This window comes from Lynx rufus, unplaced genomic scaffold (genome assembly GCF_022079265.1).
Source record: "Lynx rufus isolate CCGP_SWC_20201006 ecotype Redwood Valley unplaced genomic scaffold, mLynRuf1.p SCAF_9, whole genome shotgun sequence".
In the NCBI taxonomy this organism is placed as follows: Eukaryota; Metazoa; Chordata; class Mammalia; order Carnivora; family Felidae; genus Lynx; species Lynx rufus.
In genome coordinates, this window is record NW_025814897.1 from 109,940,445 (window position 1) to 110,009,875 (window position 69,431).

General features: G+C 46.5%; 4 protein-coding genes across 7 annotated transcripts; 3 read left to right on the forward strand and 1 right to left on the reverse strand.

Moving 5' to 3' along the window:
• Positions 1–5,815: 5,815 nt before the first annotated feature.
• Positions 5,816–8,401, reverse strand: CCDC87 (coiled-coil domain containing 87). Its single transcript, XM_047071009.1, has one exon. The coding sequence runs from the start codon at positions 8,399–8,401 to the stop codon at positions 5,816–5,818; it is 2,586 nt and encodes an 861-aa protein (XP_046926965.1).
• A 206-nt stretch (positions 8,402–8,607) lies between these two features.
• CCS (copper chaperone for superoxide dismutase) lies at positions 8,608–21,208 on the forward strand. The gene is made up of 8 exons (XM_047070821.1): positions 8,608–8,717; positions 9,050–9,122; positions 15,373–15,510; positions 15,718–15,895; positions 16,412–16,472; positions 20,523–20,600; positions 20,671–20,774; positions 20,889–21,208. The coding sequence occupies exons 1-8, from the start codon at positions 8,679–8,681 to the stop codon at positions 21,040–21,042; spliced, it is 825 nt and encodes a 274-aa protein (XP_046926777.1). The 5' UTR covers positions 8,608–8,678; the 3' UTR covers positions 21,043–21,208.
• Positions 21,209–38,278: 17,070 nt separating this feature from the next.
• Positions 38,279–54,362, forward strand: RBM14 (RNA binding motif protein 14). 3 transcript variants are annotated; one of them, XM_047072450.1, is made up of 3 exons: positions 38,281–38,724; positions 44,236–45,700; positions 46,476–47,354. In XM_047072450.1, exons 1-3 carry the CDS (start codon positions 38,388–38,390, stop codon positions 46,681–46,683), a joined length of 2,010 nt encoding a protein of 669 aa, XP_046928406.1. In that variant the 5' UTR covers positions 38,281–38,387; the 3' UTR covers positions 46,684–47,354. The 3 variants fall into 3 exon arrangements, with proteins under 3 accessions (XP_046928409.1, XP_046928406.1, XP_046928407.1); XM_047072451.1 differs by lacking the exon at positions 38,281–38,724 and adding an exon at positions 38,860–39,221; XM_047072453.1 differs by lacking the exons at positions 44,236–45,700; positions 46,476–47,354 and adding an exon at positions 54,279–54,362 and having other exon boundaries at positions 38,279–38,724.
• A 24-nt stretch (positions 54,363–54,386) lies between these two features.
• On the forward strand, positions 54,387–62,043 carry RBM4 (RNA binding motif protein 4). 2 transcript variants are annotated; one of them, XM_047072454.1, is made up of 4 exons: positions 54,387–54,473; positions 55,449–55,871; positions 59,075–59,768; positions 61,606–62,043. In XM_047072454.1, the coding sequence occupies exons 2-3, from the start codon at positions 55,460–55,462 to the stop codon at positions 59,758–59,760; spliced, it is 1,098 nt and encodes a 365-aa protein (XP_046928410.1). In that variant the 5' UTR covers positions 54,387–54,473; positions 55,449–55,459; the 3' UTR covers positions 59,761–59,768; positions 61,606–62,043. The 2 variants fall into 2 exon arrangements, with proteins under 2 accessions (XP_046928410.1, XP_046928411.1); XM_047072455.1 differs by lacking the exon at positions 59,075–59,768.
• Positions 62,044–69,431: the final 7,388 nt, after the last annotated feature.

A 69,431-nucleotide genomic window follows, 5' to 3' on the forward strand; every position in this document is an offset into this window, starting at 1 on the left:
GGTGAATGACAGGAATGACAAGGAAAAGGTGGACCAAACACAGAAACCTCAAGGCCAGGAGGAGTGGGGCTGTGGGCTTAGTGGAGTTAGAAGTACCTGGGCTCAAATCTGGTCCCCACCAGCACCCGTGTGCCTCAGCACTCGGTTTCGGCTCTCTGGTTCTCAGCTTCCCAGAGTGGCCAGATCACCAAAAACCAGTCTGTTCGACCAGCAGATGATCAATTTTTTTCTTTTAAGTGGTAGTTTTCCCTCTGGCCTTGCCCTTGACATTCTATAAAGAAACAGAGGGGCGCCTGGGTGGCGCAGTCGGTTAAGCGTCCGACTTCAGCCAGGTCACGATCTCACGGTCTGTGAGTTCGAGCCCCGCGTCGGGCTCTGGGCTGATGGCTCAGAGCCTGGAGCCTGTTTCCGATTCTGTGTCTTCCCTCTCTCTCTGCCCCTCCCCCGTTCATGCTCTGTCTCTGTCTGTCCCAAAAATAAATAAAAACGTTGAAAAAAAAATTTAAAAAAGAAACAGATATTCCTGATCAACCCGCCCCCCCCCCCGCCCCCGCCGCCCCGTCTCCCTGCTTCTACTGCCGTTGCCCCAGTAACTGGCCAGTAGTTCCCTGATCCAGTAATGTCCCTCTGCCCCTACCACTACCCTCACCACTGCCCTTGCCCCATGTCTGCCCCTTCTTCTACTTAAAACAACAACAAAATATTACAAATAGGGCCTCCAGACCCTTTCTAGGGTTTCATGGTGTCAAAACTATTTTCATAATACTGCTAAGACATTATTTGCCTTTTCTACCTCACTCTTTCAAGAGTAGGGTTTTTCCAGAGGCTATGTGACCCATGATATTACAACAGATGTATGCAGAAACAGATAGGAGAATCCAGCGATCTCCCATTAAGCCAGACATTAAAAAGATTTGCAAAAGACTAAAACAGCCAGTCTTCCCTACAGTTTTTGTTTTGGAAAAGTTAGTTTTTACAAAAATGTGTTATTTCTGTTAATATATGATGAGATGAATGTTAATTTAGATAACTGGTAAATATATATATTAAAAAAAAAATTTAATGTTTATTTAGTTTTGAGAAAGAGAGAGACCGAGCGCAAGCAGGGGAGGAGCAGAGAGAGAGGGAGACCCAGAATCCGAAGCAGCCTCCAGGCTCCAAGCTGTCAGCCCAGAGCCCAACGCAGAGCTGAAACCCATGAATAGTGAGATCAGACCTGAGCTGAAGTTGGATGCTCAACCGACTGAGCCACCCAGGCGCCCCTAAACATATATACTTAAACAGACAAATGAACAAATCATCCTTTTAATGTCGTAGCAAATAGAGAAGATGTTGGGCTTTTATGGGCTTGGGCCCTGCCCCTTGCCTGGGCAGCAAAAAGGCTGCAGCAAATCACCCCAGCCAGATTTAATGTATTTTTCTGATGGCCTCTGGCAGGGGCAAAACTGAAATGTCTACAAAAATCCTCAGGAATTTAGAGGATTGATTTTCATCCAGTTTTCCTGGAGTCCAGTCTCCCCAGAGGGAGGTAATAATGCCTTCTCTTTCTTTGCAAGATTGTTTCTCAGGATTAAATGAAATAATATCCCTAAAGCACCTGAGCATGACACTTCACAAACAGTTCTCGGCACAGCTGAGTTTGCTGGGATGGGCTCAGGGGCCTCGTGGCTGCTTGGAGGCTTGGCACAGAGCAAGGGTCCTCACTGCAGCCAGACAACCAAGGCAAAGGATTTGAAGTCTCCAAACCTGGGTTTAAGTCAAGACTCTACCACTTTAGGAGCAAGTCACACTCAACTGATTCTCAGCTGAATGAATGTGAAAAGCACTTCATAAACCACAAATAGGATCAGCACAGGGAGGATCACACAGCCACGGGTTTAGGTCTGGAACTTTGGGAGAGGTGGTCCTAGGTCTATATATTTCCACATCTGAATGCCGGGTAGAAGGGCAGAATCTACTGAGGGAGTGCTTTGAAGCAGGTCTAAGAGTCTCCATCTCCTGTGGCTTCTCATCTCAAGCCTGTCTTGGGTTTTAAGATACCCTTTTATGCCACTTGAGGCCCAGATATCCCAAGTAGACCTGTGTGTCTAGGAATGTACCCTCTTTGTCCTATCTCTGGGCACTAACACTATCTAGAACTGTCAATGAGGGGCGCCTGGGTGGCGCAGTCGGTTAAGCGTCCGACTTCAGCCAGGTCACGATCTCGCGGTCCGGGAGTTCGAGCCCCGCGTCGGGCTCTGGGCTGATGGCTCAGAGCCTGGAGCCTGTTTCCGACTCTGTGTCTCCCTCTCTCTCTGCCCCTCCCCCGTTCATGCTCTGTCTCTCTCTGTCTCAAAAATAAATAAACGTTGAAAAAAAAAATTTAGAACTGTCAATGAGAATTCCAAAGGACTAATTCACAGTGAGATACTGTTTCCCCCAAGACTTTTCCAGTAATCATAATGGCTATCGAGCAATAAGAGGGTTCTTTGGTCAAAGTTAAAGAAGTGTATTTTTTGCAAGATTTATCAGAGCTTTCAATATGCCAATACGTACTGTCAATCTCTGAGGGAATGCGGAAATGTATATGTGATGTTTCCCAAAAATGTTTGACCATGGAAACCTTATTCCAGGACTATCACCCAGGATTAGTTTACTATGCAACACACTTTGGGAAATGCCACACTAAGCTTCCTGTCTCACTCCTCCTGAGTGTTTTGCTTTTTACAGGGGCTGATGTGCTGGCGTTTTGGTTAGCAAACTACAGCATGAGGGCAAAATCTGGCCCTGTGTTGGTAAATACGATTTTATTGGAACACAGCCCTGCCCATGTACCTATACATTGTCTATAATTGCTTTCACACCACAAAAGCAAAATTGAGGCTCATGAGAGAGAACACATAGCTCACAAAGCCTAAAATATTTACTATCTGGCCCTCTACGGAAAAAGTTTGCTGACCTCTGCTGAAGCATTGCTCAACTGGGTTAGGTATAACTTCTGGAGAAGCAGCACAAGAAGAGACGTGAAGCCACACTATGAATGCTACATATAGCACATCTGCTCGGAGGGCCAGGTTAATTCAAAGATAAGCGATTTCAAGCATCATTTTATATTTTAAAACTGGACATACTATGGAGTAGAATGCAAATTTTGCATAAATTTCAAAAATAAAATACTTCAAAGAAATTTCTCAGGCCTCAGGCTAGCTAGCACTGTTTCCCCGCATCAGTACACCCTCCTCGACCACCCCAATCCCTCGTACCTAACCAAAATGTTTATGTTCCTCCATTCCAAGGGGAATTTGGGTGGAGATGTTTGAGAAATGCTGTTTTGTTGGGAAACCAAAACAAAGTTGACGTTTGTGTGTCAGCCAACGATGAGTGAAGGCGTTCACACTACCTATGCTATGCCGGCAGGTGAGCCAGGCTGTATCTAAGGGCTCTTTTACCGTATCTCACAGAATCAGTACACCAAAAAGGCACATGCAGGCTTCTGAGTTTTTGGGTCAGTCCTGGGCTTGAGTCCTGGCTCCCCCACTTAGTACCTTTATGACCCTGGGGAAGCAACTTTACTTACTTGAGCCTTCATTTCCTTAGCATAAAATAGTGATTAACATGCAGGAAAGTGTTCTGAACAAGGTAAGAACTTAATGTTAACTACTAACATGTCAGCTAAATTTCCTGAATACGTAAAGAGCTCTGAAAAATCAAGAAAAAAAGTCAAAACCAGTTGAAAAGTGGGCAAAGCGCATGGACGTTTTACAGAGAAGGGAATACAGTTTTTAAACAGAAAAGATGCAAATTCACTCATAAGAGAAATGAGAACACAACTCAAATGAGTTACTGTTTTTCACCTGCTGGATGGTAAAGGTTGAAAAATTTGATAACATTCTGTTGGTGAGAGTGGGGAAAGAAATATACTCATGCAATGTTGATGATACTGCAAATTGTTACCACCAAATGCTTATGCTTAGACATAATTCCACTTCCAGGAATTTAAACTATAGAAATAGTTGCACATTCTAAATAGGTGAACAAGGATGTTTTCTAGAACATTTTGCATTTTAAATGTCCATGAATGAGGAACTAGTTAAATAAAATAAAATTACACACCGTGGAATACTATATAGCTATCAAAGAGAATAAGGCAGCTCTGTGTGTATGGATATGGAACGAGCTCAAGGCATGTTACGTGAAATAAGAAATGGGGCAAGAGAGCAGTGTAGGGCGTTACTACTATTGGTGTAGTTATAAACATATGCATAGATAACATAAGCATATATGCTCATATATGTACAGGGTCTCTCTGAACTAGTTCATACATTAGCCTATGAGGCCTTACATAATCTAACCTACCCCTTGGCATCGTGTTGACTCCTCTGACTCATCTCCCCTGTGCTCCACTGCACCTGCACTGGCCACCTTGCTTTTCTGGAACACTCCAGGCACCCACCTGCCTTAGGGCTGTGCAGTGGGTGTCAACGAAGTTATCCTCCTTGCTTTTCTGGAACACTCTAGGTACCTGCCTGCCTTAGGGCTTTGTAGTGGGTGTCAAGGAGGTTATCCTCAATGTCTACAGGGCTCACTTCTTCCCTCCTTCAAGACGTTGTTCAATCCTTACCTTCCCAGTGAGGCTTGCACTGACCGCCCTAATTAAAATGACATCCCTCACCCTGTTTCCTCTTACCCTACTCTCCTTTTTCTTTAGTCCACAGTGCTTATCGCCTTCTAACATTCTATTATTCTGTGTGCTTGGGTACTATGTTTACGGTTTATGGTCTGTTTCTCCCAAGTAACGTAGGTATATACTCTACGAAGGGTAGGGATCTTTGTTGTTTAGTGATACAGACCAAGCATGTGTCACCTAGTAGGTGCTCGGTGACTATTTGCTGAATAAGAGAATGGAAAGATGCACAAGATCTGGTGATGGTCCCACAGTGGGGGAACTGGGGTATGGGAGGTAGGGATGGGAAGGAGACTCACTTTTCAGTATATACCCTTTTGTTCTTTGTACCACGTGCTTGTGTTAACTGGTAAAAATGTAATACAGATTTTTACCTCTACCAACAGGATCCTAGAAGTGTAAATAACAAGCTGGACCTAGCCCCTTTATCTGACATATGATGGTCCAGGTACAGAGGAGTTAGGTAATTTGGCTGAGGTTACAAAGCCAGGATTTAAATCCATATTTCCTACTCCAGGGCCCCAGCTCTTTTATTATCATTTTCTTAACGTTTATTCATTTATTTTTGAGGCAGAGCATGCACACGAGCAGGGGAGAGGCTGAGAGAGAAGAAGAAAGAATCCCAAGCAGGCTCCATGCAGTCAGCCCAGAGCCTTACGTGGGGCTCGAGCCCATGAACTGTGAGATCATTACCTGAAATCAAGAGTGAGATGCTTGACTGAGCCACCCTGACACCCCAAGAGCAATAGCTCATAAGCCTCATGCCACAGAACCTCTTGATTTGGGACTCTAATCAGCCAATTTAATGTAGTATGATAAATGCTAAGCTGAGGTGTTCCAAAGGTGAAGGTTTTCCTCTGTCTGACATTTCCCATTACAATGAACTCCAAGGGAGAGTCTCGGTTCTTTTGATATATGAGATTTTGGCTCTATTGTGCATGGCTTGAAATAAAGGGGTATACTGGGTTTCTGGGCTTGGGGATGCATTATGCGAACCTCACGTCAAAATAAAGTATTAATCTCAGTCCCTTGGTAGTTGGAAAACAATGTTCCTGAATCCTGCACTCCTATATCTTCTAAAGCACCCAAGGGGTCTGGAGGATCTGCTGGATTCTTGGGGGTGAGGGGGGGATTTGAGGACACTTGGCCTTGTCAAAGAATAATGGGAGTATTCCCAGGAGCTATTAGAGGCTGGCTGCTGAGCTTCTGGAACAGCCCTGGCTGGTGGGAGGCTTTCTGAGCCCGGGCCAGGTGGCGGACCCGTCGCCGCTGCTGTAGCCAGTAGAGCATCTCCACCTTGTCATGCTTCATCTTGTCCAAGTATCGCCGCCCCTTAAAGGTCACTGGCTCACCAAAAACTAACTCAATCTCCTCCAGGAGGGAAGCCAGAGGGGTCTGCACTAGACTGATCTTTCTGTGTAGGTGGTTGCGGAACTGATTCTCCTCCAGGAGGCGACTCAGGTCCATGTCAGTCTTTTGGAAGAAGCGGTTGGGGTCAGAGGCTTGTCGCTCAAACCATTCCAGTTTCCCCATCAACATTTCCCGCAGCTGAATGGGTTTCAGGGCTTGCTCCCAGGCACTCACCAACGAAGGCAGCTGCCTCAGACGAGCGTTGGAGCTGTACTTGATGGCCATGTCCAGCCGATCCTTGTCAGGGACCTCAAGCATGGACCACAGCCGCTCCAGACGCTTCTGCAGATTCAGGATTTTGTAGGGTTCTCCCAGGGGGCCGCTCCTCTTGGTTCCTAGCCTGTGCCCCAGCACGGTGTTCCAGTCCCACTCTCCTGGCACAAAGTCTGGTTCTTCATCTTCCTGCAAGGGAGGTGGGCGCCGAATCTTTACGGACTCTCTGACAGGGGCCTTGGCCTCCACAGGAACATCCTCTTCATACATTTGGAAGATGACGTGGAGGAAATCTGTCTCCTGGCTGGTGAGGTACTTGAAGTAGTCACTCACAGACAAGGTGGCTTTCCACCAGTTCACCCATGAGGCTTTGTTTGACCACTTCTCCCAGCCTTTGCTTGCTTGCAGTGATGTGAGGGAGGATATCTTATCAGAGGTGGACTGTAAAATGTTTGCTCTCTGGGAATAAAGTCCAGCTAACTTGGGATTGATGACGCGATGCTGTTTTTCTTGATGTAGAAAGGCTGAGGACAGATATGTTGACCAGTCTTTATTGGCTGCAGGCTCAATGAGGGGTCCCTGGTCAAAAGAGAAGTGGTCAAGAGAGACACGGCTCATCAACTCCTTGTAGACCTCCCTGATGTTATTGCCAACAAAGCAACCAACATCCATTTCCTCAATAAGTTTGGGTTCTAGTTCACCAGCCAGGTGGTTGTATAGAACTCCGGCCCTGTCAACGTGGAAGGAGTCCAAAAAGTTTCTCTCAGAGACCTGCACAGCAGCTGCTTGGACCACAACCTGATTTCCTAGCTTCAAAGTAACAGTCACCGGCTGTGGTTGAAATGGAAGGGATTTGGGGCACTGGAGGCCCCACTGTCCAGTGGCTTCTTCCTCTTCGAGGCCCTTCAACATTCTCTGCAGCTCCTCCAGGCGATGTGCTGCAGCTGGGCGGCGGGTCAGGGCCCCTAGGAGTGGGGGCAGGCCTGTGTCCAGTGATGAGTAGTGAGTCCTCTCCAATTTCATGTTATTTATCATCTGCTTCAGGTCCTCAGCCACCGTGTCCCCTGCCAGCTCTGGTTTGCTCTCTGGAGCCAGGACCAACGGGGTTAAGGGGCGAGGGGAGAGTGGAGGGACGCCCAATTCATCTGCTAGCTTCCAGCCCTCCCGCAGAGAGGGCATGGACTGGCCCCTCTGGAACTGGGAGCAGAGGGGCAAGTGGGAGGTAGGGGGAGCCCCGCTGGTGGGAGCCACAGAGTACCCGGGCGGTGACACAATCGGTGTGGAACTGAAGTCGCTTTCTCTCTTCTTCTGCACGGAGGACAGCCATTGGAGAGGCTTCTTCTTCTTCAGTTGCGGGATGGACTTCAGTTCCTTCAGTGGATCCAGTTCAGGCTCACTGAGAAACTCCCGTGGGCGGCTGAGTTGGATGAGATAGTTCAGGTTGAGGGTGCAGCACGGTACTTGGGCGAAGCCGGAGCTGTGAAGCAATGGGCTAGGGAAAAGCTTGAAAGCCCCAGTGGAGCCTACAGGGCGCAGCTTGTGCATGCCGCGGTGGGCCTGCTCTATCTTCAGCAGGGTGAGGAAGTCGGCGAACAAGCAATGATAGACCTCAGGGCTGGTAAGAAAGATTGTGCAGTCCTTGGCGAGCCTGGCGGTTAAACGGGTGAGCGTGGCTGATTCAGTGAAGACACTTGCGGGGGTCGACATGGTGTTCAGCAGGTGCAGGTAGTGTAGGAAGAGCTGCTCACTGCTGAGCAGCACGTAGACCTGGAGTCGCTTTCGCAGTCTCTGGTTGTTCAAGTGGTTCAGACGAGGTTCGGGGGGAGGCTCCTGCCAGCTGCACTTGAGCTCGTCCAGGATGACCTGAGTGAAACGGAGACGACCTTCGGTAGGCACGCGCACCGCCAGCCCACTACTGGCCAGCCGCTCGGCCACCTGGCGGCACAGAGACTCCGCCGTCAGCCGTGAGACCGGCAAGGGCAGCAGCATCGGCACCTCCGGCGGAAGGCGCTTCTGAGATTCTGAGCATGTCGCCTTGCGGGGGAAGAGCGACAGCGGACACAGCAACCGGTGGTAAAACCGCTGGAGCTCGGGGTCCGGCTTATAGGGCTCCATTTTAGCGCTGGCGGCACAGGAGGTCTGGCCAGAAGAGCGCCGGAGGCTACTAAGGCAACCAGGGGTCACTAAGGCAACCAGGGGTCGGATGGCCCGAGTGCGCCTGCGCAGCCGGTGAGTGCCAAAGCTAGACGTGCGGGAGGGGTGTTACGTGCGCGCGCACCAGGAGGCGGGGCAAAATGTGACTTCCGAGGCCCCGCCTCTCCGCGACGCAGTTGGAGGGTTGCCTCTGAGACCTCGAGCAGTTCAGGTCTTCTGGCAGGTGACTGGGTCCGGGATGGCTTCGGACTCCGGGGACCGCGGGACCGCCTGCACGGTGAGGGTCGAGGCCTCGTGTGGGAGCCTCTCTGGGCAGAGAGCCTCGGACCCCGGGGTTAACGCAGGAAGAAGGGAAAGAGTAGGCACCTGGGGCGGGGCCTGGGACCTCCCCGGAAAACCGCTTCGAGACTTGCGGGGCTCTTGGCGTTGACGTGGGAGGGTTGGGGTGCTGGTCCCGGAGCGATCATGACTGATAATGAGGGCGCTTGAGGAGGGGTCACGTGAAGACGTTTTCCTAGGCCTTCGGGGTGGCCATAGGGGAGGTAATGAAGCAGGGTCACGCAGAAGGGGTCCCCAGCTCTCATCTGCGCGTCCCTGACGCCCTTGCAGCTGGAGTTCGCGGTGCAGATGACTTGCGAGAGCTGCGTGGACGCGGTGCGCACGTCCCTACAAGGGGTGGCAGGTAAGAGCCAGAAAAACCGCGGACAGTCTTGAGGCCTCTGGAAGGAGCCGGCAAGTCTCTTGGACCAACCCTACTCCCATTTACAGGTGTAGAAATTGAGACCCAGAGACAGGAAGGAATGTTCTCAGAGTCATACGGAGATGCAGAGGCAGAGCCTAGAGTACAGATCTCAAGCCTGCCCTGCCAGAGCCCTCTACCGGCCCTGACACACTGGTATTGTGCATCTCAGGTGCCCAGGGAATGAGGCAGAGGATAGATAGCCCCACCTACAGAGGGCGTTCCCTGGATACGGCGGCGGCTCTTGCTTGCCCAACAGCATAATCTTAACAACGCAAACAGCAGCCTTGGCCCTGTTCCATCCCAGGCAGCTCCTGATTCTCATAAGCCAGTTAACTGGTCTGGAGGTGACCTTGCACAACAGAAATATCTGAGAGGGCAAAGGCACTGGGAACCGCCTTCCTTTGATTCTGGTAAATGTTCATCCAGTCATTCAGCAGGTATGGACCAGACACTGGGGGCTTTTTAGGGAGAAGTGTTCACAAATGTTTCAGACATAGTCTGCCCTCAGGTGATGATAAGCATGGAAGCCTTGCTCATGGAAGAGCAGTTCTGAGAGGAGATGAATGAGATGGGTCCTGAAGCTAGGGCAGTGATGGCACTTAGCCTGTATAGGGCAGCAGTAGTGGGTAAGGGTATGTGCTCTCGAGTCAGAATGTTTGTGGTCAGATCTCCTCTTTGCCACTGAACGGCACTTAGACTTCATGCATGTTACTACTTGGGCCTGTTTCTTCAGCATTTAAATGGCCATAAACTACTCTTCAGGACTGTCATGAAGAATAAGTTAGTTAATACATGTAAAGCACTTTAGAAAAATCTTTGGCATGTAGCGAGAGCTCACTAAATCTTAGAAATTATGAGAGGAAGGGCTTACAGGTGGCAATCTGATTGGGCAGAGGCATTCGGGGACAGATATTGAAGCAGAGAGAGAGAGAGAGAGAGAGAGAGAGAGAGATTTGCCCTCTCTGGGAGGCCTGGGGCTTTGGAGAAGAGGGTTCTGCTCTTCTCGTAAATAAGTGGGAGAAGCTCCAAGCCCAAGGCTCACTTCCTTGAACCCTTGTCACACGTCCTAGAGTTCCCTGTGGTCTTATGTTTTCTTTCTTACTAGGCTTTGAGCTAAACAAGGGCTGGCCTGGCCTCACTCTGCACCAGCTGTACTGAATCTTGCTCAGCTGGGGAGCCAGCCTTCTTGGTTCAGACCAAGGTCAAGAGTTGAGGAAGTGCATAGTTACAGGGAGCTTCCCACTGGGGCCCTCCCACTTGAGAAGCAGAGAATCAGCTCTTAGGAGACCCCAGAAGAGGAACCCACTTGCATGGAAGCCAGTCCATCAGAAAGTCTTGTCTGCTGTATATCTAAAATATATTCAGAAGTTAGCCTCTCTTTTTCCATACATTGGCCTTCACACCAATCCAGGTCACCTTAGCTCTCCCTGAACCACACAAGAACCTCATCTTTGTGCTCCCTGTTGCCTCTGTAGCCCCCTCCAATAGCTTTTCCATACAAAAGCCAAGGTGATTTTTAAAATTGTGACTTAGATGATATCACTGCCCTACTTAAAATCCTCCAGAAGTAATAATGTTTGAGAGCGTCCCATGGGCCAAGCACTGCTCATTTAGGCCTTTAATATTTCTCTGAAGAAGGTAGTAGTATCTCCATTTGCAGATGAACAAACTGAATAGAAAACTCGACAGAAAGGTTGAGTAACTTGGCTAAGGCCACACATCTAGTATGTGGCAGACTCAGAATTTCAACTCCAGAGTCCACATTCTTTTTTTTTTTTTAACGTTTATTTATTTTTGAGACAGAGACAGAGCATGAACAGGGGAGGGGCAGAGAGAGAGGGAGACACAGAATCTGAAACAGGCTCCAGGCTCTGAGCTGTCAGCACAGAGCCCGACGTGGGGCTCGAACTCACGGACCGCGAGATCATGACCTGAGCCGAAGTCAGACGCTTAACCGACCGAGCCATCCAGGCGCCCCCAGAGTCCACATTCTTAACCACTATACCCTGTGGCTTCTCCCAGTGGCCTCCCGTTGCATTAAAATTAAAATCCAGATTCTTTCCTTTTGGGCCTTGCTTGACTGGTCTCCACTTACAGCTTCATATCTAACTATTCACTTACTTACCTAATTTATTTATTAGAGAGAGAGAATATGCATGAGCAGGGAAGGACCAGAGGGAGAGAGAGAATCTTAAGCAGGTTCCATGCCCAGTGCGGAGCCCAAAGCAGGACTAAATCTCATGACCCTGGGATCATGACCTGAGCCAAAATCAAGAATTGGATGCTTAACCAACTGAGCCACCCTGGCACCCTGTATCTGTTTACTCTCAGCTCTAGCCACATTGGCCTTCCTCTCTTCTTAGAACATGTCAGTGTTGTTCCTGCCTCAAGGTCTTTGCCAGCGTTGTTCCCTCTGTTGGAATACTCTTACCTGACTACATTCAGGGCTTCACTTAGAGGTTCAAGGAGACCTTCCTTGACCAGTCTAAGTGGCTTGGCCCGCATTTGTTCCCTATCACCTGTTTCATTGATCACGCTTTTCACTATCTGAAACTCTGTTGTGTGTGTATTGGGCATTTGTGTCCCTGCACTGGAACACATGCCATTTCATGGGTCAGAGATGTGACCTGACTTGTTCCCTGTTTATTTGCACTGCCTGGAACATGGCACGTGGCAGGTGCTTAGTGTATGCTAGTCAATTAAGGCAAATAAAAAAGTTTCTCACACTGTGTGCTTATCTGAGCCCCAGAAGCCCCAGAACATCAGCCTTAGGGGCTCAACCTTCCTTTCTGTGTGGCAAGGGGACCAAACATCAGCTTTGGGGCTGGACAGGCTGCCTTCCAAGCCAGTTGTGCCCCCCTCCCGGCCTCGTCTCCTCACCTGCCAGATGAGGACAGTATCATCATCCTGATGTGTGTCAGACAGAGCACAGCTCTTGGCGTACCCTGGAGTCAGACCACAAGAGTTCCCCCATTACCCTCCCTGTACCCCGTTTGCAGCCATTGGCATCCAAAGGCATCTCTAAGTGGACCCAGAGCGCCCAACGCTTCACAGGCTACCTGGTGGCTCAGGATAAAATTTTGTTTGAAGTGAGGGCCAGTTTGGTAATTGGAGGGTTTTCTTCTCACAGAGTCACCCTGTACTTGCAGGAGAGGGGATGCATGTGTTCGTCTGATGTCTTACAAATTCTGCCCCTCCCCCGCTCCCCCAACAGTGTCGCTGCTGCTGCAGGGGATCCGAAGACACAAGCCTGTGAGAGAGATTCCTGTCCCTTAGGTGCTACCTCTCCCTGATAGCATTTCCCAGTTTTGCCCCCTGGGCTGTTATTCCCATCTCTGCCTGATGGTTAATCCACAGGGAGTCTGGCTTCGGAGTCTGGCTTCTCCCACAGCCTGTGAGCTCCCTGAGGACAAGGACCAGCGCTTTTCCTGACCCTGGCCTCCTCCATCCCTAGCACACATTTGTGGAAAGAATATGGAGGAGGGAAACCAAAGATGAAGGGAAAACCAGTAGTCCGTGTAGCTTTCAGTTCTCAGGGCACCAGCTCAAAAGGGTGAAATGGCTTATTTAACCTTTGTTCTCTGGATGGCCCACGGCTCCCCTGGGCTTAACCTGCAGAGCAATGGACACATTTACTAAGTTGAAAGCAGAATGGTGGAAGTCCTGCAGGTGAAAGCTGCATTATAGTTCCCAACCCATCACCCGTGTGCTGGCTAAGGGTTTGAGAGCTCTCTTGAAAGGCTTGGGAGGGCCAAATATCTGAATGAAAGAGAAGCCCCTTCTCTTCCTTCTTTGAGTCGGCTCAATGGCCCTCAAAGCTAGGCGTGGGTCAATCATCCCGCAGTCTGTGTGTACATAGGGTCACTTCAGGCATTTGGAGGGCACCTGAGACACACTGACTTTGGAGGCTGACCCCTGTGGACCACACAGAGCTCCTGCACTCACAGGGGACTGTAAGCAGTGCAGCGTGAGTTACTTGGGGGAAAAGGGAGCTCCTACAGGAGGACAGAGGAGGGGCTGCTTCTCAGGGTGAGCGGAGTGTCTGGGCAGGTTTCCAGAGCTAGGCTGCCTGAGATGAATTCCAGTTCCCTGATTTACTACACCGTGCATTTGAGCAAGGTTCTTAAGTCTCTGCAGTTTTCTCATCTGTAAAACAGGGATGTTAGTACCCACCTCACAGGGTTACTTGAGTATCAAATGAGCTCATATGGGTAGAGTATAAAAAGCCCACAGTACATGTGTGCAAATGTTAGCTCTCATGATGATGGTGATAGCACCCCCCTTTTATTTATTTTATTTTATTTTATTTTATTTTATTTTATTTTATTTTATTTTATTTTATTTTATTTTAGGGAGGGAGCACATGTGCATGCAGTAGGGAGGGGCAGAGGGAGAGAAAGAGAGAGAATCTCAAGCAGGCTCCACTCTCAGCACAGAGCCCAATGCAGGGCTCAATCTCTTGACTCTGGGATCATGACCTGATCCAAAATCAAGAGTTGGACACTCAACCGACTGAGCCACCCAGGTGCCCCAGCCCCCCGCCCTTTTAAATTAATTTACTTTGAGAGAGAGGGAGAGAACAGGAGCAGGGGCAGAGTGAGAAGGAGAGAGAGAGAACCCCAAGCAGGCTCCGTGCTGTCAGTGTAAAGCCTGACATGGGGCTCGATGTCACGAAATGTGAGATTTTGAGCTGAGCCCACACCAAGAGTCTGACATTTAACTACCCAGCCCCCCCCCCTTTTAGATGTGTGTGACAGTTTTGTTGATAGGTAATTCAGATATCCTAAAATACACCCATTTTAAGTATACAATTCAGTGGTTTTTTTTTTTTTTTTTTTTTTTTTTTTTTTTAAATTTTTTTTTTCAACGTTTATTTATTTTTGGGACAGAGAGAGACAGAGCATGAACGGGGGAGGGGCAGAGAGAGAGGGAGACACAGAATCGGAAACAGGCTCCAGGCTCTGAGCCATCAGCCCAGAGCCTGACGCGGGGCTCGAACTCCCGGACCGCGAGATCGTGACCTGGCTGAAGTCGGACGCTTAACCGACTGCGCCACCCAGGCGCCCCCAATTCAGTGGTTTTTAATATGATCAGGGTTGTGCAGCCATCACCACTATCAATTGTACATTTCATCCCCTCATGAAGGAATTGTACACTTTGGCGATCACCCTCCTATTCCCCCACCCCCCAATCTGTTGTCTCTATAGGTTTTCCTATTTTGGACGTTTTGTCCATAATGGCATCATCTAATGTGTGGTCTTCTGTGACTGATTCTCACTTAACATGATATTTTCTAGGTGCATCCCTGTGGTAGCATTATCAGCCCTTTGATTCCTTTTTATCTCTTTATGGTTGAGAAATATTCCATTGTATTGATGCACATTTCCTTTTTTTTTTTTTTTTAAATGTTTGTTTAGTTTTGAGATAGTACCAGCGGAGGAGGGACGGGGTTGGGGGTGGGGGGTGGGACAGAGGATCCGAAGCAGGCTCCACGCTGACAGAAGTGAGCCTGATGTGGGGCTCGAACCCATGAACCATGAGATCATGACCTGAGCCTAAGTTGGACGCTCAATCGGCTGAGCCACAGGGGCGCCCCTGGATGCACATTCATCAGTTGATGGGCATGTGGGTTGTTTTCTCCTCTGGGCTATCATAAATAATGAAATACTGATGGCCCACTTTTATGAAAACATCTTAAGTAATTACCTGTGTTTCTTAAGTTACAAATAACTCCTGGCTTGGGGCGCCTGGGTGGCACAGTCGGTTGAGCGTCCGACTTCAGCCAGGTCACGATCTCGCGCTCCGTGAGTTCGAGCCCCGCGTCAGGCTCTGGGCTGATGGCTCGGAGCCTGGAGCCTGTTTCCGATGCTGTGTCTCCCTCTCTCTCTGCCCCTCCCCCGTTCATGCTCTGTCTCTCTGTCCCAAAAATAAATAAAAAACGTTGAAAAAAAAATTAAAAAAAAAACAAAAAAAACAAATAACTCCTGGCTTATAACAGGGACACACAATAACCCTGGAGGTGAAGTGGCATTCTCCCCACTTTATTTATAAAGATTTATTTATCAGAGAGGTTGAGGGCCTTAAACAGCCAGCAGGCAGCTTCCCAGCTTGCCTCCAGCCGTGGGGAGGTTGGTGAAGATGAGGATGGGGTGTCAGCCCTCTGCTGCCCATGCCCCCCCTCTCCCCACAGGTGTTCAGAGTGTGGAGGTGCAGTTGCAGAACCAGATGGTCCTGGTGCAGACCACCCTGCCCAGCCAGGAGGTGCAGGCCCTTTTAGAAGGCACAGGGCGGCAGGCGGTGCTCAAGGGCATGGGCAGTGGCCTATTGCGTGAGTAGCCGCTACAGCCCTGGCCTTGGCTTCTCTGGGAGGGAGGGGGCTGGTACACATCTAAACTGTAGGATTCGGAGGTTGGGGGTTCAGGTGGCCTTGGGGAAGGCATGAGAGTTATGCGGGGCTCTCTCCTTGCCCTTTTTGAGCTGATGAAGGTGTGGGGCTGAGGTGGCGAGCCAGCCCAGGTGTCTTGATACCTTGCAGAGAATCTGGGGGCAGCAGTTGCCATTCTGGAGGGGCCTGGCCCTGTGCAAGGGGTGGTGCGCTTCCTACAGCTGACCCCCGAGCGCTGCCTCATTGAGGGGACCATTGATGGCCTGGAGCCTGGGCTGCACGGACTCCACGTCCATCAGTTTGGGGACCTCACAGGGAACTGCAGCAGGTAAGTCATCTGTAACTTCCCCGGTGGCATCTTCATTCCCCCAGTTGTGCACCCACTCCGTGCAGAGGCTGTGTTCGGCCGTCTACACAGGCTTTCACACTTGTTCCTCACAAGTACTGTAAGGCATATACACACACACCCAGTCTACAGATGAGGAAACTGAGGCTCAGTCAAAGGCCCCAGGGCATGTACATGGTAGGGTGGGATTTGAACCTTGATATTCCTGCTCGTAGCCACCTTACTGCCTCTGACAAGGAAGTAACTCCTACTAGACACAGAAGGGCGGGTCTCCATGTCGTGGTGTTTGTCATGCTGTGATGCAATTAGTTGCTTACTCATCTGTGTCTCCCCCAAAAGTTTATTGAGGGCAGAACCCACATCTGATTCTTCTCCGTGCCCTCAGCCCAGAGCCTGGTACAGAGTAAGTCTGTTTGCTGAGTGAGTGGGTGAAATAAATAGAGAGGATGGCCTGCGAGCCACTGTTTTGCTGCCCTCCTGCTTACCTTTTGTTCTTAGCTGTGGAGACCACTTTAACCCTGATGGAACATCTCATGGGGGCCCCGAGGACTCTGACCGGGTAAGTGTCCATCTGGGTGAAGTTTAGGCTGCAAGGGGGCCCGAGGCCTCAGGCAGGGCAGGCTGCTCCTGGGGCGTTAGCGGACAATTCCATTTTGGTGGGGTCCCCTCATTTTATCTTATTCCATTTAGAAACATTGACCCTCCCTGTGGTTGAGGCCTGACCCCAAGAGCTCACAGTCTGGTGAGGGAGACCCTTGAGGACCCCGTGGTTGCAGAGCAGTGAGGTGACCCTTGCAGGAGCCTGTGTGAGGCCCCGGGAGCCCAGGGCAAGCACCCGATCCGGCCTGAACCCAAGGACATGGGCAGTGGGAGAGGCTTTCTGGAGAACCGAAGGTGTGGAAGTTGAAGATTTTGCCTGAACTAAAAAGGCCATTTCTGATGGTGCAACTCCCAGCTTGAAGTTTTGTTTTTCACCAGAGAATTGTTTCCCGTCGGCAGTGAGTTCTATGCTGCCTTGGTTTTTGCTTATCTGAGTATTGCTTGTTCTGTTAGTTATTCCACAGTTTCCTGTAAGTTAACTCAGGTTTTTCCTTAGGTAAATTGGGTTATTTCTTTTTTTAATTTTTGTTAATGTTTATTCAGTTTTGAGAGACAGAGGCAGAGCATGAGCGGGGAAGGGGCAGAGAGAGAGGGAGACACAGAATCTGAAGCAGGCTCCAGGCTCTGAACTGTCGGCACAGAGCCTGACGTGGGGCTCAAACTCACGGACCGTGAGATCATGACCTGAGCCGAAGCCGGACGCTCAACCGACTGAGCCACCCAGGCGCCCCAAATTGGGTTATTTTTAATGCTATAATCTATCATGGAAGGTTTCAAACATTCCAAAGGAGAGAAACTTGTCCTAAACTCCCGTGTCCCTATCACCCAGTTTCAACAGTGACCAATTCATGGCCAGTGTTTTTTGTTTTTTTTTTTAATGTTTATTTTTGAGAGACAGAGACAGAGCATGAGTCGGGGAGGGGCAGAGAGCAAGGGAAACACAGAATCTGAAGCAGGCTCCAGGCTCCAGGTTGTCAGCACAGAGCCCGACATGGGGCTTGAAATCACAAACCGTGTGATCATGACCTGAGCCGAAGCCGGACGCTTAACCGACTGAGCCACCCAGGTGCCCCATGGCCAGTCATTTTTCATCTACATCTCCAGCCTTTCTCCACCATTATTTTGAAGCAAATCAAGACATCGTTTCATGTAATTAAGGTCGGTTTATTTTTAACAAGAAACCTAATACTGCCACAGAGAATGGAAAACCGGTACTTGTAGCCATAAGAGCAGGGTCATTGCAAAAATGACCTTTGGAGGCCAACTAAACGTTAGTACAGTCCTGCTGGGTTCTGGCCTGCAAGGTCTGAGAACTGAGGAAGGCCTGCTTTTTCTCCTTTATGTGGAGATTAGTGAATGTTAGAGAAGGTGTTGAAGACTGAATTAAACCTTTGTCCTGGGTGTCCTCCAGGATGATTGCCCTCACTCAGGGATTTAATGTTTCCTAACACCCGGTCACATCTCCTTCACTTCTGGGGTACGTGTTCCCTCTGCACTCGGAGATTCAGTACCAGGGCAGGCTCTGGGGCCTGGTCCCTCTCCCGGGACTTGGCAGCCCCTCTTTACACCCTCCCAGGACTCACAGGCTTCCTGGATTTGTAATTTCTATCTGATGAAGGTTTGTAGCCTTCTGCCACAGAACAAATGAAGCTATGGTACATGTTTCTTAACTCATGTACCTGATTTCTTGGACTTTTGACAGCTCCCTCACATTTCCGATGGTCAAAAGTTTGACTCCTTTCCCCTCCCACCCTGGGAAGCCAGAGAAGGGTTTCTGTCGGGTCCACTGTGTGGTGCTGTGTTTGTGCCCCATGTAGCAGTGACCTATCGCCGTGAATCAAATCATTCCCAACTTGGGGGTTTAAAACAACAAGCATTCATCTCCATTTCTCCGGAGCAGGAACATGGGTGCAGCTTAGCTGGGGGCCTCTGGCTTGGGGTGACTATAATCAAGGTGTTGGCCGGGGCTGCAATCATCGCAAGGCTCATGTCACTGTTGGCAGGCCTTGGGTCCTCCCTGGCTGTTGGCCAGAGACATCAGTCCTTTGCCACGTGGGCCTCTTCCTAGGGCAGCTCACAACACGGCAGCTGGGCTTCCCCCAGAGCGAGTACGCAAGAGAGGGCATCCGAGACGGAACCATTCTATCTTTGTAACCTAGCCTAGTAAGTGATGCTAGGTCTAGCACGTGCACAGTGGAAGAACACAGAGGGACGTCAGTACAGGGAAGGTGCATCTTAGAGCACCTCGAGCCTTGCAAGGTGCTGCGCAAGAATTAAGCAGGTGAAGAACAGAGAGTGGGAATGTCAGGCACAGATGGGTGGGGGTGGGGGTGGGGGCGACTCCATAGGCAGAGGCCCTGCGGCATGAACCAACAGGGAGCAGTTGGGAACTGGCAGCACTATGTCTGTTAGGGAGTGGAGACCGGAAGGGTGAGAGACCATCTCGCAGCCTTGCTGTAGCCCAGGGCCCCTCAGGGCGGGGGATGAGAAGGGGCTGGGGCCAGCTGCTCTACTGTCCACAGGTCCTTGATAGAGATAAAGACTTGAGCAAGAGCTGGGCTGCCAAGGCTGCCATGGTGACTGACAAGTTCCTTTTGGATTTCTGCATCTGCTTTTGCCCAGCTGGAAGTGAATTCAATGTGGGGGTTTACACCAGAGCCTGGCTGTCCCTTTGCACCTCTCGTAACTGGTCCCCAAGCTGCCTTCCCTTCTCTTGCCTCCCCCCAATCCTTCCTCTTCGTGCGCTGTGCTAGAGGTTGCCCAAAGCACAGAGTAACCATGCCATGCCCCTGCCCAAAGCCCTTCTTGGCTCCCCAGCTCCTAAGGGCACAGACCCTGGCCAGCTGCTTGGTGTGACATTCAAGGCCCTGCGGCCCAGTTCTACTTGCCCAAGTGCAGGGGCAGGAGTGGTCCGTGCTGCTGGGTCATGGCTCTTGAGCCGTATTGCTAGGCTGCTTGCTGTCTCAGCCCAATCCTGAAGATGCTCCTCAAGGCTCAGTATCACCTCCCCTTCCTTGATCTTTCTGCCATAAAGGCCCCCACCGCAGGATAACAAAAAGCGCCAGGTGTAAGCAGCAGATGTCTCTCTGGAAAACAAGATAAAGCAGAAGTGGCACTTCTTGCTGCTTGTCACCCCCGTCCCCCAGTGACATGCTTTGTGACCATTCTTCACAGCAAAGCCATGTGCACCAGCCCGCACAGGCACAGGCACTTGCTTCTGCCTAAAGCGTCCGATTGGGCACAATTTATCTGTACAGACGTGGGCTTCCGTGACTTCCCAGTAAGGTCCAGTCACCTGCAAACCTACTCGCTGCCGTACTAACTCTGTGTTTCATAATCGCTAGTCTGTTCGACGTCTGTCTCCCCACCATGCTTCGAGCTCCTTGAGGGTGAGGACTGCATGTGCACGCTACAGCATGCCAGCAAAGTGTGTCTGATGGAGGAAGTGCTTGGTATATGTGTTAGGACATTTGTTATTACCTTCAAAGGGAAAAGGTAGGCAGAGCCAACTTCTGGGGGAGGGCAGGATAGGCTCCTTGCTCCCTGTGTTTCTTCTCTGTGTTCCTGGAGGCTGGGAGTCAGGGACCAGTGCTGGCTGCTTCCTGTGGTCAGGAAGCCAAACCTGGCCAACTTAAGCCCAGGGGAATTGCATGCAGACCGCCAAGGGCTTAGAGTCAACGAGAGGCTGGAGAACGGGGCTTGTAAAGAAGAAGGAACCAGGCTGGCTTTTGAGGCTGGGTTGCAGGGAGGGTGACAACCTTGTAGGAGAAACAGTCTGGTCCGGTGGGCATGACTTCCTAGGAAGGGGGTCACTGGCCAGGATTTCAGTCCCAGGGAGGGAGCATCTAGTTGCCATCCTGTGGCATCCTAAGGCCATTCCTTGTCTTACCAGACTGCACCCAGAGGAGGGCACTGATACTTTTGGGGAAGGGGAATCAGATACTGGGAAGCCAGAAGCTGGTGGCTGTGCCCCATGTGCCCCTCTCCTCACCCCTGTATGTCACCGCAGCACCGAGGAGACCTGGGGAATGTCTGCGCTGACACTGATGGCCGAGCTGTCTTCAGGATAGAGGATGAGCAGCTGAAGGTGAGTGGAAAAGAGGGTGGGGACCTTTCCTAACAGGTCCACTGTCTGAGGCTGTTATCTGCCCTCAAAGGTGTGGGATGTGATTGGCCGAAGCCTGGTCATCGATGAGGGAGAAGACGACCTGGGCCGGGGTGGCCATCCCTTATCCAAGGTCACAGGGAACTCAGGAGAGAGGTGAGTGATGCCACCCCCGGCAGGAGGCTGTGCTGTGCCAGCGGTGCACGGGCAGCCCTGGAGGAGCCCAGACCAGTTTACAGCGCCCGCTCCTGACCACACATTCTTCCTCAGGTTGGCCTGTGGCATCATCGCACGCTCCGCTGGCCTTTTCCAGAACCCCAAGCAGATCTGCTCCTGCGACGGCCTCACTATCTGGGAGGAGCGACACCGGCCCATCGCTGGTGAGGGACGAAAGGAGCCGGCCAAGTCCCCTTCCCACCTCTGAGCACGGCCTCAGCCTCGGATGTGTGACTGTTCTCCCAGCTGAGCACCTCCACTTGCAGAGAGCGGGCAGGGAGGCCCTGCTTGCCCAGTCCCAGGAGAACTCGGGTACAGGGTGTGTGGGGTTACTGTGATGGCGCCTTGGCAAATTAAAGTTTTATTTTCATACAGAACGTTGGCTTTTGTCCGTGTCCCAACAACGTCCCTTTATGGCCTTGGTGAACACGGTTCCCCTACCTGTCTCCTCCCTTTGAGGACCACCTCTTCGCTTTGGAGCCAAGCAAAACTGGATTCAAATCCACACACTTCCCGAGGGCTGCGTCCTCCTCCTCAGGGTCAGTGCTGGGCCCCAGCACTCATATTTCTGTCAGGGCAGATCCTGCTTTAGTTCCTCCCTGTGGATGGACCTGTAACATAGGAATACGGGGGCTGCAGGCGGCCCTCTTCCCCCCGCCTTGTCAACTGAGTATCAGAAAAAGACTGTCTGCTGAGGAGAGGGATGAGGCAGACGCACAGGGAGAACCTGAGAGTTGTTGGATAATGCCAGACGCTCCAGGGTCCCCACTCTGGGCCTTTCCTGTGGCCAGCTACTTCCTGACCAGGGAGGGGGGGCGGTCAAGAGACACTCCTGGATTTTCCCCATGCAGCGCCCCCTCCCCCCTTTTGAAATTAATCTGGCTTGAGTTGATTTCTTTACTCACAAGTAAAAGACTCTTAATTAATCTAATAAAGTGCTTGGCGCAGAACGTGGCACATGGGAGGTCAAGGGAGCAGTGGCTGTGCATCTGAGGCCAAACGGGGCCCCTGGAAGCTGCCCAGCCAAGCCCCTCCTCTCACAGGGATGGCCAATATCCAAGGACTAATGTGTGGGGCCAGGGTTTCTGGGCCTCCCCACTTACCGTTTTGCCCCGTACCCTTCCCCCCACTGGACCTTGTCATGCTTGCTCATCCATGACAAAACTGGGGTTTTTTTTGACACAGCGGACTGTCAGAATACAAACTTTGCCCCTTACCCTGCCTTCTTGGAACCGGGCAGGCGGTTTTACAGTTAGCTGGCCTTGGCTGAGATGTGCCTGGCTCTGCTCCCACTCCCCCCGGCCTTGCCTGTTGCTCGGTCACGGCTGCTGGCTTTGCCTCCAGCCCCAGCCCTTGAACCCTGCTCTTTCTTGCCCTATGCTGCCAAACCTATGCTTGTTGCTTTCCAGCTCCCTTGATTCCTGGGAACCACCCTTTTAAGCATGGGGCCCAGGCTGTGTCCCCTATGCTTCCTCCAGAGCATTGCAAGAGCTGCTCCTGGATGCTGCCCACAGCCAGCCCCTGGCCTCCTCCCACCTCCCTTCTGGAGTGACAGCTGGAATTAACCCTTTTATGACTAAACCTCTTAGCAAACTGAAGGGAGCAACACCCCCATTAGCTTTTCTCTCTTCTAAACCTTCCCCCCCCCCCCATCTTCTAAACTCTTAAACGTGTAGTGTTCAAACTTTGGTTTAAAACCACAGAACAGGGGCGCCTGGGTGGCTCAGTCGGTTGAGCGTCCGACTTCAGCTCAGGTCACGATCTCGCGGTCTGTGAGTTCGAGCCCCGCATCGGGCTCTGTGCTGACAGCTCAGAGCCTGGAGCCCGTTTCAGATTCTGTGTCTCCCTCTCTCTGCCCCTCCCCCGTTCATGCTCTGTCTCTCTCTGTCTCGAAAATAAATGAACATTTAAAAATAAATAAATAAATATAAAATAAAAGTTTTATTCACTTTTAAACTTCATTAAAAACGTAATCATATTAGGTAATACCCATGTAGTCATTTATTAAGTCCCAGGCTCTTTTCTAAACATTTTACATGCAATACTTCACTTAATCCTCAAGATAATAACTGCACGGCAGCTTCTGTTATTATCCCACAATGCAGATGAGGAAACTGAAGCACAGAGTGGCTATGTAACTTGTGTAAGGTCACACAGTAATGTGGCAGAGTCTAGGTTCAGACTTGTGGTCTGGCTCCAAGTCTATACTCTTAACCACTCTATTCGTGCTCTTGTAAAGTATGGAAAGTAAGATACATTTGTCATAAATAGAAGTTTGCTAGAAAAAGAGCATACGTAGCAATTAAAATAAAAATTGTTCATCCACGAACTGCACCAACATTGTGTATAACTCCAGTGGCTTTGCACTGCATTTCAGGGAACCCAGACACTTTTTTTTTTAAAATATCTATTTATTTTGAGAGAGAGAGAACACAAGGAGGTGGAGGGGCAGAGAGAGAGGCAAAGAGAGAATCCCAAACAGGCAGTGCAGAGCCCTATGTGGGACTCAAACCCACCAACTGTGAGATCATGTCCTGAGCTGAAATCAAGTGTTGGATGCCACCCAGGTGCTCCGAACCCAGACACTTCCTTTTGCCTCCTGTTTTGTCAGCCACCATTTATTATTTTTTCTTCTGCCACAACTTTTTTTCAGTGGCACCCAGCACCCAACCTCATTAGCCATGTCTTAGGGACCTCTTGTCTCTCCCTCCCTCTTCTCTCTGGGTTTTCCCCTCTGGCAATCCCATTCATTCTGGGATTCCACACTGTGGGTCTGGAGAGCTGTGAACATTTAAGGAAACTTCTGTTTTCCCAAGTATGAGAACTTCTCCCCAGCTGAATCCCAGCCCAGGGGCCCCGTTGGAGTCCCTCCTCGGAGCAGTGGCAGACCTCTTCTTGAGGACTCCTGGCTGCAAGTGGTGGTCCTTGGAAGAGATGGGGCTGTTTCCCAAGGCAAGTGCAACTCTGGCTTCTGAAAATCCTTTTCCCTGTTCCTCTTGTCTGTCTTCTCTGACTTTTCCACAACCAGTGGCTCTCAGGTGAGGGCTCTTGTGGTCCTTGGACCAGCAGCATGAGCATCCCCTGGAAAGGTTTGAAATGTAAATTTCAGGGCTTCACTCCAGACTTACTGAATCAGAAACTGTGGGTGAAGCCTGGAGATCTGTTTTATTTTATTGTATTTTATGTGTAATTCTTTTTTTTTAAATTTTTTTTAATGTTTATTTTTGAGAGAAAGAGCGCGAGCGGAGGAGGGGCGGAGAGAGAGAGAGAGAGGGAGACGCAGAATCCAAAGCAGGCTCCAGGCTCTGAGCTGTCAGCACAGAGCCTGATGTGGGGCTGGAACTCCTGAGCCAGATCATGACCTGAGCTGAAGTTGGATGCTTAACCAGGCGCCCCCTGGAGATCTGTTTTTTTTTTTTTTTAATTTTTTTTTAATGTTTATTTATTTTTTGAGACCGAGAGAGACAGAGCATGAGCAGGGAAGGGGCAGAGAGAGAGGGAGACACAGAATCGGAAGCAGGCTCCAGGCTCTGAGCTGTCAGCACAGAGCCCGACGCGGGGCTCGAACTCACGGACCGTGAGATCATGACCTGAGCCGAAGTCAGACGCTTAACCGACTGAGCCACCCAGGCACCCCTGGAAATCTGTTTTAAAAGCCTGTGAGCTGATTTTGAAGCACACTGAAGTTTGAGAGCTTCTAGTCTCATCTTTTAAAAAATGGTTGGCTTAGGGCGCTCAGAGCAGTATGTCAGCCTGCTGTTCTCTATCGTGATGTAGGAGCAGAGTCTAGGATCATCCTCCAGCCCCCACATACTTCTCAAATTTAAATACATATATGATACCTACTTCCAAGAAGGACTCGGTGTAGCTTAGCCAGAGATAAAGAGGAGATTATAGCTAAACACCTAGGTGAGGGAAGCACCATAACAGACAGTGCTCAGCTTTAAGGTGAAGAGGAAAGAACTCAGGGTTCCCATGGCCTCATTGCCTGCTAATAGCACTAACAATTCTGGTACGAAAGAACTGTCGCTGGGTTTTTGATGCACATTAGTGGTATTGGTGCACTGACAAGACTATTAGTGGTTACTTTCTAGAAATAAATTACTGTGGGGACACTTGGGTGGCTGAGTCAGTTGAGCGTCCGACTCTTGACTTCGGTGCAGGTCATGATCTCATGGTTCTTGAGTTCAAGCCCTGCATCTACGCTGACAATGTGGAACCTGCTGGGGATTCTCTCACTCTGCCCCTCTCCCACTTGTGCTCCTTCTCTTTTTTTCTCTCTCTCTAGAGAAATAAAAGCTTAAAAAAAATCATTGTGATTGGCTAACAATGCTCCCTAATGTTACCATCCCTATCCTAATCCCCGGAAGCCGTAAATGTGAACTTATGTGGGAAAAGAGTCTTTGCAGATGTGATTAAGTTAAAGATTCTGAGGGGCACCTGGGTAGCTCAGTCGGTTGAGTGTCTGACTTTGGCTCAGGTCATGATCTCATGGTCCATGAGTTCGAGCCCCGCATCAGGCTCTGTGCTGACAGCTCAGAGCCTGGAGACTGCTTCCCACTCCGTGTCCCCCCTCTCTCTTTGCTCCTCCCCCACTCGTGCTCTGTCTCTCCCAAAAATGAATAAACATTAAGAAAAATTTTTTTAATAAAAAAAAAAGATTCTGAGATGTTATAACAGCCACAAGAAACTGATGCAGTTAGGATTCAATTTTATTAAAGTAACACATTTAAAACTTAGTTTTCCTTAAGGCTTTAAGTTCAAATTATAAAACTTACTATTCTATTTATAAATCGAGTAAAATAAAAACTACTCTCTTTACCTTTTTTTTTTTTTTTGACAAAACTCAGGTTGGATACATTGGGCTCCCTTACATAATCATATCCATTTGCAACATAAGTTCCCTCAAAGTTTTAAAATTGTATTTGTGGGGAGCAGCGTCTGGGTGTCTCAGTCGGTTAAACATCCGATTTCAGTTCGGGTCATCATCTCATTGTTTCTGCGCTGACAGCACAGAGCCTGCTTGGGATTCTTTCTCACCCTCTCTCTCTCTACCGTTCCCTCTCTCTTTCTCAGTAAATAAACTTTAAAAATAAAAACTAAAATTGCATTTGTTGGTGCCTGAGTGGCTCAGTCAGTTAAGCAACTGACTCTTGATTTGTCTGGGGTCATGACCTCACAGTCCTGGGACGTCGCCACGTGGGCTCTGAGCTGAGCATGGAGACTGCTTGGGATTCTCTCCCTCCCTTTCCCTGTGACCATTTTCCCACTTTATCTCTCCCCACCCCCCCCATTTCCCACACTCTATCTAAAAAAAATTAAAAATAAATAAAATTGTATTTGCACACCTAATTCTCTTAAATATCCAAGGATGCCTGGACTGAAGGTAAACTACCCAACGTGCTTCTCTCTTAAATTGATAAATACAGTGAAACCAGGCTGCTACAATTTACAAACTTAAAAAAAATATTATGTATTTTAGCTAAAAATCCCAACCCCCAAATCAGTTTTTAAAAACATTTTCTTCTGAAATTGTTTTAGATTAACAAAAAAAGTTGCAGTGGGATGAATCTGGAAAATATTTTATGCTAAGTATAAGAAGCTGGTGGGGCGCCTGGGTGGCTCAGTCGGTTAAGCGTCCGACTTCGGCTCAGGTCACGATCTCACGGTCCGTGAGTTCGAGCCCCGCGTAGGGCTCCGGGCTGATGGCTCAGAGCCTGGAGCCTGCTTCCGATTCTTTGTCTCCCTCTCTCTCTGCCCTTCCCCCGTTCATGGTCTGTCTCTCTCTGTCTCAAAAATAAATAAAACGTTAAAAAAAATTAAAAAAAAAAAGAAGCTGGCACAAGAGCCATATGTTTGTATGGTTCTATTTGAAATGTCTGAAAGAGGCAAATCCAAAGTCAGAGGGATCTGTGGTCACCAGGGTCTAGGGAGGAGGGGACAGACAGAGAGCTAACGAGCACAGAGTTGCTTTTTGGGGGTGATTAAAATGTCCTGGAATTAGATGATGGTGATGGTTACCCAACCTTATGAATATACTAAGAACCACTGAATGGTACACTAAAAGGGTGAATTTTATGGCATATGAATTATATCTCAATGTTTAACAATCATTTACTTAAGAAAGAACAGTAGAGAGTCCATGTTGCCTTCTCCCAGCTCCCTCTCATGTTAATTTGTGCACATATAGTACAGTTTCAAACCCAGTTAATTAACGCTGAGACAAGACTAGCAACTGAACCGTAGGTAGGTCTTGATTCGGGTTTTGCCAGTTTTACTGCTAATGATCACTTTCTGTTTTGGGATCAAATCCTGGATGGCACATTGCTGGTAGCTGTCCTGTCTCCCTGGTCTCCGATCTGTAACAGTTTCTCAGACTCTCCTGGTGTTCGCTTTCTTGGCTTGATACTCCTGATGGGTACTGGTCAGGTATTTTGTAGCTTATCCTTTGGTTGGGTTTGTGTGCATTTTCTTGTGATTAGGTTGAGGGTACGTCTTTTTGGTTCCAATACCACAGAAGTGAAGTTGTGCCTTTCTCAGTATATCATGTTGACATATCTTATTACTGCTGTGGTTTAATGGGATCACTTGGTTAGGGTGGGGTCTCTTGCATTTCTCCAACAGAACCTTAAAATTTTCTCCTTTGCAATTAGTAAATCTTTTGTGGGGAGCTACTTGGAGACTATATAAATATCCCATTTCTCATCAGACTTTTGCCTACTCGTTTTAGCATCTAAAATCCTTTTTTTTAATTGTGGCAAAACATACATAACCTAAAATTGACTGTTTTAACCATTTTTAAGTGTACATTTTTGTGACTTACAAACATTCGCATTGCCGTGTAACCAACGTCGCTATTCATCTCCAGAGCTTTTTTGTCTCCCTAAACCAAATCTCTCACTATTAAACACCAACTTCCCCCTCCCCCAACACCTGGCAGCCACCTACTGTCTCTATGGATTTGACTACTCCAGGGACCTCATGTAAGTGGAATCATACAATATTTGTGCTTCTGTGATTGGATCATGAAGTCAATTCCTTTTTTTTAATTAAAAAATTTTTTAATGTTTATTTTTGAGAGTGAGAAAGAGCGCATGCGTGAGCGGGGGAGGGGCGAGAGAAAGGGAGACAGAATCCAAAGCTCCAGGGTCTGAGCTGTCAGCACAGAGCCTGATGCGGGGCTCGAACCCATGTACATTGAGATCATGACCTGAGCCGAAGTTGGACATATCCTAAAACATGGCACTGAGCCACCCAGGTGCCCCTAATTTTTTTTTAATGTTTATTTATTTTTAAGAGAGAGAGAGAGACAGAGTGGGAACAGGGGGGAGGGGCAAAGAGAGAGGGGGACACAATCTGAAGCAGGCTCCAGGCTCTGAGCTGTCAGGACAAAGCCTGATGTGGGGCTGGAACTCACGGACTGTGAGATCATGACCTGAGCTGAAGCCAGACGCTTAACCGACTGAGCCACCCAGGCGCCCCTCAATTTCTTAATTACACCTTTTAAATTAGAAAACCAAGACTGACCTGTCAGATTCTCTAGTATGTCAACATTTCTTTACCATGACACACACTGTAAATACCAAATATATTCAGATTTCTCCAAATACGACAAAAATCTGCTTGCGAGCTTAAAAGTATTACTATGTGTTTCATTTACTTCATCATGTTTATTTTTAAATCTAGATCTTCTCAGTATTAAGATAGATTATCCACTAAAGGGACACTTTGTCAGCTGAAAAGAATTTGGGGTTAGAATTCCCAGGACTAGGACTGCTTGCTTCCGGGGCCACACATGTCAAGGGCGATTTTTCCTTTAAATTGGGTCTTTCTTAAATTGTTACTGTGGTAGTGTGCTTGGACGGCTCAGTGGGTTAAACAGCTGACTTTGGCTAGGTCATGATTTCGAGGCTCACAAGTTCAAGCCCTGTGTTGGTTTCTGTGCTGACAGTTCAGAGCCTGGAGCCTGCTTCAGATTCTGTGTCTCCCTCGCTCTTTCTGCCTCTACCCTGCCCATGTGCTCTCTCTCTCTCTCTCTCTCTCTCAATCAAAAAAATAGATATTTTGGGGCGCCTGGGTGGCTCAGTCGTTTAAGCGGCCGACTTCGGCTCAGGTCATGATTTCACGGTCCGTGAGTTCGAGCCTCCCATCGGGCTCTGTGCTGACAGCTCAGAGCCTGGAGCCTGTTTCATATTCTATGTCTCCCTCTCTCTTACCCTCCCCCGTTCATGCTCTGTCTCTCTCTGTCTCAAAAATAAATAAACGTTAAAAATAAATAAATAAATATTTTTTTAAAAAAGTTTTTTTTTTTTCATTGTTGCTGTGTTAACAGGGAACTTCAGGCCAAACCCTACAAATGGCTTTACAAACTGTGGTTCCTAAATTCACATTAGGCCTGTAAGGTATGTTTTCACGATCTCTTGAATTTATTACCTGAGTTAGGCAATGAAAATTGTGTAAACTGCCCCCCTGCCCCCGCACACTTGTAGTGTTCTTCTCCTCTTCTCTATTTAATTAAATTAAACCTGAGTAATCTATCAGACGTTGGCCTTTCTTTCTTTCTTTCTTTCTTTCTTTCTTTCTTTCTTATTTTGGCCATAATCAAAGACATTCTAAGGACAGATTTTTTTTCTGGCTCTGAGAATGTACATAGAAGCATCTTTACATAATGAATGAATTCCTTGCTGGGTGTCATCAACACTATGTATGGCCATGTTTACTAATCATTCTTATTCATGTGTATATCCAGGAAAACATAATAGTGATGAGCTGGGCTTTGGGTCCACATCCCAGGTCTACTACTTTCTAGCTCTGTGACTTTGGGGAATGCCTCTCAGTCTTCCCTGTGAAATGGGGATTACAACAAGCCAATCTCACAGGCCTATTGTGATAATCAAATAAGATTGTGCAAAGAATATCATCTGGTAAATTTAGTAAATGTCCAGTGTGAACTGTTATTATCATTCACTCACTCTGTTCATTCTTTCATCAGGGAATTAAGGAAGAAACTGTGACCATCTTAGGAAGCTTTCTGCTGCTGCTTAGCCACATGAGGAGGTAGAATCTGTATAAATATAATGTTAAGTAAGAACTTTCCCCCATATTTCTGACCACTTTGTTTCTGTGCTTTGTAGGTCAGCACAATATAAATGTTCTCCAGTCTTACCTCATTTGATAACAAACTTAGTAGAGTACTTTAAAAATTAATTCAAAGTTTTTTCAAATACCCATTGTGTCCTGTAGATTTTCTTTTATTTTCACTAAAGATACTTTAAATTCTATATTTACTTTTACTTAAGTCATATGTGCACATAAAAGTCAAGCCTAGTTCTATTAGGTTTTAGCTTTCAACTCCCTTGGCCATTTCTTCCGGGATTTACCTTCATATTTTTAGGCAACGTGACTGTGTTACTATTTCTTTTTATATTTTAAGTTTATTTATTTATTTTTAAGGCAGAGAGAGTGTGAGTGGGGCAGGGGCAGAGAGAGAGGGGGACAGAGGATCTAAAGCAGGCTCTGAGCTGACAGCAGAGAGCCCAATGTGGGGCTTGAACTCAAGAACCCTGAGATCACGACCTGAGCAGAAGGCAGACGCTTAACTGACTGAGCCACCCAGGTGCCCCTGGATTGCTATTTCTCGTTTGCAATCTTGATATTGTCTCTTGAATTCTATACTAAAGTGAATTCTGCAAGTAAACAACAGCTCTGACCAGTAGCGGCCAGAGCAATAAAGATGTGATATGATCTCTTAAAATAAGCAGACTAGAGGTTTCTTGTTCCGTGTGAGCCCAGTGGCTCATGGTGTCGGGACACTACATCACCCTGAACTGTGGTTTCTCTTAGCACCCCTCTCCTCTTTTGGTTGCATAGTTAAGCCTCTTTTCCTCACATGCTAACACATAACAAGGTCAGGGCAGACAGCAGGAAGGAAGAAGGTTGAAAAGGGAAAAGTTCTCGCCCTTTATCAGGGAGGAACAAATACAGAACAAAATCATGTAGGTCCATGCTGCAAAAATACCTTCATCCATGTTGTTAAGAAAACATACTTTATGACTGCTGGCTTCCTGTGGCTGTTGTAACAAATGACAACAGAACTTCATTGTCTTACAGTTCTAGAGGTCAGAAGTTCAAAATTAGTACCACTGACTGAAATCAGAGTGACATTTGGGCCATACTCTCTCCAGGGCTTCTAGGGGAATATTCATTCCTTGCCTCTTCCAATTTAGAGTGATGGCTGGCATTCCTTGGCTTGTGGCCACACCACTCCGATCTTCAGATCTCTCCCTGCTGTGTCTTCCCCACACTGTCTCCTCTGTTTATCTGGGCCAAATCTCCCTCGGCCTCCCTCTTATAAGGATACATGTGCTTGTATTTAGGGTTTACTCAAATAATCCAGTATAATTTCTTCATCTCAAGATCCTTAACTTGACCTGCAAAGACCCCTTTTCCAAATAAGGTAACATTTCCAGATGCCAGGGATTAGGACCTGATACCTTTGGCCTATTACAATGACCTATTAAACCAAAGAACTTGGGCTGTTCTAATTAAGGCAAAGGTCATAAGTAAATTTGACTAGGCTCTCTTCTCTAGTTTACAGGACAGAATTTCTAACATTTCCTTCCATTCATGGTAAAGAGATGAGGACTTTTCCTATCATATTGCTTTATTACAGAAATGAATCTTTACCCAAACTTAGCTCTTTTGAGACTTTTGAGAGTTTGTGAGGGAGGGTTTTCAGGTTGTGACAATGCTGAATGAGGGCAGGAGGACTCCTGGCATTTTTGGGGGGAAGGCTAGGGATCCTTGCCAACCTACAGTGTGCAGGATAGTCTGGCAAAATGAAGAGCTAACTGTCCTATAACCTGCACAACTTTCAAAAGTCCTACCAGATATCCTTGTAGATGAAAACATGTTTATAATTAGAACATAATTTATTTAACTTATTTATTAATTATTGCACTTATAAACAAAGTATTTTTGGTGCAGTTTTAATCCACACTGAGTGCAGAGCCCGATGCAGGGCTCGATCCCACGACCATGAGATCACAATCTGAGCCCATATCAGGAGTTGGATTCTTAACTGACTGAGCCACCAGGTGCTGTGGTGCAGTTTTTTAAAAAATTTTTTTCTCATTTATTCATTTTTGAGAGACAGAGAAAGACAGAGTGTGAGTGGGGGCAGGGTAGAGAGAGAGAGAGGGAAACACAGAATCCAAAGCAGGCTCCAGGATCTGAGCGGTCAGCACAGAGCCTGATGCGGGGCTTGAATTCACAAACCGCGAGATCATGACTTGAGCCGAAGTCAGACGCTTAACTGACTGAGCCACCCAGGTGCCCCAAATATTAATAATTTTTATATATTGATTACATGAGATTTTAGATCTATTAGGTTAAAATATATTGGGGTTTTTTGGTGTTTTTTTATGATTTTCTTTGTTTTAAGTTTATTTATTTATTTTGATAGAGTACAATGGGGAAGGGGCAGAGAGCGGGAGAGACAGAATCCCAAGCAGGCTCCATGCTGTCAGCTCAGAGCCCGATGAGGGGCTTGAGCCCACAAACCATGAGATCAAGACCTGAGACGAGATCAAGAGTCGGAGGCTTAACCAACTGAGTCACCCAGGTGCCCCTAAAATATATTGTTAAAATTAATTTTGTTTCTTATTACTTTTTAAGGTGGATAGCAGAAAAATGAAAAGCTTGTATGGGTTTTACATTATATTTTTGTTTCACACTGTTTTGACTGTAAACCCTACCAGCATTATAGGAGAAAACATGGGACTGCCCCCCCCACGATGCCGTTAAAAAGGCTGTGCTTGTTGGGTGGCCATGGGTCTGCTGATACCCAGGCTGGGAATATTGCCAGCAGTTAGGATTTGCAAGGATACAGCAAATCCTATAGCGTAGGATTCTATAGCAAATTCTATACGCAAATTCTATAGCGTAGAAAGATGTAACATTGTACACTTGTATTTGTCCCTCTTATGGTCCTCCTTCCATATCAATAAATTCTGAACTACTTATAGTAGCAATATAATATTGCATCTTATGGCAATAACCAATTCCCTTATTTACAAACATTCAGGTTGCTTCCATTGCTTGCTACAAACAATGGTACAATAAATAAATTTATACCAATATTCTTCTTGATAAGTTTGTTGTAGGGTAGATTTCCAAAGTGGGATACTCTGTTAAAGAATCACCACATTGGGGCGCCTGGGTGGCGCAGTCGGTTAAGCGTCCGACTTCAGCCAGGTCACGATCTCGCGGTCCGTGAGTTCGAGCCCCGCGTCAGGCTCTGGGCTGATGGCTCAGAGCCTGGAGCCTGTTTCCGATTCTGTGTCTCCCTCTCTCTCTGCCCCTCCCCCGTTCATGCTCTGTCTCTCTCTGTCCCAAAAATAAATAAACGTTGAAAAAAAATTAAAAAAAGAATCACCACATTGACAGTTTTGACATTGCCAGAATAGTTCCCAAGAAGAACGTAGAGGTTACACTGTCATCAGCAATATGTGTGTGCTTTCCTCACACCCTTACCAGCAACAGATCTAAACCTTCTTTTTTCTTTAAGTTTTTCAAATCTGAGGATGAAAAATGTTCTCATTTTCTTTTTTTTAAGGTTTATTTTTATTTATTTTGAGACAGACATAGAGAGCAAGCCTGGAAGGATAGAGAGAAAGGGAGACAGAATCCCAAGCAGGCTCTGCACTATCAGTGCAGAGCCCAAAGTGGGGCTTGAACTCACGAACCGTGAGATCATGACTTGAGCTGAAATCAAGAGTCAAATGTGGGATGCCTGGGTGGCTCAGCTGGTTAAGCGTCTGACTTTGGATCAGGTCATGATTTCACAGTTTGTGAGTTCAAGCCCTGTGATGGGGTCTGTGCTGACAGCCCAGAGCCTGCTTTGGATTCTGCATGCCCCTCTCCTGCTTGCACTCTGTCCCTTTCTCCCTTTAAAAAGGGGTGGGGGGAAGAGTCAGATGCTCAGTTGACTTGAGCCATCCAGGTGCCCCAAAACATTCTCATTTCCTTGGCTACCAATGAAGGTTTTTTTTTTTAAGTTTATTTATCTTGGGGGGTGCGGAGGGGCAGAGAGAGAGAGAGAGAAAGAGAGAGAATCCTAAGCAGGCTCCATGTTGTGTGGAGCCTGACATGGGGCTTGAACTCATGAACTGTGAGATCATGACCTGAGCAGAAATCAAGAGTCAGATGCTGGGGCGCCTGGGTGGCTCAGTCGGTTGGGTGGCTGACTACAGCTCAGGTCATGATCTCCTGGTCTGTGAGTTCAAGCCCTTCATCGGGCTCTGTGCTGACAGCTCAGAGCCTGGAGCCTGCTTCCGATTCTGTGTCTCCCTCTCTCTCTGCTCCTTCCCTGCTTGCTTGCTTGCTCTCTCTCTCTCTCAAAAATAACAAACATTTAAAAAAAAAAAAAGAGTCGGATGCTTAACCAGCTAGCTGAATGAGCCACCCAGGTGCCCTTAAAGTTTCTTGTTTATTAGCTATTTGCACTTCCTTTTCTACAAAATTGCCAGTTCACCTCTTTGGCCCATTTATCACTCTCTCTCTTTTTTTTTAAACTAATTTATAGTTCTTTGTACAGTATAGATATTAACTGTTTAAACTTCCAAATCTATATCTTGGGCTCAGACCTCTACCTTGAACTTCACAAACCTATCTAACTGCCCATTGGCGTCTCTACTTGGGTGACTTAGAGGCATCTCAAAGTTATCATGTCCCAAACTGAATTTCTGGTCTTTCCAGAAAATCTGTTTCTTCCACAATGTCCCCATCTCAGTAAATGGCAATTCCATGCTTCCAAGCTGCTCAGTGTCATCTGTGAGTCCTCTTTTTCTCACAACTCATATCCATTTGTGTATCGTGTTAGTTCTACTGTCCATGTACATCCAAATCTGTCCACTTCCTCTGAATTCTGCTGGGGCCACCCTGATCCATGTCACCACCATCTTTCTCCTGGATTCTAGCAATAGTGTTCGGAACAAACAGCTGTTTTCCATTGGTTTTTGCTCATTTCAATAGCAGCCTGAATGATACTTTAAAAACTATGGAAGATAAGCCATATCGGATGAACCCCTCTGCCCTCTGCCCTCCATAGACTTCCTTCCCTGCCCCCCAGCACAAAAAGGTGGTTTTGTTAAAGCACAGAAACAGAACCCATGGGCAGAAAGAGCTGCACCAGGGTTGCGACTGGTGATATCTACTTTCACGTTGGGAAGGGGTTAGGGGGTAGCATAAATCTCTAAGGAATTTTGGAAGCAAGGTTTCCAGGACCTTGAGGGGGCTAGCTACTGTTAGGAAAATGTCATTTATTACTGTTTAGAAAAAACTCCGTAATGAACCCCTTCAGATGTTTATCAGTGGGCCATAAGCTTGGACTATGATGACTAACATATATCTCGGTCGGGGGGGTGGGGCGGGGAGAGATCAGGAAGATTCCAAAGGAATTTCTGTATGTTAAAGTTAGACTTACAGGATCGTGTGTCCTCCACAGACTTTCAGCCTCAGGAGTAAAATCTAGGTTTGTTTTTATTTATTTATTTTTAATCATGAATGGATGTTATACTTTGTCAAATGCTTTTTCTGCATCTATTGAAATGATCATACAGTTCTTATCCTTTCTTTTATTGCTGTAATATATCACATTGATTGATTTGCAAATATTGAACCACTCTTGCAACCCAGGAGTAGAAAACCCAGAAATAAATCCATAATTAATCTTTGACAAAGCAGGAAAGAATACCCAGTGGGAAAAACTCTCTTCAGCAAACGGTACTGAGAAAATTGGACAGCAACATGCACAAGAATGAAACTGGACCATTTTCTTACACCACACACAAAAAATACATTCAAAATGGATTAAAGACCTTAATGTGAGACCTGAAACCATAAAAATCTCAGAAGAGAGCACAGGCAATAACTTCTCTGACATCAGCCAGAGCAACTTTTTATATATAGGAACCCTGAAGCAAGGGATACAAAAGAAAAAATAAACTATCAGGACTACATTGAAATAAAAAGCTTCTGCACAGCAAAGGAAACTATCAAAACTAAAAGGCAATCTGTGGAATGGGAGAAGATATTTGCAAATGACATATCCAATAAAGAGTTAGTATCCAAAATATATAAAGAACGTATACAACTCAACACCCAAAGAACAACCCAATTAAAAAATGGGCAGGAGGGGCGCCTGGGTGGCGCAGTTGGTTAAGCGTCCGACTTCAGCCAGGTCACGATCTCGCGCTCCGTGAGTTCGAGCCCCGCGTCGGGCTCTGGGCTGATGGCTCGGAGCCTGGAGCCTGTTTCCGATTCTGTGTCTCCCTCTCTCTCTGCCCCTCCCCCATTCATGCTCTGTCTCTCTCTGTCCCAAAAATAAATAAACGTTGAAAAAAAAAAATGGGCAGGAGATATGAACAGACATTTCTCCATAAAAGACCTACAGATGGCTAACAGATACATGAAAAGATGCTCATCATCATTTATCACCAGAGAAATGCAAATCGAAACCACCATGAAACACCACCTCACACTTGTCAAAATGGCTAAAATCAACAATACAAGAAACAACAGGTGTTGGCGAGGATGAGGAGAGAGGGGAACCCTTTTGCACCGTTGGTCGTGCTGCAAAATGGTGCAGCCACTGTGGAAAACAGTGTGGAGGTTCGTCAAAAAGTTTAAAATAGAACTACCCTAATGATCTAGCAATCACACCACTGGGTATTTGCCCCCCAAAATACAAAGCACTAATTCAAAGGAATACATGCACCCTTATGTTTGTAGCAGCATTATTTACAATAGCCAAGATATGGAAGCAGCCCAAGTGTCCGTTGATTGATGAATGGTTAAAGAAGCTGTGGTATACATATACAAAAGAATATTATTCAGCTATAAAAAATAATGAAATCTTGTCACTTGCAACAACATAGATAGGATCTAGAGAGTATAATGCTAAGCAGAATAAGCCAGTCAGAAGAAGAGGAATGATTTCACTGTATGATTTCACTCATGTGTGGAATTGAAGGAATAAAACAAAAGAGCAAAGGGAAAAAAGAGGGCGAGACAAACCAAGAGACAGACTCTTAACTATAGAGAACAAACTGATAGTTGCCAGAGGGGTGGTGGGTGGAGGGATGGGTTAAATACGTGATGGGGATTGAGGAGTGCACTTGTCCTGATGGGCACCTGGTGAGGTATGGAATTGTTGAATACTTAAAAAATAAAAATCAAAAAGAGTGAAAGCCAGTCATTTCACTGGCCCACAGGGTGCCACTACCTCCCCCTACATCCTTACGCTGTTATAGCCTCCGGCCATGATGTTAGTCCTTGAACAAACAGACAAACTCTTGCCCCAGGACTTTTTGACCCATACTTTCTGGCTGGAATGGTTCCCCTATGGGAGAGCTTACTTGCTTTGTTGCTTCAAATCTTTAGCACTATCAGGCTATAAGTCTTACTTGTTTATTATTATTTCTTCCCACCATAGTATAAGCTCCAAGGTTAGAATTTTTGTCACTTTTTGTTCACTGCTATATCCTTGGTGCTGCCCATTTGGTAGGTGCTCAAAAAATTTGTAGCATGAACATGTAGGTAAATATTTTCCTGAGTTTGGCACACGGATTTGTTTTTCTCTCCTGCTATGCAAAATACTTTTTTTTGCATACATCTGTTGGTTTTGAATTTTCTGTTTTCTATAAAGGTTCAACTTTTGTCCCCTCAGGGACCATTCTTTTGACCCAATATTGTTTTACTAAACTTTTTATTGTGGGTAATTTCAAGCGCACACCAAGGGAGATACAACTCATTATTCCTCTTTTGAAAATTCCACAAAGGCCTCTGCCAAACTCTGATTTTTCACTCTCCATCGACTTCTAGGACCTCAGCAACATCAGGGAATGTGTTTCCAAAGAATGAATTAATAGCACGAGGGTCCTCCGGGGCAAATGCCTCTCAGGCCCCCTCAGACAGCCCAGCAGTCTCGGAGGGAACAGTTAGCTGACTGAAGGCGGCTGTCCTGGTTTCTTCCGCCAGGCCCGACCCTCTCGTGGACAAGCTCGTTGCCACCTCCAGGCGCGGGTTTGGCCTAGGCAGTCAGAATGGGAGGAGCTCTGACTTCCGGCTGAACAAAGTTTTTCCTTGGGTCCGCCGATCCCTGCCCCACCCGGGCCAGAGGCCGTCTCACCGAGTAGGCCTCTAGGCCGCCGACGTTCCCCGCGCGCGTTCCCCCTTCTCCAACCCTTCTTTTCCCCCTCCCCCCGGCAGTGGCGGTTGGTCGCGCGCCGCCGTCCCTTTCCCGCCCCCTCGGCTAACAAGCGGGCTCCAGACCCTCTGGGATTGGCTGCGCCTGAGCGCATCTTCTTTCAGCTTCTCTGATTGGCTGCGGGTCGCGCGGGATGCGGGCCCCGATTGGCTTGGTCAGAGCGCCTGCGCGGCGGGGTTCTCGGTCGCCAGCCATTCCTGGGGAGGACTGCCGGCCGGTCGGACGTCTTGCCTGTCGCTGGAGGAGAGGTCCCGGCTCCCCGGGAAGGCGGCTGCGGCGGCAAAATGAAGATATTCGTGGGGAACGTCGATGGGGCAGATACAACGCCAGAGGAGCTAGCAGCCCTCTTCGCGCCCTACGGCACGGTCATGAGCTGCGCCGTCATGAAACAGTTCGCCTTCGTGCACATGCGCGAGAATGCAGGCGCGCTGCGCGCCATCGAGGCCCTGCACGGCCACGAGCTGCGGCCTGGGCGCGCGCTCGTGGTGGAGATGTCGCGCCCACGGCCTCTTAACACTTGGAAGATTTTCGTGGGCAATGTGTCGGCTGCGTGCACGAGCCAGGAATTGCGCAGCCTCTTCGAGCGCCGCGGACGCGTCATCGAGTGTGACGTGGTGAAAGGTAACGCGGAGGCGCGCGGGGGCGGGGGCGCGGGCGCGCTCTGGGCACTCTGCTTGTTAGCCACGCCCCTTTCCCGGGGGTCGGTCACCGCGCGGTTGGGGAGGGTGGGGAAGTCGCGGGAGCGAGGCCGGAGGTGTTGGGGGCGCGATGGGTAGAGCCACCCTCCTTCCCTGCGGTCCAGGCACCATTCTCCAGATAGGAGGAAGTGGCTCTGGGTGGGTTCGGCGGCCACTGTGAGCCGAGCTACGGGGCCGGGGACGCGCCTGAGAGACTTGCGAGTATACCGGGGGCGCGCCTTCTACTGGTCTCCTGGGCCTGGCACCGAGCGGAAATTGGGAAGTGACGGGCACAAGCCGGATCATGGAGCGGGGAAGATCTCGCCACTTCCCCACTTCCTCTCCAGACGTCGGTCAGAGCAAGGGAAGAGGGAAAAGGTGGGGGCTGATGCCCCAAGGCCACCCTCGTGTTCCCTGCCGATGAATGCTCCCGAGCGGAAGGTAACGGGGCCCTTGGACGTTTCTCGGGCTGGGATTTTTTAGCATTGTGTGGCATGGGTCTACTCATGGGTATATAGTTACTCGTGGGTACAGGAGGGACCCCTTCCGAACCACTTTGGCCTTTCAACATTGTTAGGTGGGTTAGACGTGGCAACGCTGTATTCCAAGTCCCTCAAACTTGGGTTTGTTTTTCTTTTTTTTTTCCTTGGGATCGATTTTATATGTATATATCTATATATCTATATCTATATATTTATATCCCACTATAGATACAGATATATATAAACTGAAAACCCCGGCCTTTTGAATGGGGAAGGAGGCTTGTTTTATGAAGGCCTCTTCTCTTTAGCCTTTACTTGCAAGCCCATGCCCTCAGGGCAGTGTTCTTTTATAACTTGGTGATTTTGCAAGGGAGCATATACTCTGTGGCTGAGGGGGACGTGGAGAGGGGTGTGTGAGAGGTCTTCGTTAAACATTGGCTAAACAAATTTACTTGTTCATCGGCTTTGCTGGAGTAGTCTAATTCTTAGGGCAGATCCCCAGTTTGCCTTTTCTTTGAGGAAAATGTATCACTGTAATCTAGGTCTGGCTTCCTTTTTGGGACCCAGTTGACTTTTTTTGTAGTCTAGGTTCCTATCCTGTAAGTTCTTTTTCTTTTATGTTGGCAAGGTTTGGTGGGATCGTCCTTGTGTATGTGGCCAGTCTCTGTTCCTCTTGTGAACAGATCAGAATTAACTTTGCCCTGCCATCTTCAAGGATGCAACCTGGGGGAGTATCTGATGCCCTACTCCTGGTGTTGAATTCATACCTACCCATACTCTGAAAAGTTTTGGGGATAGGAACTAAATGGGTGCAGGTGCCTTTTTCCACCAAGACACTTCATTTGCTGTCCTAATAAGGCATATTTTGGGGGCCATTCCTTGTCCTTTCTGCAGCTGGGGAAGCGTAAAGGGTTGTAGTCTCCACTACTAAGAGCAGTTCTTGTTCTGCATTAATATTGCATTCTATTTTCCTCAACTCAGGTTATGCCAGTCCACGACTCTCCGGAATCGGGCTTTCCTGCTGGGTGCTCTTAAGGCAGGCTGTATGGTGCATTGATTTTTGCTTTGTTTAAGAGTAGGAAGGACTCCAGGTTGGGCATCTGGCCAGGAAACCAGTGGGGGTACATGACTCCTGATGACAGTTCTGTGTTTAATTGACCTACCACATTTCTTTTGCGGTTCTTAGGCAAGATGGCTACTAGATTGGGAGTCTAGAAATTAACATCTGAGGGGGACAGTCTCCATGGAACTCATTGGTCAAGAAACTTGCTTTCAGGTGGTAGAGGAAACTAAAAATTTGCCTGGATTCGCTCTGGACTGATACCAAGTGACAGTGGCGGGGAGGGTGAAGTGTATAACTGCATGTGGTTTGTAGAACTCTTGGCTGACTCCGAGAGAGTGAAAGTTTTGTCTATTTTGTTCTTTTGTAAACACCCAGAAATGTGTTAAACTTCCTCAGTAGTGGTTAGTTGTTATTTGTGGTTATCCTGGTAAGTAACAGAGCTTCTGCTATACTTTGATGTGAGAGACTTTGGGAAAGATTTGACTGTCTTGTCCTCCACTGATGCTTTTCTGTTTCTCTGGGGTGAAAGAAAGTGTGGCTTTTAAGTTGGGAATGTAGCAGAAGAGACTGGCTCTGGCTCTATAAAAACGCATTTCTTGGGTTGGGAATGGGCATTCGATGATCGAGTCCTCTGGTGTTGGCTGTCAGGTCTTTGAAAGGCACAGAAGCTAAAGGTTGCATAAGACAACCAGTTCTATTTCATTTCATAGGGGAAAAACATAGTTGCTTGGTTACCCCTGAAGCTTCTATGTGATTTGATTTATGAAGCAAAAATCTCCGTGGCAACAGTGGATTGTAACCACTCTCCATGGCTATTGGGTGTTCAAAGATGAAGTATGAGAGTTGCTGACAGCTTTAGGAACCATTTAGGCTTCAGGGGAGGTGTGAAAGGCAGAAGAGGAAACTGTTTCCTCTTTTTTTTTTTTTTTCTTGGTGGGTGGCCATTTTTTCCTCCTATACACAAATCTGTAGGGTAAAGTTAGAGGTTTTTAATTCTTCTCAGGATAGGAAAACTCCTTTTTCTGCCCAAATCAAGAGATGGATGCTTAATTGACTGAGACACTGAGGCGCCACTCTGGATTCTCTTAACTTTGGTTCTAGAGGAATTGTGATGCCACCAGACCAATAGGTGATCTCTGTAAAACATTGCTTGCTCTAGTGCGTTTAAATGCAGTTGATTTCCCTCACAGGTTACTGTTTCTTAAACTAGCTTTCCAGGCAGAGTTCTCTAGGTTTCTGGTTTTTCATTGTCCTAGGAGTAATTGGATTCCTGGGCATCTTTGATAGGGTTAGGTGTTGATTTTGGCTTCTGGCTGTAACAGGGTTAACCCTGATACAATTGAGTCAGCTGGATCACTAAGTCACACTTCTCTTTAATGTCAGGATTAGGAACATTTTGATGTAAATTGGTTATATTTGCATTTGAGGGCTTTTAAAAAAATCAGTTTCTAGAACTCCTCTGGGTGGTAAATTGAAATTGTACATGTGAAATCTCAGTTTTCAAATTTCAACTTGGTTGGTTTCTTAATAAAACCTGGCTAAGGTAGGGAGTAGACAGTGGGATGTCCTGTTGCTCTTGTAAACCCTTTGAAGTTGTTGTTGTTTTTGTTGGGTGTTTTTTTTCCCCTAGTTTGTTCCGGTCTCAGGAATTTGTAGATAGTTTAGCCAGGACTATAATATCATTCATTAATAGTCTCTCACACTGCCTGGAGGTTTTTTTTCCATTTCCCTTAATCTGCCTACAAGCTCCCACTTTTTGTTTGTCCTTGCATTCTCCGGAGGGTCAGCTCAGTCTCTGCTTTTAAAGACATCACTGACCACCAGTATCTATTTTTAACTCCCTCTACCCGAAGTGGAGATGAGAGATCATAAGACAGTTCTAGTACTCTGTGGCTAGGCTGAAAGGAACACTTTTGCCTTAATTGGCAGGTAAGGAATCAGGTTCTAACCATGGGGGTGTGAGGACTGAGAGTTGTGATAGTTGATTTTGTTTTTTTAATCCTCTCTGGCAGGTTCCAAGTTTGCATGTATAAATGGTATGGTAGCTTTTGTTTTTTATTATTAGAGATAAAAGATAATATTCTGTAGGGAGTGAAGCCTATGGTTATTCCTAGGCCTGAATAATCGTCATAATTCTTTGTTATCATATAGCTATTTATATTTTACAAGGTGCTTTTATCTTATTTGAATCTCCTAACTTGGAGGTGGGTAGGACAGATTTGCTAACTCAGCGATATCTGGATCTATAATTGAGGCTTTTAAGTGCCTAACCAAGGATTCCTTTTGCATACCATACTTCTGATTTATGCCTTGTTGATTATTTTTTCATTTCTATGAGAAGCAGGTTGGTGGCATTGCCTCACGAGAAGAAAAATGACTTGCTTTCTGGGAGCAGCCAGAGAGGGCATCCCAGTATGAATCTAGAAATTACGATGCTTGTTTAGAGGTCGTTTAAAAGGATTTGTTATCTGCAGGAATGGAACCTGGTGATTTCATCTAGGTAGTTTTTCATTTCCTAAATTGATGTGAGATGGTATCTTGGTACTTGGTACTTAAGTAGCCATGGATCCAGATGGGTTTAAGTGCATGGCCTTATTTGCCATGAGCATGGTCTTGTCATTGTTTTTCAGATCTTGCTTGTACCATTGTGATATGTGATTTTGGACATGAATAAGAATTTCTTCCCACTCCCCTTTCTAAAATTTTCTCCTGTGTGGTAGATGAGTAGGACTTTGAGATCAACATCCTATCTTAAGCTTACATCCCACCACAGTTCATTCAAATCCTGAATGAGGACTTCAGGGGTAACCTATTTAGCAGAGCCTGCAAGCTGCACTTACTGCAGTTTCTCACCTTGAAGCTTAAGAAACAAGATCTTTCCTGTAAACTGTCTGTTCTGTGAACAGGAGTCCAAGGGGGTAAGGTATACGTCTGTACTTTGAAGAGGAACCAGTAGAGGACATAACGTAGCCTGGGGGATAGAGGCTTGGGCCTGATCTCAGCCAGGAGGCTCGGTTTCCATTCCCACGCCTCATTGGCTTACATGAGTTCCAGCTTCTCCTCTTGTAAGTTTGAATTTCTTGTTGTGTTAATATGGTCTTGCTTTATATATTGACTTCTCAGGGATAGACTGGTGTAGTGAAAGGGCAAGGAAGAGCTGGGATTCTGTTCCTGGCTTCAAGACATTTTGATTTAGAGCAAGCCGTACAAATTCTCTGAGCACATTTGTCCACCTGTAAGATGGAGATAATGATGCTTTGCTCTGCGTACCTCACAGGATTGTTGTGAGGCCCAAATGAAGGCCTATGCATGGAAGTACTTTGAGAACAGAAGTACTCTGAAAAAAAAAAAAAAAAAAAAAAAAGGAGAGATCACATTGGAGAACGTTAATGAACTGTGCACTGCACTCTAATTTTCTTGATTTAGTTGGACCCTGGGCTGAGATACGGGTCATGCCAAGACGTAAGTGGTCATTTCCAGTATTTCAGAGTTAAGCTTCAAAGGTGAGCAATAGTGTTTGGTGACCTTGGGTTAGAGAATGCTAAATAATTGAGTGATCCAGGAACCCTTTCTGTGTTTTGTCTGGTGGTTTATTTACACTCATGAGAGCTGTGAAGATTTTTATCCTGTGTTGCTGTTCATCTTTGCTCTTCTCTCACCAGAGAGTTGAGTTGAGTGATGTGGCGGGGGAAAGGGGAGAATAGGGAGAACACGTAGGGAAAGGTGACCACTTGAGACAGAAGCTTTGTTATGTGGGAACCATGTTTTATGACCTACTCCTGGAGAGGAGGGTTTGGAGGCCTGGAGGTAGCTGGCAACAGCTGGGTGCTGTTGTGTGTCCAGTTTGGGACCCATCAGGTAGCATGCCCTGCCCCCCTAATCGCTAACCCTCTGTCTGCTGCTTTATCAGACTACGCGTTTGTTCACATGGAGAAGGAAGCAGATGCCAAAGCCGCCATCGCGCAGCTCAACGGCAAAGAAGTGAAGGGCAAGCGCATCAACGTGGAACTCTCAACCAAGGGTCAGAAGAAGGGGCCCGGCCTGGCTATCCAGTCTGGGGACAAGACCAAGAAACCAGGGGCTGGGGATACGGCATTCCCTGGAACTGGTGGCTTCTCTGCCACCTTCGACTACCAGCAGGCTTTTGGCAACAGCACTGGTGGCTTTGATGGGCAAGCCCGTCAGCCCACACCACCCTTCTTTGGTCGCGACCGCAGCCCCCTGCGCCGTTCACCTCCCCGAGCCTCCTATGTGGCTCCTCTGACGGCCCAGCCAGCCACCTACCGGGCCCAGCCCTCAGTGTCGTTGGGAGCTGCCTACAGGGCCCAGCCATCTGCCTCTTTGGGTGTCGGCTATCGGACTCAGCCCATGACAGCCCAGGCAGCCTCTTACCGCGCTCAGCCCTCTGTCTCCCTTGGGGCCCCATACAGGGGCCAGCTGGCTAGTCCTAGCTCCCAGTCTGCTGCAGCTTCCTCGCTTGGCCCATATGGTGGAGCTCAGCCCTCGGCCTCAGCCCTCTCCTCCTATGGGGGTCAGCCAGCTGCGGCTTCCTCGCTCAACTCCTATGGGGCTCAGGGTTCCTCCCTTGCCTCCTATGGTAACCAGCCATCCTCTTATGGCGCGCAGGCTGCCTCCTCCTATGGGGTTCGTGCGGCTGCCTCCTCTTACAACACCCAGGGAGCAGCTTCCTCCCTAGGCTCCTATGGGGCCCAGGCAGCCTCCTATGGAGCCCAGTCTGCAGCCTCCTCACTTGCTTATGGGGCCCAGGCAGCTTCTTACAATGCCCAGCCCTCGGCCTCTTACAATGCCCAGTCTGCCCCGTATGCTGCACAGCAGGCTGCTTCCTACTCTTCCCAGCCGGCTGCCTATGTGGCACAGCCAGCTACAGCTGCTGCCTATGCCAGCCAACCAGCTGCCTATGCTGCACAAGCCACTACCCCAATGGCTGGCTCCTATGGGGCCCAGCCGGTTGTTCAGACCCAGCTGAATAGTTATGGGGCTCAAGCATCAATGGGCCTGTCAGGCTCCTATGGGGCTCAGTCAGCTGCTGCGGCCACTGGCTCCTATGGTGCTGCAGCTGCCTATGGGGCCCAGCCTTCTGCCACCCTGGCAGCTCCGTACCGCGCTCAGTCGTCAGCCTCATTGGCTGCTTCCTATGCTGCCCAGCAGCATCCCCAGGCTGCTGCCTCCTACCGTGGCCAGCCGGGCAATGCCTACGATGGGGCAGGTCAGCCGTCTGCAGCCTACCTGTCCATGTCCCAGGGGGCCGTTGCCAACGCCAACAGCACCCCGCCGCCCTATGAGCGTACCCGTCTCTCCCCACCCCGGGCCAGCTACGACGATCCCTACAAAAAGGCTGTCGCCATGTCGAAAAGGTACTGTATGCCCCCCCGCCTCTGCCCCCAGCTGGGGCTTAGGGCAAGGGGCTGAGGTTGGCATGGGAGGGAAACTGGAGCCATTGGCCCCTCCTTTGGTCTTCTCTCATCTACTCCCATGGGATGTCCAAAGGCCGAGGGGGGTGATGTCTGTAAACTTTTTTGATCACCAGGGTTCAGGTGGAGCATTAGTGCTCAGCCTGGGGTGGTACCAGCTAGTCAGGCTGGGAAAAGTGTCACCTCTCTAGGCTACCCCAAGTGCCATTGGAGCTACTGCCTGCAAGATTGTGGCCCATAGCCTTTCCCACCGTCTCAAGGATCCTTAAGCCTGTTATGTGGTTGTCCTGGCTTTGGTAGGGTGGGTTTGAAATAGTCCCTTTGGCACTCACTGGCTGAAGGCAAGGTGTATGAGGTGCGTCCACTCTTTGGGAAGTTGGGGACCTTGCTTTCGTCCGCCGTTCTGTTGATAAACAACCAAGGTCTTTCTGTGTAGGGCCCAGGGTGGGGATAATTTGTTTGTGGTTTGGGAATGTAGACCAAAATCTACCTTGGCCAGTTGAGAAGGGAGGGCTTCAGTGGTGGGCTTGGTTTCCCACTGGTTGAACCAGGCTTGATTTCTTGCCCTGGATAGGGTGATGAGCCTTCGGACAAAATCTTGTTTGTTGGAGACCAATCTGATCACACCCTCCCTATCCCCATTGGCATCTCCCCCATGCCCACCTGGAGCCCTCCCCTCAATTGTCTCATTCACCAACTGTCTTCTTCTCTCGACTAGGTATGGTTCCGACCGGCGTTTAGCCGAGCTCTCTGATTACCGCCGTTTATCAGAGTCGCAGCTTTCGTTCCGCCGCTCGCCGACAAAGTCCTCGCTGGATTACCGTCGCCTGCCCGATGCCCATTCCGATTACGCACGCTATTCGGGCTCCTATAATGATTACCTGCGGGCAGCTCAGATGCACTCTGGCTACCAGCGCCGCATGTAGGGCCATCCTGGCATGGGGCACCACAGGGAGGGAAGGAGAGGAGAGGTCGGGTAGGGTGCAGGCCCAGGTTATAACCACTGGCCCATACCTCTCCCGTTTGCGGTTTTTCATCCCCTCTACCCTGTGGGCCTTCCCCAGGAGATGATCCTTTTGAGTGTTCGGCAGTAACCTACTTTGTTCCTTCGCCTCAGCAGCAAATCTTGCTACTGGCTCTAGATCTGCGGTTTCCCCTCTCCCCTGCCTCCCATCTCCCCAGGATGGGAATTTCTTTTATGTTTTTATTTTTTCCTGGCTCCCTTTTATTTTTGTGCGCGATATTTAAGGTCGTCTGGATGGGGAAGCAACCTGCAACTGAGGTCGGCGGCGCCTTTTTCTTTTTAGATGTGAGGGAGGCCAGGAAAAGGTTAGCTTAACCATTTCCTGTGCGCCAGTGTGCCAGCAGTCCAGGGGGCCCTGACTTTGTCCCACTATAGACTGTGTTGAGACTGAGTTCCTGTCGGGACGGTCGGTATATGTCCAAATCCCTACTGACCCCCTGATGTTCTAGCTGATGCTGAGTGGCACAGTCCCACATCCCCATCTCCCCAAGTAGGTGGTGTTAGAAAACCTTAATTTTTTTTCCCTTTTGTATGGACTACAAATAAAACTTGGGGCAATTTGCAGTTTGGAAACCTGGTTGTCATTGTCTTGATTGCACTCAGTTTCAGAGAAGCCAGTTTGACATCCAGGAAGACATGACAGCTAAAGGAAAGGCAGCTGGAGAATCCAGGGCAGATGAGGAAAGGGGTTTGAATGTGGGAACTAGTGATTTCCCTGCTGCCCAGAGGGATTTAGGTCATCGTCGTACCGTTAGTCTGCCATCTTTAGGACTGGAGAGTCCAGACCAAGTTGCTCGGACTTCCTCAGCCCTTAAGTTGAATTAATCACACCAAGTGCAGTAAGTTTATTTGCCCATTTCCCCCTGATTTATCTCCAATTCGGAAACAACCTGTGCTCCAAGAAGGATGATTCTGGGGTATGGCTTCTCAATTGAGAAGTGGGGAAATGGACTGCTTTGGTGCTTATAAGGCTAGTGGATCCTTCAGGCAGTGGGCTTGAGTGAGTGCTGGAGCTGGGACCCGGAAAGGAGCCAGTAGTGGGGTAAGGGTGGTGTCTGTCTGGTTCTTCCCTGTGGTTGGAGAGAGGAGGAGCAGGGACGATTGGAAGCAGGTATGGGGGATATGGCCATAAACCTGGTATTTCGCCTGTTGAACATCACCATGGAGTGTCCTTCCTGCGTCCTGCCAACTTCTGCCATCAGTTCCCTGAGACTTCCCCCCGTCTCCATTTGTTAGGGTTTCCAGATGTTTTCTTCCTGGATTTATATTTGAAGGTGTCCTCACAGACTGGAAAGGGGGGTGAGGCACAAGCATAACCCAAGTAGGGCTGCTGGGATAGAGTGAGAAATTGAAGATTCTTTCTGTACTTTTATTCTGGGACTGGGGTTGAGAGGACCTGGGCAAAAAAAAAAAAAAAAAAAAAAAAAAAAGTTCCAGCCAGGGACAAAATGGAGGCTTGGGTTCACCAATAAATGAGTGAACAGAAGACTGGTTGGGTAGGAACCTACTGCTGTTCCTTTGGGAAAGGGGGCTTTAGAGATTTGATTTGGGAGCCTTTTGGGACAAGGTGGTTTTGGGGAATTGTGTGTGTCAATCAAGTGGAGTTCAGGTGGGTTCTTTTCTGCCTTTCACTGGTTCCTTGGGAACTTGCCTTGTGACAGAGGAGTTTGCCCCAAGTGTTCCCTTCCCTCTGCCCAGTGGGCAAAAAAGCATATGATCTTTATAAGAATGAGCTCTTGTGGATGCTAACTGGGGTAATCTTGGGGGGTGGGGTACTGGGGCCATAGCTCTTTCCTTGCTCTTTCTGCTCACTGCTTTACCTCCAGGTGCTTTGCTGCTCCTTTTCATTTCTTTGAAGGACTGGGAGGGGGGAGTCTGATAGGTTTCTTGTCACTTCTGCAGGGAGGGTGGGGTGATCTGAGGACCAAGCTAACAAACTTAGCTCTGGTTATTACTCTGGAAAGTAGAGGGGTTGGTTGATTACAGGGCTGTGATTGTGGCCTGTGCATTTGTAATATTTCTTTGTCATATGGCTTTCTGTTTTCCTTTGTCCAGTGTGAGGGTTCTGCCACTATTCCAATCCTATGGTTCCTGTGAAAAACAGCTTAATGTGCTCTTGGGGCCAGTGTTGATGTTCTTTATTGCAGCCCAAGTTCTTCAGAGTGATGTGGCCTAGATGATCACTCTTAACTGCCTAACATCTTTAGGTCCTGATGCCTTTGCTGCCTCAGCCCTCAAGGTTTTCGTTGTTCAAGCAGAAGAGGTTACAAAGCTAAATCATTTGTCATTCTCTTCTTTCTTGCAGATTGTTTTAAAATTTCCTTCTTTCTCTTTTATTTAAATTACGCCACCTGTGTTAATCCTGTAGCCCACTCTTCATACTTTGCTTTTTGTGGATTTCTGAGTTCTTGGGTCCTATAACTTGGAGATGGTTGGGTTGAGTGAATGGGAGGACATACATTTAATGGGTGTTTTGGGATAAGAGGGTGGGGAATATGGACTCCCAGGTTTTGCACTCCTGCATCTATCACCTCTACAACTTGACCTTCATTGGAGAAGTTAAAGATGATTTATTCCTGGAATGAGACCACATAGAGGCTTCTAGCCTTGTCAGCCTATTCTCTTCTGAGGTTTGGACCTTGTTTCACATTCTGTCTGGGGTAGGCCTGGGACCCCATCCCTTCTAGTGGAGGTAATGGAAGAATCCTTCAGTGGTCACCCTCTGGGTAGGCTGCTTTTCTAGTCCTGCCCATCAGTTAAGCTTGGCCAAAGTCTGTGTATAGACTGGTGGTTCTCCAGTCATTTTGTCCTATCAAGCCAAGTAAGCTGACCCTAATAGGGGATGACTTGGGTTATAGTGAAAATAATTTCCTAGATTTATGGACTAGTATGATATGTAATCAAAGTTTGGGTAATAGAGAAGATAAGATGTAAAGCAAGTGAAAAATTTATATTCACCTAAATTATAGTTACCTTTAGATCATAAAGGGTAGAATCAAGTTTTCTGGGGGCAGGGGGTAGTTCTTAAAAGTTACTTCAAACATAGTGTAAATCATTTGAAATATTGTGTCTGTAGTGCCAGAAATACAGTATTAAGTAGCTGAGCCCTTGGGCTGACCTTGAATTTATAATGTGGGGAGGCAGGACCTACCTCATTGAACTAGTTACTGTTAATAAGCAATGCTAGGGTAGTGGAAGATAAGGGTCAGTTCCACTAGTTAAAATGTTCTGGAGATGGGATTTGTTTGAATGGAAAATTGACTTGGCACAGAATGACTAGGGGGGGTTGGCTGTAAAATCAGGTTTCCTGAGTCTGAATTGTGTTTCTGTCACTTAGTTGTGTAATCTTGGGCCTGTCAGGAACTCTGTCTTAGGTTTTTCATCTATAAAATGGAGATTTTATAGATGAAAACATTTATTGAACACTTGCTAAGCACTGATAAAGTGCTTTTCATACAGTAACTTCATTTAATCTTCATTGCAACCCAAATGCCATTATTTCTAAACCTGTTTTTTAAATGGAGAAATTAAGGCTGTAGATCAAGTAATTTTTCTTTAAATATTCTTTTTTGGGAGAGCACAAGTTGGGGAGGGACAGAGAGGGGGGAAAGAGGATGGGAAGCGGGCTCTGTGCCAACGGGCTGACAGCAGCGTGCCCAATGTGGGACTCAAACTCATGAACTGGGAGATAGTGACCTGAGCTGAAATTGGACGCTCAACCACTGAACCTCCCAGGTGCCCCTTAAGAAACTTTTCGTAAGATCATGTGGTTGGAAAGCAGTAGATCAAGGAATTGAGGCATTTTGAATTGAACTGTCTAGGACTTTGCTCGTAATCGTTATAATGCCATGGAAGGATCAAATGAGAACATGTGACAAGTGTGGGGCCTCATGTATAGTCACTGCTTATTAAATGCTAGCCGTCTCATAGACCTGAATTAGGACATTCTGGGGAGATTGGGGTGGCCTGGTGGAGCTGTCACACAGCTGAGCAAAGGACTGTGGATGTAGGTGTGAGTGCAGTACATAAGAACAACAGTGAAGCAGTGGATTTTTTAAATGAGTGCTACCTAGGAGTGAAGTAGGCCATGGATCACACCGGTTTTTGTCATGTCCAGTCTCAGGCAACACTGTTCAGTGTCCTGGGATCATATTCTCCTTGGGTATGGAAAAGAAAGGTTAGGGGTAGGGAACCTGCAAAGACATTAAGGGGAGGCTAAGAGTGTAGCTGCCAGTGGGATTGGAGGCTTAGGAAGTTTGCTTGACTGGCTTAGTCAAGGAAGGCCAGTCTGAATATTCCTGGAGAATACTGGTTTTTAATTTGAACTTTTATTAAACCAGTACTCATTTCTGGACAGGAGCCAGTAATTAACATGTATAAATTACACATACTCACCCCAAAAGGTATGAAAGTAATAGCTTGTTTGTTCACATTTGAATGTTTTTCACAGATATCTGTGTTTCCCCCCTAAGTTTGGATTTGTCCCTCATTTTCTTTTCAAGAGCCCAGGCTCCAAGCACTTTTGTCTTTTCAGAATCTGCAGTCAGAATGTATATTTATGCATCTGCTTTCTAGATGACTTTTTGAAGAAGTCAGTTTACCTTTGAGGTGCTTGGTAACCTGATCAGCAAATTAAGAATCAACAAGATGGTATTTACAGTGTCCTGGACAAAGTGCTTTAAAAAAAATTTTTTTTTTAAAGTATATTTATTTTTGAGAGAGAATGAGAGTGTGGAAGGGGCAGAGAGGGGGAGAGAGAAAATCCGAAGAACCCCACCCACCATGAGATCATGATCTGAGCCAAAGCCAAGAGTCAGATGCTTAACCTTAGACTGAGCCACCCAGGTGCCCCTGGACAAGGTGCTTTTAAAATACTGCATTCAATCCTATTTTGCATACTTGGGGTGGTAGAAGATTTGGACCAGATGTCTTTAATTTATAAACCTTAAGGGTTGAGTATTAAGCTCCTTTAGTACTCAGTAAAATAGAGTTGGATAGGTGAACATCAGTGTGGAGACAGTCGAACCACAAATGTCTTCCTGCCTAAAGCTTCGTTTTGCAGCATTTGTCAAACTGGTAATCCTGGTGATGAGAAGCTGTAGCATAGGTTACCCCCTGGCTTTTGGGCACCTGCTTTTTCTGTTTGAGGGAGACTGGAAAGTATACTAGGTGATATGAATCAAGTGCTTGTTTTTAGAACTAAGTGTCCATGATCTTAAGCTGATATTGACTGAAAATCTCGTCATTTCTCCTTTTGGTTTACAAGAAGTTAACTCCTGCATTCACCCATGTGTTAACTTAGTCAACAAATAATTGGGTGCCTACCATGTTTCAGGTGCATTTCTAACACTGAGGATAGAGTAAGGAAGAAGAAAAGGTCCCTGCCCTCGAACAAATTATTTGATGGGAGGTAGGAGGTAGGAGAAAGAAATGGAATGAACAAATAGGATTTCAAGTGATGGTAAGTATTTGGAAAAATAACATGAAGTCATGGGATGGAGTTCCAAGGTAGGCTTTTGGAGTAGGAGGATGTCTAGATGGGGTGGCCACTGAAGCACCTGGAGAAAGAACATTCCAGTCTGAATGAACTTGGAACAAAAAGGCCAGTGGGGTGGAGCATAGTATGTATGGGTGGGGTGGGAGTGGGGTGAGGCGAGTGGGGGTTGTTAAAGAGATTAGGAGATTCTGGCAAGAACCAGATCAGGTAGGGTAAGTGAAATTTTTCCAGTGCAGTGTATTTTAAGAAGAGGGGGATGATTTAATGTGCTTTATACAGTTGGATGAGCTTCCAAATGAAACAAATATAAGTCCACCTTAAAGGCTTTTCAGAAGGTAAATCAAGTAATGAGATTGGGCTGGGGGGAGGGGGGGCGGCGGTACTGTGATCTGCAAACTGGCATGGATTGTGATCCTGAGATTTATATTCCCAGTCCTTTCTGCGTTGGACCTGGAGAGATTCCTAGTTTTATAGAGCGAGTTGATCTCATCTTCTTTGGTATTTTGGAAGAAAGTTTATCTCCAGGGCTGTTGGGACACACAGGATTTGGAAGATCAAACTGAAAGGACCTGAGAGGATTTCTATACCAGATGAGTTTCCCTGCAGATTGAATGGTGAACCCCACATGATGCCGGCCCCCTCAAAAGGGCACACACATGCAGCTGACTAACATAGAATTGATTTTCTTCGTCACTGATTATATTGCCTTTACTCAGATTCCGTATATAAGAATCCACAATGAAAATGGACCAAGATTAGTGTCGACCACATCTGTAAATGTATTATTTTGATGTTTTTAGGTCCTTTGCTCTTCCCACTCTAGAGTAAGTTCTTGACCGGTTTTCCAGCATTTGGTTCCTGAGTCATGTCAGGTTTTTAAACCCATTTCCATAACTTCAACTCCTTTCTCTTTCTGCCCTCCCTCCCCCTTTGGGGCTGCTGTGGACGGTCGTGTGTTATGTCATCTCCACTCATGATCCCCTTCCTCATAGAGAATTCATTGCTTTTATCATGTTCTTTTCATCCAGCACCTTCCCCACTTCCCTCCTCAAAAGCTGCCTTGCAAAGGGTCATTGCTTGCTCAGTGAGGATGGAATTCTGTGAAGAAGCCAAAGGATGAGAAAAAATGTGATGAGGGAGGCCAGACGCTCTGGAGAATGCTGTTTTGATTGTATTTTGTTTATAGCTTCATGTGATTAGGCTCTTCCCTCTAAGGTCGGTTCTAGGAGTTTAAACCTACAGCTCTGGCCCATGGCACCCAATAAAATAAAACAAAAAACTTCGCTGCTCCAGTTTTTTCTCAGGGTGGGGTGGGGGTGTTTTCAGTCTACGTGGTCACACAGAAACCGTTTCTTCATCTTGGACCCACTTCGGGAGGCTGGTTCCTCGAGGGAACTTGTCTCCTCAGTGCCTCCAAGTAACGCAGCCTCCAACTGGGCTCACTTGGGACCGTTATAACCTAATTGAAGCCGCGCCCATTAACCGTTTCCAGAGTTCCTTTCACCACCCATGACAGTAGTTTTGATCTGGGGGGAGCTCCGGGACTCCGCGGGCTACGGTGTGGATTCTTGGGCAAAGGAGGAGGTTGGTTCTTCCGGTGGGGACGCTTCGTTATTTTTCTTACCTGGCATTTGGGTCTGCGTAAGCTATCGTTCGTAGCATCCTGGCTGCGAAGGGGTGGTGGCTGGGAGTTTAGAGGGAGAAATTTGGAGAAGGCAAAATGGAGCGGGGCATATTGTCAAGATGTGCACGTGTTGATGGCGAAACATTTCGGAAGCTTCACAAAATTGGCGCCACGAAGCTAAAGACCGCCACACCGGAGCCTTAGCTCGCTCCGCCTAATGGCGGGTCGCACCCGGGCGAAGCCCACGTTTGTAGTTCCTCCCTCACGCCGACCTCTTACCCAATCAGTGACTTCGGCTTCGCGAGATAGGCGCTCATTGGCATTCGCGTAAAAGCTCAGGGGTTACTGACGTTTCCACCTCTTCCCGGCCTCTCAGGTAATTGGCGTTGGTGGTAACCAATCAGGAAGAGGAACCACGGGAACGCCTGCCTTTAACTTTACCGAGCAGCCAATCCGGTGGTAGGCTCACCTCCCCCTTCTACCCAGAGTCACTGCTGCGGCCGTCGCCATTTTAGCGTTTTGTCAGAAGCGTCTGCGCCGCGAGGAAGAGCCCCTGCTGGTTTCCGTGCGGGTGAGAGACTCCGAGCCCCTTCGTTGCCTCTCTTTTCTCTCTTAAATTTCTTATCTCACTCCTTTGGGCTTCAGGGGTATCCTAGTGGGGTCACGGCCTCCGCACCCGTCTCTGAGAGCCGACCTCGGTGCTGGGCATTGCGCGGTAAGCCTGAAGCAGCCCTTCCCCCACGACCTCCCCCGAGAATACCTTCCTTTATCCCCACATTGCCCTCTACCCGACTTGGCTCGGTTTCCTGCTCTGAGGTTTCCATAGAGATTACCGCGCTCCTTTAGACTTAGAAAAATTGAAACCTGTTTCGAGAATTTTTTAGGCTATGAGACATTGTTGTCTGACTGATGAGTCTGAAGCCCCTTTCTCTGGCCACGCATTTCCCCATCCCGCAGGAGCTCGTAGGACAGCACCCCGACAGAGGCGTTCCCCACTCCTGCACTTCCTGTAGTCTCCTCATGCCTTGCTCTCCGGCTCAGGTCTCCCGTTCACTGCTTCCAAAGGAAATCCTAAAATGAAGCTATTATAAGGCCCACTTTTCCGGAAATGGTGGCTACTTACTCCGTTGCGGGAGGAAGAGCTGATTCACAATTTCAGTAGTCAGTCCAGGCAGCCTGCAGTTAGACCTTTCGTTTTCTGACCTCCCAGTGGATAGAAAAGCCCAGTATCCCCAGCGCTGCGTGTATGCTCTCACTTTCATTTCCATTTTCGTTAGAAGCTATCCAACTCTTATCAAACCCTTTGTCTACTAAGGAGTTTTCTGTTACATTTTCTCATCATTCTAGGGTTCTACACCCGGTATTGTGGCAGGCCTCCTTATTTCCACTTTTCCTTTGATTGTTGTGTGGAGGTAGGAGTGTGAGAGAGGAGAACTGCAAATATTTGCTAGAGTGAAAGGAGGTGGCCAGGGTTTTTTGTTTGTTTTTGTTTTAACTGATGTGAGCCTAAGGTCTTTTGTTAGAAATTTTGTTTCTTCTTACACAGGCTGTGTCGAGATGGTGAAGCTGTTTATTGGTAACCTGCCCCGGGAGGCCACAGAGCAGGAGATTCGCTCACTCTTCGAGCAGTATGGGAAGGTGCTGGAATGTGACATCATTAAGAACTACGGCTTTGTGCACATAGAAGACAAGACGGCGGCTGAGGATGCCATACGCAACCTGCACCACTACAAGCTGCATGGGGTGAACATCAATGTGGAAGCCAGCAAGAATAAGAGCAAAACCTCCACCAAGTTGCATGTGGGCAACATCAGTCCCACCTGTACCAACAAAGAGCTTCGGGCCAAGTTTGAGGAGTATGGTCCAGTCATCGAATGTGACATCGTGAAAGATTATGCTTTCGTGCACATGGAGCGGGCAGAGGATGCAGTGGAGGCCATCAGGGGCCTTGACAACACAGAGTTTCAAGGTGAACCACCCTGTTTGGGAAGAGGGCTGAACACAGCCTGTGTGCAGAAAATAGGTTGGATAAGTAAGGGGAGGGGCTTGGGGGTACAAATAGAGCTGTTGGCTGGCTGATGGTGAATCATTGCGGGTGATATACTTAAAATGGAGAATGCATGGGAATTCGAGGCTTTAACTTAGACCAGTCCCTTTGGGAAAACACCCGTGGCTTTAGTTTGGAACTCTTAAGGCTTTTATGTCTATTAGTGCAGAAGTCTTTTCCTTTGATTTTCCCACTTATCTTTTTTTCCTTCCCTTTTTCTTGATAGTAGAGCACATTTTAGTGGTTCACTCTGAATTTATTGCCTCAGCCCAGTATCAGCATTATGCCTTATTTTACATATGAAGAACCTGACAAACCCAAAAGCATTTTAACACTTTTGGGGAGCAGAATCCCTGGTAAGCTCCCCCACCTCATCCCAACTCCTAACTTCCCAGCAAAGGTAATTAGTTATTAAATAACTAGTGTTGAGATAACTAGTGTTTTTAAAGGGCTATCGCTCTTGTACCTTTTCAGTTATGCTTGTACCAAGAGGTTCTGTTTTGAGGATGAGGTCACTCCAGAATAAAAGTCTGATTTCAGGAGTTGCTGAGGAGGGGATATTGGGGTTTGGGGGCAATAATGGCAATGTCTTTTCACTGTTTGAGGGTGGACTCAACATCCTTGGTGAGTAGAGCCCTTAGATGGGTGTTATCTTAGAGCCTTGACTAGATTGTTAGTGTACCTAGAGGGCAGTATGAGTGATGGTATGGATTGTTGCTTTATTTGGAAAGTTTTATCTTTTCTTAGTTTGAGTTCTGAGCTCCTGTGGCAAGAGTGGCAATCAGGAAGGGTGAGTGTGGTAACCATGGTGAGTTGCTAATTTTTCTTCCATCCCACCATCCCCTTGTGTCCCCCGTAGCAAAAAAGCTTTTTCCCTTTGATTGTAACTACTTCCAAATTACGGGGTAGTCCTATAATTTCTTGCTACATTTTTAAACTGTATTCCAACCTTTTTAGCCCAAACAAGGTAGTTACTGCTTCCTTTTCTGAGTACTCTCTTGTTAAGTCATTGCTCCTGTTTTGTGTGTTTATTTCCCTTAGATTGGACCTTTCTTAGAGCTGGAGGTCCAGTCGTTCTCCCAACTTAACGGTGCACTGTGTCGTGGGTATTGCTGTGCATTATTAAAGAAAAGTGTCACTAGTCTCTCAGGTCTAGTTTGTTTTTCTTTTTTAATTGGTAAGTTGAGAATTAACTTGCTGCCAACAACTTAATTGGGAGCAAAGGCTGCTTTTGTGGAGGGTTTGTGGTATAATACCTAATTTTTGGACCCTCTTCTCCACTTCAATCCAGTCATAGAGTGGGTGGTAGCTTCTGATTGTAGCAGGTACATGTGTAGCAGGAGACCAGTGTGTACTGACTCAGGACAACCTGTCCTTATGCATAACTCTTGAGTATGAACTGTAGGCTCTGTGGTGCTATTTCTGCTTATTTATATTTTCATTACTTAGTATTAGTTATTTTCCTTAGTATTGTCTAGTAGAGTTCTATGTGTATATGGAGCAACGGAATTTATTAAGATGGTTTTTCAGTTTCTCAGTGTTGGGTGTATTCTCTATTGTTTGCCCATTTTAAAGATCTCTATTGTAGATATTTTTAAAGGTTTAGTTTCTTTTCCTGGTTTTGGAATTGACGCATCCTTAGATCAGGGCATTAGTTAACGACCTTAATGTCATGAATGTGCTTGTTTAGTTCCTTGGTTGCACCTGTTTTCTCTGGTTTTGTTAGGTGCCAAGGTGGCCCCGAGGGCAAATAACCAGAGGGACATAGTGAGCACTTTAAAGCATTTCAGTACTTAATTGTGTATCTAAGCTTCTAACTTGCAGTCTATCTACACTTAGATGTAATGTTTACAACAGGATTTTTTGGGGGTAGTTTGATCCTTCCACCTCCCTTTTCCTTCTCTAGCTTCCTAGGGCTTTAATTTTGCATGTGAAATTGTCTATTTACCGATTCTGTAATGTTGTATGAGTAGATGATCTATCTGTTGACTCTCCTCTGCTTGTGACCATTCACTTTATCATCTGCATGTTTTGGTATACTAGCCAATTGCATTGGAAGTTTTTCCTGGAATTTTGCTTACCAATAAATTGGTAGATCATGTTAGGTCAAAGCTGTTCCTGCGAAAAGATTTAAACCTTAAGTTTCTTCAGAAAAGTGTCTTTTGTTAAGTTTTCAGAAGTAATATTTTTTTATTTCTAGAATATAAATTGTAATATTCAGCAAAAAGTAGTATTTAGTGTGTGTTCTTACCATCTTTCAGATCCCTAGTTTAAGGAGAAAAAGTACTTTAGTCTTGTTAATGAATTATTTGATCCACTAATACTACTGGTTATTCTCCCCATTTTTCTCATCTCCCTCCCCTTTTTCTTCCATGTTTTTCATAATCTTTTTAAAAATTTAGGCATTTTGTGAATTGCCTGTCCTATTTCCTTAGACCTTATCAGGAAGTCCCTAAAGTTGTCAGATTGTAAAGAATCATTGTTAGAATGAATATCAGGACCAACAATTTAAAGGACTCTGTTAAAGGGGAAGGCAGTCCTTCAATGCATATGATTGTCCCTTTTCCCCCAATTCACGAGTGATTTTCCCACAAATCTTGAAACTTGCTTATCACATTCAGTCGTGGATCAGGTCTGGGTTATATTCTCTATCAGTGGTAACTTTCAGGTCTTATTCTCTTTGATTTTTGGAGTGGGGAACTGGGGAACTTGCCTTTGTAGTGTCCTGCTTAATGAAATCAGTCTTGATGGTGAAGATTGGAAATGTGAGAATCTTGTGGAGCACTCATACAGTTTCTTTTGTCATTGGGCTATTGTTCAGGGTAGTTTTTGTCTAGTTACTTGGCAAAGGATGAGGTGCTTATTATTGGGCCCAAGCTTTAAACTAGTTTTAGAGCTGAAACATTTCTTCATCTTACTGATCTTTGTCTTTAAACAGGTCATTGTATTGAATTTATGTAGTGGACTTTTTTTTTTTTTTTTTAACTTAAAAAAAAAAATCTTTTGGCAAGGAATCCTGCATTAGTGTTGTCTAAGTAAAGCTATTGCTATGACCAGTGTCTGGGGTAGGGGCGGGGGCTATGACTAAGAGTGATAGCAACCCTTCTTGCGTCTGTTTCTTCAAGGCAAACGAATGCACGTGCAGTTGTCCACCAGCCGGCTTAGGACTGCGCCCGGGATGGGAGACCAGAGCGGCTGCTATCGGTGCGGGAAAGAGGGGCACTGGTCCAAAGAGTGTCCGATAGATCGTTCTGGCCGAGTGGCAGACTTTACCGAGCAATATAATGAGCAATATGGAGCAGTGCGTACACCTTACACCATGAGCTATGGGGATTCATTGTATTACAACAACGCGTACGGAGCGCTCGATGCCTACTACAAGCGCTGCCGTGCTGCCCGGTCCTATGAGGCAGTGGCAGCTGCAGCTGCCTCTGCCTATAATTACGCAGAGCAGACCCTGTCCCAGCTGCCACAAGTCCAGAACACAGCCATGGCCAGTCACCTCACCTCCACCTCTCTCGATCCCTACGATAGACACCTGTTGCCGACCTCAGGAGCTGCTGCTGCTACAGCTGCTGCTGCTGCAGCAGCCGCTGCTGCTGTTACTGCAGCTTCCACTTCATATTACGGGCGGGATCGGAGCCCCCTGCGTCGCGCTACAGCCCCAGTCCCCACTGTTGGAGAGGGCTACGGTTACGGGCATGAGAGTGAGTTGTCCCAAGCTTCGGCGGCCGCGCGGAATTCCTTGTACGACATGGCCCGGTATGAGCGGGAGCAGTATGCGGATCGGGCGCGGTATTCAGCTTTTTAAAGCTTGAGGTGAGAGCGGTGGGTGTCCCCTGTTCTGGTTTTGCCATCCCTCCTGCAGCCTACAGGCTCCAGTTAGGCTGCCCTGCTTGCTTGCTTTTGCGGGGTTAGGGTAAGGTTACTACTAGCATGGCAGAGACTAGGGGAAGTCCTTAATTACTTAACTTTTTGAAATATATAAACATCCGTAGCCCTCATGGCTACTTTTCCAGGGCTCCTAGTATTGGGAGTCAATCTGATGCTATTTGTGCCTGGAAAAATGAAGAATGGTGTGATGAATGTTGGATCACACCTATGTGCTGTAATTGAACTGAACCTGGGACCCATTTATTCAGAATGAGGTGTGCTGTTTCTCAGAGCCTTTGTTGAATTCCTAGGTGTGTGACATTATTAAGGTTTGTAAGTTTCCTGTTCTGCTTTGTGCTATGTGAAAGGTCTGATATGACCTAGAGTAATAATAAAATCCATAACTAGTTAACTAGTCATCACTGCTCAGGTCCCTGTTACTGTGAAGACTATCCAGGTGGCATCATCTTAATCTTGAAGCAGCGTTTTCTGACATTCCTGAACAGTTCACTCCCTATGAGCTTTATAGAAAAAACTTCTTTGATGGTAAGTTGGGGCAGAGAGAAGAAAAGATACCTTTTAGTTTATAAAGCTTTCAATAAGGAGTCTGAGGCATAGACTCAAATCCAACTTCTCCACTCAGCTCAGATTTATTCCCTGAATAGAGTGCCCACCCTATTGCTCTATCTTTGAATCTGTCCTATAAAAGAACCTGTTTACTCTGTTCAGTTTTTTTTTTAAACTGTCCCACAGAGTTCTGGTGGACATCCTTTCTGCTTCTTCAAGGTATATGGTGATTTAAATATGAATGAACACCAGGGTTGGGAGCTTTGCCTTAAGCAAATTACTCCCTTCATCTTCCCACTAGTTATGGGCATTTAATACTCTTGAACCAGCTCTACCTTGAGTCCTCTGGCTTTTTCCTATACTATACATTTTGAGCCTCATGATCCATTTGGCTCTACTTGAGTATATTCTTTGTGATACTTGCCAGCTTTGGGCTCTAGGTGTTTTGAGATTGCTGTTGTATTAAATGATGATTCTCAGATACCCTTTGTTTTGGGGGAACCCCCAGTTCTCAGTGTGTCCCAGACATTACCATTGATCTGTAATTTTGTAGTGTCAGGGTGAGTGATATTCTGTCATCTTTTAGTTAAGGCAGAAGGTATGTGACTTGCCAGAGATTATTGGATAGGAAATCACTGGTAAGGCTGGAAAAGAAACGTGAATGACTTGATATGTAGATTACATATGCCCTATACTACATTCTTTAGTTTCTTCCCTAGGCAGAGTTGGATGCCCTCAGGTCTTAAAGATTGTTCAGTTGATGCTACTTTGACTAGACCTTGAATGATTTTTAACTTGGACCTTGGTACTAAACCCAGATTCAAACATACTTTTGACTTTTACCCCAGAGAGCTAATTGGAACCTTTTTTTTTTTTTCCTGCCCTCCAGTGACAATTTGGGACATGGAATTACCTTTTCTGAGGAATGCTGATGTTAACATCAAGAGAAATGAATTGTCTTTGCCTACACTCATCAAAGAATATTTGCTGTTTAATTTAGAGAAGGACCTCAGTCTGGGATTGCTTGACCTTCCCAGTTTCTCTCTGGCCTTTAAGCTCATTTACTTTTAGAGATTATTGTGATACTGGGGATGGGTACAAGTAAACTTAAAAGGAGTGTCAAGTTACCAGACTTTGTAAAGATGTTCTTTGAAGTTTTAAGTAGGAAGCCCTTTTGAGCTTTGCTGTAAAGCCCCTGTATTGTGCTCTCTTGCAGGTGGGATGTGTGTGGGCTGAAATTCCGAGCTGCGGTTGTGCATGAGAATACACCCTTCGTGGTACCCCATCTCCGGGACGTTCTCGGCTCTGTACGTTCAGTCCCTCAGGAACCGTGGACCTTAATTTACCTTGCTAAATTCAGACCACCTCTTCCTTTCCTCTTTCCTGCCCATTTTCCTGTTCTTCCTGTTCTTCAATACTTCTGTAGTTTCCCATTTATGTTCTGTTCTCCCAGCAGGCCTCATTGCGTGCAGAAACTGTGGTGGGGGGTGTGCTGTCTCCCTGCCTCCTGCTTCCGGTGGGTGTTGGACTTGGGAATGACCTTGGTGAGAGTGTCACTGCTCCTGAGTCTTTTTGGCCCAAAGGCTTGTGGCGGGTAGACACATAGAGTTGGATCACTTTTTTTTTCCAGTGAAATAAATGGTTTTTCAACTTAGGGCATGTGTGCTTTGAGAGCGTTCTTGCTTGGGCTTGTGTCTGGGTTCTTTATTTGTCCCTGGAAGAGAAGGGGTGGGTATAAAGTTTGACATTTCAGCCCTGGGTGAACATCACTGCAGTTACTTTTTTTTATTGTAGATAGGTCTTAAAGGTGCCAAAGGAAGAACCCAGGCAGGTAGCTTTATTCCAGTAAAGACTTCCTTCCACTAGTCCACCTTTGTAATGAAACCAACCACTTGGTCGTGGTTTCAAGATGTCAGTCTTTCCTTGCTTGAGAAATAAATCCTCACCCACCTCTTAATACCATTTCAACCACTTAGTCAATACATCTAGTTTGATTTATTTCCAAGATAGAATTCTAGGAAAAGGAAGTATTTGAGGGAATAGGAGATGAGCTTTCAGTTTTCGTGCCATATGGAAAAACAAAGTTGTGGCTCTGTCAGCATTCTGCTGCTACCCTAGGCCAGTAAGTAACACTTTTTGATGCCTCTCACCATCTATTTTGATAGTTGTGCTAAAATCCAAAGAGTGCCCTGAATGGTCCCACTAGCACCTTGTTACTTGTACTTCCAGCCTTTCAAATGATTGGCACAGAAACAGAACCCAGCAGCGAGCTTTAGATTGTTCAATAATGAGCATGGGGGTGAGTGCAAAGAAGAACCACTGCCTCTTAGTTCCACGGTTCAACAGATGGTCTTCCAGACTGTGTTTTTTTTTTTTTTTTTTGTCTGTACCTTGGTTCCAGTTTTAACATACATAGTAGGCCTGGATGTAGGATATTTTCTAGAATCATTCACTCAACAAATAGTACCTACCATATGCCTTTTGGAAAGGTGGGTTGTGGTGATGGGAGATCAGAAAAAGGATCTGGTCTTTAGTTGGGTGATTTCTCAGATTTTTCTGCTTAAGCTTGTACCATACTGGTTCTAATTGGTAGTTGACCAAAATGGAAATAATTGTAGGGATACAACTTGTAACTACTAAATGTTTGCTCTGTGTGAAACCCCGTGATTGGTCTTTTATGTGTTACTCCATTTAATCCAGTAACCATTTTTCTGTCAATTAAAATATTTTATTTCTCTCTTATCCTCAAAACATAATTGCTAGTGATTAAGATAGCAGTTCCAAGAAAACTATTGGTCGAGTTAAGGGGATTAGGGATGGGAAGAGTTACTAGCTCCTACAGATGAGAAGTGGTCAATAACAAGATTATGGGTAAAGTCTAAGTACTTTTGTCTTGCATTTGTCTTTGTTAATCTTTGGGTAGGTTGGTTTTCTTCCAGTGCTACTTTTTAGAGGGTGGTGCCCACTTTGATCCCTTTAACTCTGAAAAGATGGACCCATCACTCTTTGGTACAGCTATAGATACACCCTTTGGTCTGATAAGTGGAGTTGGAAAGTTTAAAAAGATAGAGACTAACAGTATTCATTGAAGGAGTAATTGGATTCTCTGCAAGATACTGTTCTAGGTGCTGGGTATAGTTATGGAGCTTAAAGTGTAAGAGGGGGACAAAACACATATTGTCAAATAGAGCATTTTATTTATATGGGAATGGTGGGAGGCTTTTCTGAGGTGTTGGCACATCGTAGTAGTCATGTATGGGAGTAATACATTTTTGTTTTATAAAACATGCTGTCTGGTTACAAATTTGAAGGGAGTCATTCCTACTTTCTGCTTTGAGAGTATGATCTCCCTGTAACAGACCACCTAAGAGTACTTTTTCATGACTGCCAAAATCTGGGCTAGGCTGCTATATCGCTACTATGCTTTGTAGTTATTTACTTGTTGAAAGGCAAAACACTATTAAGAACAGTGGGAAAATTGTGAATTCTAAAACTATTTAAATTGGACTTAGTGATACTTCAGCATAAAGTTTTTTTTAAATTAGCGGTGTTTTAAGCTTCCAATCAAGTGTACTTCTGAGTTGAGGCCACATAATCTGGTATGTGTAATGGATAACATACTGCTGTCAGCTCAGGAGTCCTATGGTAGTTTCTCAAGAGTAATGCTTTCATAAGCTGATTTTGTATAGGCTTCCATCATTCGTTGTGTTCAGTAAAGTGTGTTTAACATCCACCTGAGAGATGGATTTGTAGTTCTTAGAGTTCTTAGTTGCCTACTGTGTGTCAGTACACATCTGGAGAATACAAAGATGAATAGGGAGGGCATGGTGCCTGTCCTTACCTTGCCTCTGTCTAGGCCTTGGGTGTGCAGATAATTGGTGTGTCACTGGAAGTCAGGTGGGGATGGGAATGGTCACACTACCTATAGTATTGACATCTGGGCCCATATCTGGCCCAGCTGATTCTGGATGGGTCACAGGACTTAAAACAGTTTCCAGGGTGATATTTGGGGTTTGATTGGTGTTAGACCTTAACTTTGACTTAAAAGAGTCTTCTAGGCATCAAAATTGGGGTTGACTTGGGTGAATGCCCAATTAAAGCAGGCTCCTTAGCCCAGAGCTACATCAGCACTAAACTACACTCTAGGGGTAGAATAGTGAGAGGTAGAGCATTGCGAGTTGTTTTGTTGTTTTGTTTTTATTTTTATTTTTTTAATGTTTTATTTTCGAGAGAGAATGCAAGCAGAGGAAGGGCAGAGAGAGGGAGACACAGAATCCAAAGCAGGCTCCAGGCTCTGAGTTGTCTGCGTGGAGCCCCACGCGGGGCTCAAACCCGCGAACCATGAGATGACCTGAGCCAAAGTCAGACGCTTATCTGACCGAGCCACCCAGGTGCCCCATGTTTTGTTTTTGTTTTTGTTTTTGTTTTAATATTTTAAGAGCAGGAGAGGGGCAGAGAGAATCCCAAGCAGGCTCCACACCATCAGCACAGAACCTGACACAGGGCTCAATCCCACGAACCTACAAGATCAAGACCTGAGCCAAAACCACAAGTTGAATGCTAATTGGCTGAGACACCCAGGCACCCCTAGCATTGTGGTATTAAGTGCTATTGCATACTACTGAAGTAAAGTTTGCTCAGTTCTGGTGTTGTCCATGTGGTTTCATGCTGAGGCAAAAAAAAAGTCCCAGAATAATGAGAACGGAAGGTCTCAGGAGTACTTTTCTGCTCTGGGCTCAGAACTGTAGTCTAGGTTGAAGCAGGAGAAAGTAGAATTACATAAGGGAATGTCTCCAAGACATTTTAAGAGTTACTGTTTTAATATTTTAAGGACATTTTTGGTTCATTTGAAGAGTTCAGAGCTGAGTTACTAAGTACATGGGAAATAAATGAAAAAAAGTGTTTTACAAAAGTTCGTAAAATATAATGGGGCTCAACCTAGTTCTGATCATGGTGGTGTATTTAGTGGAGTATTTAGTAAAATAATTGTCCTCTAAATTGGGAGAATGGGTAAGTGTAGTGAGTGAGTAGTGAGATGTATAAGAGCAAAACTCATTCCGTAATAGAAATTAACAATTTTTTTAAGTTTATTTATTTTTGAAAGAAAGCACAAGGTGGGGAGGGGCAGAGAGAGAGGGAGACCCAGAATCTGTAGTATGCCCCAGGTTCTGAGCTGTCAGCATGGAGCCCAACATGGGACTTGAACTCAAAAACTGTGAGATCATGATCTGAGCTGGTAAGCTGCTTAATTGACTGAGCCACTCAGGTGCCCCTAAAATTTATTTTGAGAGAGAGAGAAAACGAGAGTGGAGGAAGGGCGTAGAGCTAAAGGGAGAGAGAATCTCAAGTATGCTCTGCATTGTCAGCACAGAGCCTGATGTGGGGCTCTTAACTCATGAACCGTGAGATGACCTGAGCCAAAGTTGGGCGCTTAGCCAACTGAGCCACCCAGGCGCTCCAACAGATAATTTTAAAAGTGGCAAATGGAGACTAATGACCATCTTATTGAGTCACATAAAGGTAAGAACAGCTAAAAAGTTGTTGCACCTGGGGAGGATGAAGTAAGATAAAAATAAAAAGTTGTCATGCTAACAGCTCCTGAGATGATGGCTTAATGCTCTGTGAACCTTTCCAACTGGCAGGAGCAGGGGCTTGTATTACTTTACTGACCGGTAAATAGCACCTCAGATACAAGGTAGGACTCCAATGAAGGACATGCTTAGCTAGTGGGAAGTAAACCTTAAAAGCTAAATTGAGCATTTTATTACTGTTCCTGTTTTGTCTAACTTGTCAAGACCAGCGAGGGAAACAGTATTCTTTGTCCACGAGGGCTGGTTCTTTCTCTAAGGGTTGAACCTGCTGGTTTCATTGAGTACCTTTATGCAACATACTGAATTATTCCTACATCATTATGCAACAAGGTACAGCCTCTCAATTTCACTGTGTAAGAAATGTTAAAATTCAGTGTGAGGGTTGGGAGCTTCCTTAGTATAAAACTTCCAGTCTTGTCTATTTCATCCAGGCTATTGCAAGAGGAATGAAGACAGTTTTTACCCACTGGCTTGAACAGGAGTAAGACCTTTTGGTTTATTTATAGATTTGAAACGGATTGAAGAGCAGACTTTGTAGTGAACAAAGGAGATTTTCCTGGAAAGCCAGAGATGCAGCCTGGGAGCTAAGATGCCAAAAAAAGTTTCCTGATGAGTTTCACCATGGTACCATCTATAAAATGTAGAAGGCCTGGCAAAGATAGGGAACCAACTTTTGAATATATACTTCAATTTAAAAAGAAGTGTGGGGCGCCTGGTGGCTCAGTTGAGCGTGTGGCTCTTGATTTTGGCTGAGTTCATGATATCATGGCTGTGGGATCGAGCCCTGAGGTAGGCCTCCATACTGAGCATGGAGCCTGCTTGGGATTCTCTCTTCCTCTGCCCATCTCTCCTCCTTGCTCGTGTGTGCGTTCACTGGCTGTTTCCATAATAAAAGTTATATGGAATGAAATTAATGTGAGGTTATAGGATCGTATATATATATATATATGTATATATATATATAGATAGATAGATAGATAGATACATCTATCTATACACATATTCTTAGGTTTATTTACTTTTGAGAGAGAGGGAAGGTCAGAGAGAGGGAGAGATAGAATCTCAAAGCTCCATGCTGTCAGCATGGAGCCTGATGTGGGGCTTGAACTCCCAAACCGTGAGATCATGACCTGAGCTGAAACCAGCAGTCAGATGCTTAACCGACTGAGCCACCCAGGTGCCCCTGTAGGATTATATATTTAATCAATTCTTACGTTTTCCCCGATTTTTTAATATCTCTGAATGTATTTTGATACCACAGTTTTAATTAGGTGCCTTGGTTTTAGTGGTATGTAAAGTAATGATGCACCATAAAATCAGTGGCATTTTGTAGTCAATGAAATACGGCATATTGCGGGAGTGTAAGTATATATATTTTTTATTAAAAAGTATTTTAACATTTATTCATTTTTGAGAGAGAGCATGAGCAGTGTAGGGGCAGAGAGAGAGGGAGACACAGAGTCCAAAGCAGGCACTGGCTCTGAGCTGTCAGCACAGAGCCCGACTTGGGGCTCAAACTCATGAACCAAGAGATCATGACCTGATCCGAAGTTGGATACTTAACCGACTGAGCCACACAGGTGCCCCTGTATGTTTTTTTAATGTTTATTTTTGAGAGAGGGCGTGCATGAGCAAGGGAGGGGCAGGCAGGGAGACAGAAAGAGTCCTGAGCAAGTTCCATGCTCAGCACAGAGCCCATCATGGGGCTCAATCCCACAACCACATGACCTGAGCAGATTTCAAGAGTCAGATGCTTGACCAACTGAATCACCTAGGCACTCATGTAAGCTGTATTCTTAAGGTGGAATAGCATTTTACATTTTGGTACATGTTGTCAGGTTCTCAAAAGTTATTGCAGTTCATATATTCCCACCAGCAAGGTATGAAAGTGTTTCCTTAAACCATGATCCAGTGCATTTGTTGGGTTTTTCCAAACTGATGGTTTAAAATGGTATCTTATTATAGTTAAATTTAGCATCCATTTTTATGAGGTAGATCATCTTTACATTTTTAACAGCCATTTGTATTTCCTTTTTGTCCTCATATTGTTAGCCCTTACCCTTTTACAGTTGAGTGTTGATTTTATTAATTTGTGGAAGTAATACATATATTAAGGAAATAAATTTTGTGATACGAGTTGCTAGTGTTTTTTCCACTTTGTTGTTTTATGATGTTTTGCCATGCAGGAAAATTAAATATATGGTAGTTGAATTTCCAGTTTTTTTTCTTGAGACTTGAGGTTTTGCATTATATTTGGTATTTCTGCACTTGAAGAAGAGAATTTTTTTTTTGTACTTTTATGGTTTCATTATTTTTAAGTTAAAAATTTTTATCTATTTGGAATTTATTTGTTATAAATGTGATGTAGATCTCTAACCTCTTTTTTCTAGGTGGCCACTCAATTTGGGAACAAATTGAAACCTCAGCTGCAGTGGCACTAAAGGGGTGAAAGTAACGCTGTTAGAAATCATATCTCCTTTTCTGATTATAAGAAGAAATTTTAGTACCCTTTTTTTGATTTTTTAACAAATGTAAGTAGGAAGTTTTATTTTAGAGCTCATGAGTTGGGGAGAGGGACAGAGGGGTTGAGAGAGAGAATCTTAAGCAGACTCCATGCTCACTGCAGAGCCCAATTTGGGACTTGATCCCATGACCCTGGGATCATGACCTGAGCCAAAATCAAGAGTTGGACACTAAACCAACTGAGCCACCTAGGTGCCCATTTAGTACCCTTTTTGATGAAAGGCTGGAATGAACAGGACATGGATGCCTCCTACCTACTCTAACAAATCCTGTTTATCCAGGGAGGAACCACTGCCATCGACCAATTAAATCACAGTCTCTAGGGGTTGGCTTTGGGGGCAGAAATCAACCCTTGTAAATTTGTGCATAGAGTGCTTAGAATAAAGTACTTAGGCTTTACTTTATGATGTGTTAATCAGACTTGTTGGGGTTGGCCTGCCTGTCCTCCGGGATTCATTCTGTATTATTCAACATACAGAGCTTGCTGAAAAACTAACTGGTGGTACTCCCCAAGTCATTTGTGACAATGCCTGGGACTTCTCTATTAGGATTGGGCCTACAGGAACCATCTTGCTTTACTGGTCCAGATGGATGAGAATGACCTTTCTCTGCTCACCTGTGCCTCTTAGTTACAGCACTGTTTCTAGCTCTGGTGGAAAGCATGCAGACCAACTTAGGGCAGACACATAAGTATTAACCCCTTAACTTTTTAACTTTTCTTTGGCAAATCATACTACTTGGCAATCTAAGACAAAATGTTTTTGCAAATTTTTGGAATGTCCTCATATTTGGTGAAAGAGGCTCATTTTATTTGGCTGCTCCAGTTGCATCTGGTGCATTGGCATATTTGGCCTATTCTTACGTTTTACTCTGTTAGGAGTTCTTGTTTACTCAGGTCTTAGGGCCTTTTCCTTGAGTTAGGCTTCAA

What these genes read in the sequence shown, in the direction of transcription:
- CCDC87 (XM_047071009.1), bottom strand. Translation starts at nt 8,401, where the DNA reads ATGGAGCCCTATAAGCCGGACCCCGAGCTCCAGCGGTTTTACCACCGG.
- RBM14 (XM_047072450.1), top strand. Translation starts at nt 38,388, where the DNA reads ATGAAGATATTCGTGGGGAACGTCGATGGGGCAGATACAACGCCAGAG. An exon ending in CGAGTGTGACGTGGTGAAAG is followed by an intron (nt 38,725 to 44,235) that starts GTAACGCGGAGG and finishes CTGCTTTATCAG; the next exon opens with ACTACGCGTTTGTTCACATG. An exon ending in GCTGTCGCCATGTCGAAAAG is followed by an intron (nt 45,701 to 46,475) that starts GTACTGTATGCC and finishes TCTCTCGACTAG; the next exon opens with GTATGGTTCCGACCGGCGTT.
- CCS (XM_047070821.1), top strand. Translation starts at nt 8,679, where the DNA reads ATGGCTTCGGACTCCGGGGACCGCGGGACCGCCTGCACG. An exon ending in CTCACAGGGAACTGCAGCAG is followed by an intron (nt 15,896 to 16,411) that starts GTAAGTCATCTG and finishes TTTTGTTCTTAG; the next exon opens with CTGTGGAGACCACTTTAACC. An exon ending in TAGAGGATGAGCAGCTGAAG is followed by an intron (nt 20,601 to 20,670) that starts GTGAGTGGAAAA and finishes CTGCCCTCAAAG; the next exon opens with GTGTGGGATGTGATTGGCCG.
- RBM4 (XM_047072454.1), top strand. Translation starts at nt 55,460, where the DNA reads ATGGTGAAGCTGTTTATTGGTAACCTGCCCCGGGAGGCCACAGAGCAG. An exon ending in TGACAACACAGAGTTTCAAG is followed by an intron (nt 55,872 to 59,074) that starts GTGAACCACCCT and finishes TGTTTCTTCAAG; the next exon opens with GCAAACGAATGCACGTGCAG.